Source organism: Pseudopipra pipra, chromosome 1, assembly GCF_036250125.1.
Source record: "Pseudopipra pipra isolate bDixPip1 chromosome 1, bDixPip1.hap1, whole genome shotgun sequence".
In the NCBI taxonomy this organism is placed as follows: Eukaryota; Metazoa; Chordata; class Aves; order Passeriformes; family Pipridae; genus Pseudopipra; species Pseudopipra pipra.
This window is the reverse complement of record NC_087549.1, coordinates 135,381,471-135,453,559: the sequence shown is the minus strand read 5'-3', so window position 1 is coordinate 135,453,559 and position 72,089 is coordinate 135,381,471. Positions and strand designations below refer to the sequence as shown.

The 72,089-nt window shown below is 35.9% G+C and overlaps 1 protein-coding gene across 7 annotated transcripts; it reads right to left on the bottom strand.

Moving 5' to 3' along the window:
- Positions 1–19,935: 19,935 nt before the first annotated feature.
- SLC39A12 (solute carrier family 39 member 12) lies at positions 19,936–53,911 on the bottom strand. 7 transcript variants are annotated; one of them, XM_064634638.1, is made up of 13 exons: positions 53,736–53,911; positions 52,271–52,623; positions 48,083–48,364; positions 45,393–45,600; positions 43,793–43,995; positions 39,762–39,933; positions 36,961–37,133; positions 35,052–35,204; positions 33,736–33,846; positions 31,374–31,437; positions 27,184–27,342; positions 25,683–25,870; positions 19,936–21,402 (listed from the first exon to the last, which is right to left on the bottom strand). In XM_064634638.1, exons 2-13 carry the CDS (start codon positions 52,538–52,540, stop codon positions 21,274–21,276), a joined length of 2,112 nt encoding a protein of 703 aa, XP_064490708.1. In that variant the 5' UTR covers positions 52,541–52,623; positions 53,736–53,911; the 3' UTR covers positions 19,936–21,273. The 7 variants fall into 7 exon arrangements, with proteins under 7 accessions (XP_064490708.1, XP_064490716.1, XP_064490725.1 ...); XM_064634646.1 differs by having other exon boundaries at positions 33,736–33,843; XM_064634655.1 differs by having other exon boundaries at positions 43,793–43,965.
- Positions 53,912–72,089: the final 18,178 nt, after the last annotated feature.

Here is a 72,089-nt window from a genome sequence, read left to right as displayed (position 1 = left end):
AACAACTGAATAACACATCGGTGAATGGCTGCTTGCATAATTAATAAGGCCAATGTCATAAGAATTAGGTATTAGTGTGAATCTCAAGGGTTTGCAGTTTGGTTCACTGTGAGATTGTTTCTCTCAGAAAAATCTCTCTTGCATGGTCTTACAAAAAGACAATACTGTTTTATTTAGTTTTGCTATATATGTCACCCAGCATAAAGGAAACAATGACAGTAAACACAGTGAGATAGTCAGAACAGAAATTTTAGCTGTTTGTAGCCAAACCATTGTTTGTGAATCAAATCCTGAACTCCTGCTGTTTTAAATCCAGTATGCTAATTTAACACAAAATTAATTCTTGGTTCTCACTTGTATGTTGAGTGTAATAGTTCTCCAAACAGTAGCCATTTGGCCATCCTTTTTTTGCTGAAGCAGCAATGTCCTAAAGCAGCAAAGTGGCCAGCTGAGTGTGTTCCACTCAGTGATTCCAAATTCATTTGCTGTGTAGTTCCTTCTGGAAGAAACATTAATTTGTCTGCAGTGTTTGTTCAGCCACTAGTGTAAACTAAAAGGGCTTTTATTAGGAATCTTTGCCAGAGCAAGTGTACTGGATAAACTTTTTTTTCCCCTAATTAGACGAGGTTAAAGTTGTAGTAAGGGCTTTTACATGTCATTTTCACCAATTAGCAATGAAAACAGACTTCACACGAAACTATCTACATGAAGATCATGTAAAAGAAAGAAATTTCTTATATCCTTCTTGCTCTGAGATTTCAGAAACAGAAGATTAGATACGGTTCATAAGTGCTCCTTCACACTGCAGACTTAGATCACTATGTAGCTGAGTGTCTGCTCTGTTTTTCTTGGATTGTACATACGCTGTAGTACAACAAGCTTATAAACTCTTTTTAATTAGCATTCATGTTGCTGTTTGCCACTGCAATAAAAGTTTATTTATCACAGTCTACTATACTGTTTATATATAATCTCTTCATGTGCATAGCTACATTCTCTGTGTTGTAAGAAAATTCACCCCTCTTCTTTATTTGCTACCGTGCTTCAATGAGAAAGGGGAAAACCAACCTTAAGAGAGGTGTCTCTCATGCACAAAGATGTGTTCCAGTACATTTAATGTTTTAATTATTCTGAATGTCTTATAGAATTAGTAATTTTGCAAATGTCTGTAAAATTTAAATTTTTAAATATTTCTAAAATTTTTAAAATATTTCTATATATAGTGTTGATTAGAAATAATACTTTAATTAGCCAGTGAAATTATAACTTACAGATCAGGAAAAAAAGTACAGAAGAGTTCAGTGTTTCCAAGGTGAGAATATTCTGGCTTTTTAACCAAAATAGCCATTGGATAAATTAAAATGTCCTTTAAGAAAAGGAATCAAATTTCAGGATATTCCAAACTTCTTGGATTATTCAACCATCAGACTAAAAATCAATATTTACTCTTCCTCTCATACCTAGTCCCAATAAGAAGTGTTTTCAGTACAGACCATTCATGATCAGAGGAGTATAGAATAACAGAATGGTTTAGTTTGGACGAGACATTTAAAAGTCATCTGGTCCACCCTCTGCAATGAGCAGGGACATCCCAAGTAGAGCAGAATGCTCAGATTGCTCAGAGCCCTGTCCAATCTGACCCTGAATGTTTTCAGGGATGGGGCATCCACTGCCTGTAATGGTTACAGGAACCTCCTGACAGATAAATGATGTGAATCTAAGCAACCTTATAGCTGTTTCTTTGGCAAAAAAAAATTATCTAGTCTTTGTTCACAAGTGTATCTTGAGAAAGAAATGCAACGTCCGTCGAGTGCCTTTGAGATGACTTGGCACCCCAGAAGAGCTTTTCAGGTTTAGTCTTTATTACTGCTGAGTTTCAATTCAGATCCCATTTTAGCAGAGTAATCCTATTTTCAGATCAGCCCATACATTTTAGAAGTAGCTTAAATTTCAGAGATACTACACAACATCTTTTAGAAGAAATCCAATCTAATTGTTAAAAAAACAAAAAAATTCAATTCTAAGGAGAAAAACATGACAAAAGTATTGAAAACACAAGTGGTAAACAAAGCTGATATAACACACAGAAAAATGTCCTTTTTTGGCTTTTGGGTAATAAAACAGATATCAGATTACAACTCAAAATATCCTTAAAAACAGAAACAAAAACTCTTTCAGTGCAGTTACTGTTTGTTCAGTTGGTCTATACATCAACGTTTTTTAATGATGAACATCATAAATATTAAAAAGATAGATTGGATGCAAATTTAACATACAAGTCCAAAACTATAAATGTAGAATGTTTTAAAAATAATTCCTTTAACAAAATAAATTTTGAAAATAAAATGTCCAGGAAGTAAAATGATGTATTGCAACTTACCAGTGCTAAGGAACATTGAGCATTCATTAATATTTTCATATCTTCTTTACTAAACATATGCTTCAGTAAGGAAAACATGGAAGAATGAACTTAGGTATAATATTATGAAAACGTAGTTTGCTTGTATTTTCAGAGCTCAGAGAGTTAGAAGTAGCACTGCATTACATTTAAAATTAATGATCAGACTGGGACCCATTTGCAACTAGTGTAGAGCATCATTTTATTACAAAATGAAAAACACCCTCCCACTCCAAACTAAAATGAAATCTTTCAAGGTTTAGTATCTTAAAATTGTTTGCTGCTACCACTGTCATTGCCCAGACAGGTGGAATCAAACTTCTTTCAAATAATTCAATGCCATTACTTTATAAATGGGTTTAGCAATTGTACAAAAAAGGAGGACCAGATTTGACTGGCCAACTTTATTGGCAAAAAAACACATAGTAAACCCTACTTGTAACCCTTAGTTCAGGTTCATCTATCAGTGATCTAAGATCAAGTTTGGCAAAAAAAAAAAAAAAAAGGAAAAGAAAGATGGAAGGAAGAAAGAAACAGACAAAATAAAATTGCTGGTAAAGTAAAAACAATGAAAGCCTTAAAGACTTGAGAAGAGAAAGCACAGACAGAAAGACATTTGAAAAAGGCAATTGTTTTCTATAGAATATAAAATAGTTTCCAAGCAGTTTTAATATTTGCTTAGCCATTCAGAGTAGCAATAGGAAAATCAGATTGTTAACATGGACAGGCCATGGACTTTATTAAATTTTCTCATTTCACTGGTATGAGAGTAGTCCTGTAAGTTCTCAGAAAGTGTGAAGCCCTCAGGCTGCGCAGTACAGAAGATGTACATCTGCTGCAGAAGTAAAATCAGCAGCTTTCATTGTTTGTTAGGTGACAGGGACCACATGACCTTTGAATCATATCTTTGTCAGTAGGAAATTACTGTTCTCTGTGGAACCTTTGATTAACAAGAATCAGCCTTGTCAAGAGGCATTTTCACAACCTTTATTTCAACTTCCCTTGCTCTCTGAAGAAAACCTCAATAGGTTAATGCTGTGAATAATTACATCTGCAGATAGATTGCATTTTTGCATTTCTAGCATCAAACATTTGAATTGTTAAATGTTTGTCAGTCAGTGGCTTTGCTGAGAGCAAAACAGTGCAGATTGGGAATCCAAATTATTTCATCACCTTCTCCCCTGTTTCAAAATTTTTTTTGAAACACTACTGCTGATCCACAAAGATTTATAAAGCCTAGAGTAAACGAAAGCTTGCTCTGGAACAGTGGCTCTGTGACAACATGGTTTAGCAAAGCATGTAAAGGTGTCTCACAGCCTGTCCCTGGCAGCCAGAGGTCTGTGCTGCAAACAGCTGAAGTGAACTGGCATGGAAAACAGGAAAGCATTGGGGTTCAGCCAGGGCTGCACATTCCGCCTGAGCAAGCTGGTAGTACTCAGGTGGCTGGCACATACTGCACTCTGTCCTGATGCAAGCATGCTTCTTCTGTGCTGGCCAGCTCTTATAAAACTACCTTTGATTTATGGCTTCAGCCTGTGTCATCCTTGGCTATAGTGAGATATGAGCTGAAACTCATGGGTTAGCTAAATGTAGGGTTTTCAGAATGAATCTAACCCTTCTCAGGTTCATTTGCCTTATTATTTCAGAGGGAAGAGGATTTAACTGAAGGTTGCTCCATGTGAATACGACTTCATATGTGGAAACTCTGAGGCCAAAATGTCCTAAGATAAACATAGCAGAATGTCATGAATGGGAAGTGATGCCTGGCTACTCTCTGGATCCTGTGAGTGAGTCTCACATGCAGCTTCTTTTAGCACTAATTCCCATGCCTTTAGAGCACAGACAGATCAGACTCCTGTAGTGGTATTTTCCAGATTGCACTATCTAATCAAGAGAAACCATACAAACTTCTGATATTTCCTACAGCCTAAAAAGGTGTGCAGTAAAATTAGTTTGTACAAAGAGCCATGTAACTGCAGCCCTTTCAGCCCTACAGGAAATAATATACAGTGCCAAAAAGGCAACAATCACATATACCACAAAGCAAGGACATCAGGACTGACTGGACTGATAATAAAGTTTCTTGAACATCTTGCAATTAATCTTAGCTTGGAAGGATTTTAAATTTTGACTTTTATGACTAGTTCCCTTTCATTCTAGTAAGTATGTATATGCCAGGAGACCTTTGTTTCCACAGCTCCTCAGTTGCTTTTCATTAAGTTTAAGAGAAAAACATGTTGAGAGCTGTACATGCCACTTACAAAAAGGTCAAAATGCCGAAAAGCTACACTGTGCTGAGAGGTACCACAGAAAAACTTTTAGCTGTAAGCAGAGCACAATCAAAAAATAAGATTCATTGATGCAGAGATTAAGTATGACTCTGCATTTCAGGGTTTGGAATTCATCTGACTGCTTATACATACCTACCAGGTTGACATATTGAGTACCAAGCAGCCGTGTCTATGGTTTTGAAATGCTGTTTGGTCCAACACCATTGAAGCCACCATATAGAATGAAAATAATTTGTTAACTAATAAATCTTATCACTTCCTTGAGGCTAAAATTCCACAATCTGCTCTCTGGTGTCTCCTTACCTTTTCATCAAAGCAGCAGTTTCTCTACTGCTCCATGTTGTTCCATATTATTCCATGCCCTTGTACTTTGGTATTTATTCTGATTGTAATTTTTGTTATCAATGCATTTCTACCTGGCAATTTTATTACTAGAGTCTTACAGCTCTTGTATCCTGGTTATTTTAAGCATACATTGGTTGTAGCACATACAGAGGCTTCTCAGATTAACAACACACATGCTCAAGAATGCTGCTAGTAAAAACACTTCATATGATAACACTTCCCAAAATAACATCTCACCAGTATTACTTGTGAACAACAAAACTATCCTGAGAGACTTGTAAACATCATACCCACATTATTAGTTGTGTCACAGACAATCATATCACACTGCATCAGGTCTAGGCATAACTTTTTTAAAATTCAGTATTTTATTTCAGCTCCATAAATATAAGTGCGGTCTAGTAAAGGATATCTTAGCAAGCAGGCTAGTAAAAAAGTAGTGATAATTAAAACAAAAAAACAAACCAAATAAACAAACACCCCCCAACAACAAACAAACAAAAAACCCTGAAACAACCTTTCTGTGACATCAGATGTCCTAAAATGACTACAGCCAAAGAGGTATAACTTACTGGGATAACTTATTTGTTATTTTGATTGATTAACTCCTATAGAAGAGCTCTGAATTGAGGCAGAGGCCAGGCAAGCTCTAGTTATTTAAATAACAATTTAAAACTATCAATTATTCTCAAAAAACTCTTCTTATGTATTTTGTAAGGATGAACAATTTTGGAATTATTATCGTAAACCTCTAAGAGAAAAAGAAAACAATAACAATATCAATACTCACTCTTATATACAAAGTCATCTCATTTAAGTGCAATAGGGAGTGTTTCAAGCTACTACAGAATGCACGCTTTAAATTGCAATTGTCTTTAAAATGATGAGTCATTTGGGTTCCAGCTAAGACAACTCAGTTTGTAGAGTTGCCTGCTGGGGTAATGAGATAGGATACGGCCACCTCTTGCCCCTGATATTTTATCAGTAATAGTTTTTAAGTGCTTTTGTCACATTTCATATTAGCATGAGTGCAAGAAGCGTAGTTCAAATTAGGTCAGGTTCTCTGAGCATTGCCAGATAAGTCACTCCAGAGAAGAGATCAGATTTTTCTAGTTTGATTGTTGCAGTGCTCTGGCCTTCTATCAAGTATTAAAACTGCCATAAAATGAAGCTGGTTTATTGCAGTTCTTTAAATTTGCTAAAACTATTGTTCTTCAGAGAATTTATAACACTGACAGCTATTAGATAGCCCTTTTTGCATAGTAGCCTGAAACCCAGGTCGAAATATTGAGTGTACGTCTCTCCCCTATATGGATGCCACAATGTCATACCATTATACCAAAGAATCCAAATTTGAGTCCTAATCAACAAACCTGAGCGACGTGTTTATCTAATTCTCATTCTGATACAACTCCCCTGTACATTGTAGCTGGTGGTGTTTTGGGACCTGGGGAAGTAACGTAGCAGTGCATTACCTAATCATGAGCTGGACACTCCAGACAAAGCCACTGCTATCACTCTGATATTGTCTTGCACTACACAGTGACAAAAAAAGCAGGGAATGCTATAGCTACACTTATTACCATCCTTTCCATTTCTCAGTAGTAATTTCGCATGAATGCAACTTAGCTTACTTTGGTAATAAATAAATAAATAAATAGATACAACTCTCACTTCAAGATTTTGTACCAGCCACTGTTTTAAATACACAAACCTTTAAAGGGGAATCTGTTCAGAGAGCTATTATTATTTCCTTGCAAAATGTAATCACTGAAGAGACATGAATTATCCACCTAAGCTGCTGGACCTCTATAAGATCTTGGGTAGAAAACAAGCTTCACATGACAGTAACCTATTTTTCACAGCAGCTCCCAAATCTTCTCTTCTGTTATTTTAAAAGCCTCAGACAATTTGATCTTGCTAGGAATTCCCAAATGAGAAGCAAAAATGCAGTTAAAAGAGAGGAATGCTTTAAAATGAGAAAAGATAAATATTGCTTCAACATTTTTTGAAGGTCTAAAGTCTTTTTCTCGCTTGGTCTTGGTACAGTAAAAGAAAACAAAATACAAAACAAAACAAAACTAAAAAAGCACCCCACAATCAAATGTCAATATTTACTGCAAAGCCTGGTTTTGTGTATCCAAAAATTTTAAGGATGACAGCCAAATGTCTTGTCAATTCACTGGGAGAGCCCACATAGAAACAGCCCTTCTTTGTTGTGATATCTAGTGCATATTAAGGGAGTAAACTTTCCTGCCAGAAAAATACCTCTTTTCTACTATCTTGCATCTGGCCCACGCCATAAATAAGGGGTTAGTATGAAGTATACAGTATGTGTAAGAATGCATTTACTACCACTTTCGTTATCTCCAGATTTTCTTCAGACCATAAATGTGTTCTCAGGGCCGACATGCAATATACAGGTAGAGTCACCACTAAAATTGTTAGTATTTTTTTACAATTTATGATATGCACTGTTATTTGGTATGATTTTATGACCAGAAAAAAATTACAACATTTAGAAAAGAGATATTAGTTTCTCTAGAGCATCCATATCATCTACTTCTGTTTTGTATTGTTTATGACTAAAAGATGTTTATGACTAAAAGATGTCAAGAAACAATATTCAAAAAATCCCATGGATTGCAAACCAATGAGCTTATAACAATGAGAAGAATTACACTTCTCAAGGAAATGCATTTTAAAGATTTCACATTAAAAATTTACTTGGGATTAAATATTATTGAAACATAGCCTTCCTTGGGTGAATAGAATTATTTTAGAATTACATTGCTATTTACAGCACAAGAGATTGTCTTTCATTGTATCACAGTAAAATATGAATCTTAGGATGAATAAGAGAGCTTTCCCTGGAGGAACCACATGTTGAACATTTTGGAAAAATTCAACAGGAGTAAATATTGCTGCAAATCCAGTCCAGTCCAGTGATTACCCTCCACTTTACCTTGTAGCACCTTTGTGAAGTGCCAACTAGTTGTAATTGCCCAATAAACCTTTGAGAAAGTGTGTGACCGAAGCACTAAGCATAACTGAAACAACACAGAGTTGTATATTTGTGAACTTTCAAAGCACACTGTTAATGAAATTATTTAATTTTAGTTTTCTACAGATGAAATATTTGGCATGTAGCTACGATTGCAACTATATGTACTGATAAATTTTTGACAGCAAGAAATAAGCAATTCAATTTTTTTGTGTGAATGAATAAATTTATGAACTGAGTGCTACACTTAGAAAGAAGCAATGTTTTCTCTCCATTTTTAAATAATCTTACCATTTCATTAGTCTCATAATTTTCTACACCAAAGTAAAACATCTTTTCCTGTCTGTATAACTATGAAGTTAGCTAGAGACATCCAACTCATCTGAGAACATGGAAGACTTCATAAAGAAAAAGTGATTTAAATTCACTCAGTCTACAAAATACAAACACAGTATCAATACAGCACAATTCTTCATTAGAGGTTAATCAAACAACTTAATCTTGCTATTATATTTTAGATAGCACTTCCCTTCTAGGCTTTTACCAGACTAGATGGGCCCCTCAATTCAGGAAGGTAACTGAGGTGCTGGAGAGTGTCCAGAAAAGGGCAAGGAAGCTGGTGAAGGGTCTGGAGCACAAGTCATATGAGGAGTGGCTGAGGAAGCTGGGGGTGTTTAGCCCAGAGAAGAAGAGGCTCAGGGAGCAATAGAGACCTTATTGCTCTCTACAACTACCTGAAGGGAGGGTGTAGCCATGTGGGGGTTGGCTTCTTCTCCCAGGCAACAAGTGACAGAATGAGAGGGCATAGTCTTAAGGTGTGCAAGGGGAGGTTCAGGTTGGACATCAGGAGGAATTTCTTCACAGAAAAGGTGATTAAACATTGGAATGGACTGCCTAGGGAGGTGGTGGAGTCACAGTCCCTGAAGTGGTTTAAGAAAAGACTGGATGTGGCACTTTGTGCCCTGTTCTAGTTGGTGTGGTGGTCAAGGGTTGGACTTGATGATCTCAGAGATCTTTTCCAGCCTGGTTGAGTCAGTGATTGATTCTGTGATTTTTTTAAAATTTCATTTGAACTTTTAGTTTGCATTTTGAGAATTGGAGTGTTGGTTTGGATATTGTCACATTTGAGTAGTGTTGTAGAAGCTTGACTTGTATTTAAACAAACTTTCCTGAGTAGGAAGATAGTAACTTGGAGCTGCTTGTTGAAACTCAAACTTCTGTTAAATCTTTGAGAATCAGGGTGAACTGCATCCTACAGTGATCCTTTTAGTTTACTTTTCAGGGGTTGTGTGATCAAACAACCTAATAGTCTATCGTTGCTTCCTCTCTCAATTAATTTTCCAAGTTAGGGATAACAAAGTTGCAACATGCTTTATGAACACACTGGAGGAGCAGCACTACCCCCACCACGGCTCTTTCAAAGAACAATCAGCCAGTGCAGTTGAATTTCCATGACTTAAAGCAGGAGTCAGTCCTGAAACTGCTAAAGAAATGAACCAGGGGCTCTGAAAACTGGTCTAATTAAAGGGTCTCTGATTTATGACATTTGTATTTAATTAAATTATACAACCAAAATGTGTTGAGATCATCTTTGAGATATATTCAGTGCATCATTGTAATTCAGTCACATTTATCTTTAATTTCTTCCCCATTTCTCTTAAGGTGATTTCTGAAATATAAGGGGGCTATTGCTTTAAATGGGGACACATTCACTTAGATAAAGAGACATCTTATTAACTTGGCTTTTTAAAGCTCATGTTCCAGAGTTATGAGCAACTTTGGAAAGACAAGAAGTGCTATCCAAATAGAAAATTTTATCTGATGGGCACATTTTGGGATTAACAAAAGCATTTAAAGCTCATAGTACAATCAAATCTGTGCAGTGTAGGAAACTGAACAAGTTTATTGATAGCAAGGAAACTGTTAACCTATGAAAAGAAAATGTTATTCTTTGAATTTCAGTTTTCAAACAAGCTTATTAATGAGACAGTGTTTGGGTACTTTACATATTGACATAGTTTTGGCAGAAATGAAGACAGTTGTAAGTAGAGTTTGCAATTTTTTATTTAATTTTTTATTTATTTTTTATTTTTATTTAATTTTTTCAAAAATACTTATTTGTTTAAACTTTTAAACATAAAAATCTGTAGCTCTAATGTTTCTTGTGCAGCATAAACTGTAGTAATATGAAGGGATGGGGACTAGCTGGGAGTGCTAGACAGAACGAAATAACTATGCAATATTTGTCTCATCTCATCTCCCTTTTCTAGAGTCTGTAGCAGTAGTTTGACAGAGAACACTACACTGTGGGTGCTCTATAAGGCTCGATAAAGAGGACAGAGTTAGGGTAAAGTTGTTATATATGCATAATTTTAGAGTTACATAAGCTTGTTAAATAACTTCTTTCAATTTGTAAACTCCCTAAAATTCATCTTCTGTCACAGTCTGAGCAATTTAGAATGTATCTTTCAAGGGTTCAAGACCTAGAAATTAAGCATTTTCTACGGCGCAATTAAGACATCGCCTAATGTGTGAACTATCTTCTGACAAAAAGTATGATCACTGCCTTTCCAGAGATGATTAAGAGAGAAACACAGATCCCTATGCTTAATCTAATGCATGAAGAACTTTGCTGGAGATAGTAGCTTGTTGCTTTCATCAGGAGGAGGTTGAAATTCCAACCTCCTACTCCCCAAAGGACTATGTTTACATCACACTTAATGGCAATGCAGGGGAGCGACACTCCTCTACTCTCATTAGAATTCCATAAGAATTAATTTAAGGTAGTAGGTCAGAGAAAAAGAAAAGAAGGAATGTGACTTGCAGGTGGGTTGTGCTGCCATTCAGAGGGACCTTGACAGGCGAACGGGAGTCTCATGAAGTTCAACAAGTGGAAATGTTAAGTCCTGCCCCTGGAGAGGAATAACCCCACGCACCATTACAGGCTGGGAACAAGTCTGAAAGCAGCTTTGCAAAGGAGGGTTTTGCCCTTATTTACTTTAAGGACATGTTGCTGGCTCATGTCCAGCTTGTCCATCAGCATTGCCAGCAGGCTGAGGGAGGTGACCCTTCCTCTCTACTCAGCTGTATGAGTAGATGAGACGTATCCGGAGAGCTGGGCCCAGTGCTGAACTTCTCAGGACAAGAGACACTTGCACATACAAGGTCAGCAAAGATCTATAAAGATGGTTAAGGGCTTGTAGCATTTGCTGCATGAGGAGAAGCTGAGACAGTTGGGACTGATCAGCCTGAAGAAGAGAAGACTTGGGTACATGATATTCATGAGTATGGATACTTGAAGTTAAATAGTTCTTGTGAAGAAGATGGAGCTAGGCTCCTCTCAGTGGTATCTAGTGATAGGACAAAAGGTGATGTGCACAAATTGAAAGAGGGTGACTGAGCACTGGTACAGGTTGCTCAGAGAGGTCGTGCAGTCTCCATCCTTGGAGATCCTCAAAGCCTAGCTGTATAAGACCATGGACAATCTTCTCTATCTGAGCCTGCTCTGAGCAAGGGTGGTGGGACTAGAGAATCTCCAGAAGCATCTTTCCACCTCAGCTCTTCTCTGAATCTGTTACTCTTCAGCCTAGCGAGCAGTTTATCCCTCGTGGATTCTAGTGTTTGCTTGAAGAAACTGTAGGACCTGGAGAAAATGCGCAAGCAGTCCCTGGAATTGGCACTAGCTAGTTTTGGACTAGCTTTTGAGTATTCTGATCTGCTGTTAGGTTTTATGCAATTTGGCAGAACTGCTTTCTTCAGCCAATATCTAAAAGGGAAGAGTGACCAGATTCAGATCTTTGATGGAAATGGTGTGTGCTCTCAGGAGAGGATTAGATCCAGTTCTCCAAACGCAGACTGGTTGAAGGATTATCCCTGCAATCTCAAAGGCCTATGAACTGTAGTGACACAGGTGAGACTGAGATATTTTGCTCTTTTTTGCATTAGCCATACTTAGAAACAGATGGTTTCTGTACAGGATATTTGGGGCTTTTCACTGACAGTTCTTTTCTGTTCTATTGCCCTTGCGCTTTCTTGCAAAGTTTAGTGCAGAGGTAAGACCATACGCATAAGAGAGTTTCTTTTGTTGTATATAACTACTGATAGACAAATTGACAAACTTACCAAGCCCTTTCCAAAGTGTTTGGAAGTCTCTGGGGTTTGTATTCTGTTGACCTGTAGTAGAAGTCTTTACATTTTCTCATCATTCTGCGGAACTCACCTGATGGGATAACGTGATAGAAAAGGCATGGCAAAATCTCATTTAGGAAGGAACTCTCTTCTTCATCAGATTTTTCCTGAGAGAGTTTGATTGATTATTTTCTCATTTAAGTAGGTAATATGGAACACTGTATAATTAGAGTGAAAAAGGTACATGTAGCCAACAATAGTAAAGACAAGCAACCTAGTGCCAAACTGTTACATTATCATTGATGATTATTATCTAGCATCACAGAGATACCAAACACTGCTTCTTCCCTGTCACTGCATGGGGATTTACTCTGTCTCATTTGTCTTATCTTCATAGACCTAAAAACTGCAAGGACCCATTCACACTGTAAGGTGCAGTCATTTAGAAGCTTACTTTCAACTCCTTTTTCTTTTCTTCACCTTAGAGCAGATTAATTATGGTAGAAGTATTTGCAGCAGCCTGTCTGTCACCAGAAAACAATAACACAAGGCAGCTAGAACTGTAGGGGCAGACTTACTGGAAGGGTATTACATGATCTGGTTAAACTTAACAAATCAAATTTGCTTCTATTTTGTTAAAAATCAGTTCCACAATGGATTAGCTAATGAAGTGTCATTGCAGTGACTGAAGGATGTAAACCAGATATAGGTTTTTGAGTTGGTCTGCAGAAGAGATGTTTATATCTTACATTTTAAATAGACATAGGGGATAAATGAACATGCAATGTGTTTTTCATCAAACTTACTGCCTAAGAACTTTTAGTACTTGAGGAACAGTGCTGGTTGCCAGCTGTATTTCAGATGATCTCCTTATCATGTAGATCTCAGTAACAGAGGCACTGTGCAGACTTGTGGGTTTTGTTATAAAGAATGAAAAAGCCCATGTTGTCTTTTGTTTAAAATATCACAAAGCAGAAATTATTGCTTTTAGTAAAATTTTGCTGATATAAAACTAACCTGAGAATTCAGAAATGGTTTATGCATTTACAGGCTACAAAGTAAGCACTGATTTTAGGAGCATTAGGGAGCAAAGTCTGAATCTGATATCTGATGCTATTTTGTAACCATAAGTATAGTGAACGTGAATGTGTCTTCTGCCAAGAATCTGTGTGTCTTACCATGTGAACCACCAACTTCACTGGGGAAAAACTTGGCAATTCTTTGTAAAAGGTGGTTATTCCTGAAATATGTAGGACAAGACTGCAGAGAGAGAGGCTATTTACTATTCAAATAGCCATTTTGAACATACAAAAATGTAATTCTTGAGAAAGCCAAGGGCCTGAAGGTTTGTTTTTCCTGTCTGACATACCTTTTGTGCTGTGAATTCTGAAGGAAGAAGGAAAGATATGGAATATCTCTTATATGACATTAATACGACATATTTAAAAGCAACTCTTGATATTGCTGTGGTTTGCATTCATACCAGAACTACAAACTGCATGAACATATTGCAAGCTCTTATCTACTTCAAGTCCTTAGAAATTTTCAGTTTATATTGTCTAAATCAAATAATTATCCATAATTAGAAACTATTTTTCTATGGCTTTTTCTGTAGTACTAGTAGGCTGTAAAAGTGGTTAGCAATTATTTTACTGAGAATTTGCAAAATGTCAGGCACTTGCCCAGTGTCAGCTAATATGTCTCAGCTGGGAAGGAATAACTTTAAAACAGAGTGATTGAAGATGTGCAGGAGACCTGATCACTTGTAGTCTGGTGTAAACTGACTGGTGAACACCAGTGTTGGTATTTGCACCACAACACCACAACACCACGAGGTTTAGAGAATTTGTTGGGGGTTTTTTTGTTGTTTCTTTATTTTTTTGTTTTAAACCTGGAGTATGCTTTCTGATAACAAAAAAAAAAAAAAAAACAAAAAAACCCCAATAAAATAAAATAAAAAAAAAAAAAAACACAAAAAAAAACCCCACAAAAAAACAACAAAAAAATATGAACCTCTTCTGACAAATTAGATTTTTTCCAAGATTGAAACTTAACATGTAGTAGGAATTATACTGGGGGGAGAAATGAAATGAAAGGAAGCAAAGGAGACAAAGAGCACCACTTCACTCAAATGAAATATATAACAAATACTTCTAGAAAACACTTCTATTCTAGAATTACTTCCATGAAGAAGAATCAGGGTCAAGAATGAGGGGTTAATTATGTGCAATCCAACCTAAGAATTTTTATGGTGTATTAAAATATTACATGATAGAAAGGAATTTACAGCAAACAGTCATGTGCCTTCTTAGTCCACCCTAATAATGCCAGAAACACCAGATACTCAGCTACTCTGTTGTCTAGAGAGAAAACAAATGGCATATTTTGCTAATTACAAGTAAAGAAAGCCAAATTGAAAACTAGGTTTTATGGTAGTAGAAAATGATAGAAAATTGTCTATGCTCTCATAAGCTTATTTTGCTTCTCATTACTTGAGATAGAACTGAAATCCTGCACAAAAAATTATACTGATTTCATCAACTATGAATATGTATTTTCCAAACTATATGGCTATGAACATATGGATCATATTTTTTTTCAATGCCTGTCTCAAGTTTAAGAGTTATTAAAAGTCATCTGTTTAGTAATATGTGAACTGTTTCCAGTATTAAAGCTCAACTTCTCAGCCATAACATTTTCCAGAAACATTTGAGAGAATTGTGGGGTTTGTGTTTGCCAATGAGAATGGACTACCATGAGGAGGGAGTAATATTTTTTATGTATTTTTTGTTTGTTTTGTCACTTACACTTTCATCTACAAGAACTTTCTCTGGGACACTTCCTAGTTCTGGCTTTCTTGCTATGTATCTCTTTTACCCTATTTGTCTTAAAGTGAAAAGGGAGATGCTTTGCATTTGTGCAGGATGATGAGTCACTGTGCAATTTAGAGTGTGTTACCACTTGTGTTCATTTCTTTACCATATTAAAGAAGAAACCTTATTCTCCACTGTGTCTTTTCCTCTGAAGCCTTGTGCAAAGTGCACAAAAAATTATCATCAGTGAAGTTCTGGAGTATAACAGAATGATTCTAACGTGCTTGGGACTCCTCATGTGGATTGTACCTGAGAAAAGAATTGCATTCATGGGCCTAGCTCAGTGTGGATGTCACGTTTTCTGAACGTGGCTATGCTGTCCTGGGCATACTACACTATCATATGTATATTGTTGGCTTGCAACTTTCTAACCTTGCTGATAATTATAGCTACTTGCTACTGAGTCACTGTACCATGTATATAGCTGATATTAGGTTGTATACTTAAGTGCAATACCCACCCACTTCTGGTTTGGGATAGCAGCCATAAAGTAGGTGTACTCTTGCTTCAGAGCTCATACTACACCTTTGCACAGTAATATGTAGATGGTCTTTGAACTCCTGAAATTAGGACACACTACCAGCTGTTAATGATGAAACCACCCAAGACCACCACGACACCACCAACACACTTCAGTGTGGAATCAAAAGACTGATTTACTTGTGTTCAGTACAAACAGCAGTGTCTCTCCAATAAGAGGTGTATTGCTGGTACCACTGTGTAGATAATAATATCTCTTTCTGTGTGATCCTCAGTGAAATTTCCAACATTCTGTTTCCCTTTCAGAGCATAAGAAGTCACGAATAGTTGCAACACAGTGATCCAAAACCACCAGTGTGGGAGGTGGAGGAGAACAGGTAAGAGCTCATATCATATGGGTTATGGTATTTGCATAGCAGGTCACAGGACAAATATTAGAAAGTCCTTGCCAGAAAACTTAAAATGAATTTTCCTCCAAAGTGGTGTGCTGGCAGATACAATGACAGGGACACCTGGGACACTCTGAAACAACTGTCAGGCCTGAGCTATGGCTGCTATTCACCTTCCATGTGCCCCAGAGAGGACAGCCTGTGCATCTACCCAACACACCAGTGCAGGCATTGTCCTGGTGCCTTCCCTGAACCATGAGAGTCCATGGAGACAAAGTTGGTACAATCTTAAATTAAGACTGGAATATGTCATAATAATTGACTACTCTATTCCCCTTTGCATATCTCTTGTCATCTCTCTGGAACAGGTCAAATTAGGTCCTGCTGACCCCTGGGAAAAGGATGAGGGAGGGTTCCCCAGCCAGCTACAGTGGTACAAAATGATGTTGCATGTAGAGACATCTATAGCACTGCATTAGCAGTTGGTTGGCATTATCTTGGGCCAGTATGTAAATGGTTGCTAGGTGCATTTAGGGTGACAGGTAATCCTGTGTTTGATGCTCTCTGGCAATGTCAGAGTTGAGACCCTGGGGCAGAGAGACTGCCTAGACACACTCCCTTTAGGTGCCCTGCAGCTGTAATGTGGAGTTGGAGCACCCTGGGAATCCCTTGGGTCACCCTGGCTGCTGGGGTCCTGTGGATTATTGCACTGCGGGAGCCTGCACTCACAGGGGTATCAGTCAGACTGCTTCCATGGTATCTTTTACATCCAAAGCCAAGACAACATGAACCGTCTGAGAATTTGCCCTGAAGTGAGCTGTTGCAGGGTCCTACAGAGACAGCTATAAAACCTTTGATCATCCTGCTGCAACTGCTGAAGTGCCACGCTGAGATGCCCCCCCTCTAGGTTCCCCCTGCCTGCTCTGTTTCCTGTCACCTCTGCAAGGAGAAGCAGCACCAGCCCTCTAGATTCCTGCACCAGGATGCTGTTCTCCACTGGTGGAAGCTTGGCAGTGATTTCAATGCACCCAGACGTCTAGGCAGGGTCTCCCATTGTGCTTGGTCCTGTTATCAGGGACATAAAAGGAAGGAGGCACTTCTTACATTCCCCTACGTGACCCAAAGCAAAAGTTCCATGTGTGGATTTTTTTGTTCTTTTGGGGAGAAAGGAATGTAGGTGGGTCTAGTAAAATAAATTGCAGGACTTTTTGTTTTGATTAAAGCTATTGTGTAACAACTGCTCGTATTTTCTGTAGTCACATTCCTACAGCTACACTCACAATAGAAGGCAGCTTATTTTCAAAATGAGAGGAAGACTTGACAAAGGGTTACAATTAAGAAAGAAAAGCTAACAACATTGATAAAATATGCCCTTATTATAAAATTATTAGCCCTAATCCATACTTCAGACAGCTATAAACCTGATTTTGGTTTCCAGCTGCAGGCTAAAAATTGTTACAATGAGAATGAGCTTTCTCAAATGCAATGCATGGTGATAGAAAACCAATCCAAATATAAATAAGAAAAATATTTTTCTTAAATGAAAGAGGTATTTTTTTCTCCAGAGAAATGCCACATTCATGTTTAAAGCATAAAATAGAGTAAAGGAATAGACAGCAGTATTTAAAACATGCAGATGAGCTCCAGAAGGCATTAGCATAGCTGGCTGTAAAGAAGATATTATTTATCTTAGGAGTCACTGGGTAATGTGTAACATATACAGAAAAGAGAGGTACAAGGTCAGCTCTCATGCTTAGAAGTGATGGTAGTTTGGAATTGGAAATATTTTTTATGAGGCCTTCTGCCACTTAACTTCCAGGAAAAAATACTGTGACAAACGAATTTTTTCAACCTTTCCTTTTCTCTCTAATTTTCTGTGTAGGAAAGCAAGATATTTTCTATATTTTTCATCTTGAGAGTTCCTGAAAACTAAGAATAGATGAAAGGGAGAATTCTTCTTCCAGAAAAATTCCTATATCTACAGATTCATTTATTTTAGGGTTTCAAAGGAACATTGCGATTATCTAGTCAGAACTGCCTGAGAGGCTGTAAAACCACACCGAGTAATCTCTCCATCTCTACATCTGTTTGAGTAATTGCATACCTCTTAGAGAGATACCTAGTCATGATTTAAGGTCTGCAAGTGATGAAGTTCTGCAGTCCTTACTCAGGATTTGACTCAGTGAAAACACTGGCATATTATGCTCACTGTCAGTTAGGTTTGAAGGAACAGAAAGAAATTTAACCTGCTTTAAAACAGTTCTGTTTCAAATCTGAATGAACAAACTCTACAGAACTTAAGACAAACTGAAAGAGAATGCAAAATAAGAACACTTGTGCACAATCTTCCCTTTTATAAGGACACAAAAACATATTCTATTATTTTTCTTTGAATTTTTAAAGAACATTGACTGAAAAGATGAATTCTGCAGGTGGATCTCTTTGGTTTTAAACTTATTTACTTTTCTATTTTAGTGATCTCTAGGAAGAGTTTCCAGCCCTCTGTATGACATATTGTTCCTAATATACATTCTAGCCTTTTTTTACCTTCAGTATCTTTTTAAAGACACCAATGTAAAGAGATTTACAGTAGAGGCACTAACTGTAAGTAGTGAGATAAGTTCTCTCACAAGTGCCACAGGATTTCAAACTTCCATAAACTAATGAGACTTCAGTGTTTGGATTCGACACCAGAGCAAAATAATGACTGAACTGCTCACTTACTGACAAACACCACAGAAGCATAAGAGCTCTGTTGCAGAAATAAGGACTAACTGGCATTCTGATCAACATATCTGTGCCTGTGGCAGGAGCTGTATAAATATATTTGGTTGTTAATGTGACCAAGCTACCTGAAAAATACATATAGACAAAAGATGGCATTTTCTGAACAGATGTGGATACAATATGGTCACAGATCATGTCAGGATGTGAACCTATGCTGATATGCAACTTTAAAGTACACACTGCCAGAAATTACTTTCCCTATTTCAGACATATTAATAAATAGTAGAAAAATATTTCAGAATATAATATTATCAAAACATGCTCATATTGGTAATCTTGTTTTCTGTGGTAGTGAACATTAGGCCTACATAAACATTCAAACTATGGTAGCTCTTCTCTTTGAAATAACAAATGTTTCCAATATTCATTCACACCATCTGATACAAGAATAGATTTTGCTTACGTCCAGTGATGCCCTGCTATTGCTTGAATTGACTGTCACAGCTGAAGGTCATGGAGTGACTCGGTGCCAATAAAAACAGATGAAATACTGGGAAACCACTTTTTAAAAATCTTACCTTGCTAAAAGGAAGCCCAATTGCCTGAAAAAAATGTAAACTTTGAAAAGATAAGCATCAGTCATGGCTTCTCAGCTCACCTTTCAAAGTTACATCAACAGAAAAAGCAGTCAAAATATTTGCACACCTAAATAAAAAAAAAAACTAGGATTTTACTTTGGAGCTTAAAAATAGCTCAGTTCATTCCCCTAATCAGATAGAGACTTCCTGTGTGACTGGGAGTAAATTGCTTGGGACAAGGTTTCTGAAGGCATGTAAATGTCTACATTTAGATGCGCATTGGGGTATTTCCTGCAGATTTTCATAACTAACAAGCACTGAAAATCTGCCTTTAAATTGATCTTTAAGTGTTTTTTTCCTAATGGTTAGTCTGTGAGTTATTAGGATCATCATGAATGTGGGCTATCACTGAATCATAGAATATTCCGAGTTGGAAGGGACTCATCAGAATTATCGAGTCCAACTCCTGGCCCTGTGCAGGACACCCCAAGAATCACACCATGTGCCTGAGAGCATTGTCCAAACGCCTCTTGAACTCAGACAGGCTTGGTGCTGTGTTTTCACTTTATATTCTTTGGATAAGTAAGTTTGATGCCTATGAAGATTTTAAGAACTGACAGGTTTGACAGTTTACTATAGGAGTGTAGACTGTTCCCACCTATAATATGAGAATAATTGTACCTTCACTAGGAGCTATCAAATAAACACAGGACACATTGTGAGAAAGTTATTTTGTGTCATGATGTAGCCATATTTCAAGCTTGACTTAAGACAAGGAAAAGAAAATTTCCAGTTGCTGCATAAAGAATATATGTTTTTTTCTGTAACTTGCTCTCCCTATTTCGACAACTCATCAAAGAAGAAAGAAAGAACACAACATAAAAAAGTGTAAACTAGGTAGGGGAGAAGCCCTCAAATCAGAATTTGATAGCATGTAAATACCTGAAATCACACAGCAGAGTGCTGCTCAGTACATCCTGGTAGTTTCTCAGCACCTCAGAATTAGGGCAGATTTTGTATATTTGTTTCAGACTTGATTCTTGCATACTAAATTAAATGAATCATCTCAACTTATGCAGAATTTCCTTGAAATCAAGAGGACTAATTACACAAAAATCACTCACGATTGGAGGAGTTGCAGTGAGGCCACATGCACTTAAGCCAATTGAAAAAGCTCTTTCCAGAATGCACATTGCATATGTATGAATAAGCTAATTGCTGACAGGAAGGCACTACTGGTGTTTATTAAATGCGATGTCTCAGAAGCAACATTTGGCTCAAGGAATTCCTTCATTTGAGGAGCTTGGAAAGGATATCAGTGAAAACCAATTAAACATATTTCTTATAATCCTTCATAAGCATTTGCTATGAGCAATCATCAGGGGTGAGATAATGCAAAAGGCAGTTAGGTCAGTGCTTGACTGTCATAGATTCCATCACAACTGTATTGCAGTTTGAAAAGATTTCTACATCATAAACTTTTACACTTGTCATTTTTTTCCTGCCACGGTGGACCAGTAAGATATGACTGCTGAGGACCTTTATGTTGACGAAGTAGATAGTGCAGATATTATGAGATTGATACATGCCATTTAGCAGTCTAGTTTTCCTATGCTTTTTAGATTTATAGAAATACTTTAATTTTTTGTACTAAGAGGCAAAAAAACATTTCTTATCCAAAATATTCAACTATGGTTAGTCCACTTTAATTATTGTATATAAAAGTGTTTTATTCTTTTCTTCAAATCAGACTGGCAGAGATCATTTAGAGCATTCAACTAGAATGGTCTCAATAAAAACTAATCAAAAGCTCCTGTGAGTTTGAGCATGGGATCTGGTAAACTCAGTAACAATTAAAACATAATTCTAAACATTCATGTTCACAAAAAAAAAATAATTACAAAATCTGAACAATAAGTTAATAAAGTAAAATAGTTATCTACTCTTCAGATATAAAATCCCAGCAACTTAATTTATATATCACTATAGCAGATATGATAAAATTATGAATAATGCTATCCACTGTCATAAGTGGTACTTCAAGATTTCCAACAGAAAACTTATATTTTAATTTTCTGTTCATAAATAGCCAAAAGTAAGAGGCAAAGCCAGCCTAATAGTAATCCAAGGTTCTGTAGGAGAAACATCAACCAGGGTCGCCGCGTCTGAATATGAGTCATTTCAGGAAGCTAAAAAAAGAATAAGACACCAGAATGAGAGCCAGATACATTCATCTGTGGGAAAAAAAGTTATGGGAAAACAAGGCAAACTTCATTTAAAAAACAAAAACTTTTCAAAATGCTGAGCTTCTGAATGTAGTTATTAATGTGTAGCATTTTCTGTACATTGTAACAAAGCTGATCTTTACAGTGAAATATTTAAATTAACCAAATATATGGGCATTAACCAAATACCCATTTTGGTTCTTTTACTAGCACTGACAAGAATTATAAATGAGATTCCGAAATTTGTTAGCTTCTCAATAGTTTGTAGCAATTTCATATAGCTGTCTGCAAGGAAATGCTTATTTAGTAAAATTAGTGATTCCCTTTTGTGGGAATAAATTAGTTGGAGTATTTTTTGTTTGAGTTCTAAATATAGGGTCAATCATGCTCTTTCTGAAATAACTGGCAACACTCCTATTTACTTGGGCTTTAGTAAATGCACAAGAGGAAAAGAGGATTTTTTAAATATGCTTGAAAAAAATGTGTTTAATATTTTTCTCTGTGAGTTTTAAATCATATAATCATACTAAAAACTACTTCACTCTAAAAACCTTCCACTCTACATGGTCTCTTTTATCAAAGTTTTAAACTAAATGTATGTCTAAACAGAGCCTGTGAAAATGATGCCTCAGGCTCAAATTCTCTTAATATTTTTGCTTTATGTCTTATAGACACCAGGGGAAACACTAATGACTGCTAATACTTTCACATCAACTCAGGAAATAAATATAAAGCAATGGTCTGGTGCTGACCTCTGGTTTTAGTTGGGATTTTTTGTCAGCTCCACTCGCAGCCTGCACTTGAACAAAGCTACTGAGTTCCTCTGCTCTTTGGAACCTCTTCACAGTAGCTGTAACAGCAGCAGCCACTGGGAGACAGTGGAGTGGTGCTGACCAAGGAGGCTAACAGGAGTGTTTGCTATGCTTATCATTCCCTCTGTTCAGAGAGGGGGGTCTCTGGGGCTGCTTCTTTTGCACTCTTCTTTCTCTGGAAGTTGTCATGGACCCGAAAGAAAACTGTAATGGAAAATCAGCCTCCCCTTTAAAGTTTTGTTTGAAAATAACAGGCAAACCCAAACGTCCTCGATCTTCATTACAACTAGGTAGTGGTTTAAATTATGGTACAGAAACTCATGAAGTTATACTTGATCTGTATTTAAAGATAATTGGAAACTTTTAATCCAAAGAAAGTGCAAACACTTCAAAGTTCTGGATGTAAATCAAAATCTGAACTGACATTTTGTAAATGCCCAGAGCACATGGTTTTTGTTGTGTATTTAAGCAAAAACTGTTAATTAGGACCTAAGCCTGAATTCAGAGTTCCAGTCTAGACATTCGGTCTTTCTTATTTATCCTTATAATCAGTCTATTTTGTCCTCTTCTCCAGTGCCTGAGCGAACAAGTTCTCCAAACTGGAAACTTTTCCTCCTCCCACTGCAAAATTTAGTCTTTTCTCTTATTGCTGTCAGTGACAATTTCTGAGTTATACATAGTAAGTTTCTAAGAGAGTTTTTAAAAAAATTCTTATCAGGTAGTGCCCTTCCCATGTCCAGTGCTGGTGTCTGCTCCCTCCATCTAACCTATGTGCGTATTATCAACACACAGACCATTTCTATAACTATACCTAGTGTGATATCCCTGTTTATCTGTAAAAATAAAAGCTGATTGCTGTCACAATATCAGCTATGGTTCCCCAATTCTCTCTGAACAACAAAGTGTGTGGTACAGCAGAGTGAATCTCATTTAGGAAGCATAAGCCTATTTAGACAGCAGATGCAAAACACTTCAAAAATTGAGGGAATGTAGCACCACATCAAGGGACTACTCTATTCTCACTCCAGCTCATGTTATCATGACCACACAAAAGATAAGAAGAAATAGGTAGCAGCATCCTGAAAGGAAGCATGAGGGGCCATGTACTGGCTAAAGAGTTCTACCAAGCTGGGGCATATATGGCATGACTGTTGCACTGCAACAGCCAAGTAAATCACTTTAAACACTTCTCCTTTATTTTCAAAATCAAAAACATTTGTAAGGTTAGTCAGAGCAAACATCAGTTTTGCATAATTTCTTGGTGAAAAATGATGAAGGATATAAATGATTTTATCTTTTGATTTTTTCAATTTCTAAAATGATTAGTCTACCCTGCTTGCTAAAGGAGCTAAAATGCCATTTGTCAAAATGAAAAACCTTTAATCAACCACAGAAATAGTTTTGTGCTAACTTGACTGCAGCAACTGTTTCACAGTGCTGTTCTGTCAATAAACCTCCACTCATACCCCTCAATGTTCCTCAATGCAGAAACCAGTGAGGTTGTTCAGTTTTACTGAACTGCTGCTCTGACAAGCACATGAATATGTGAAAGCCCATGAAACAAGTACCGAAAATTACAGTCAAGCTTTGTATTCCATTAAGTGTTTGTACACCATTGGCAGGAACACTGATGATTACTGTTTGTAGATGAAAATGCAGCAGAGAATAGAAGCTACTTCTGAGTAGAAAGTTGAAAATACATAAAGAATGGCTCATTTTTTTGACATGTACTATACAAACATACAAAACTTTTCAGATCTATAGATTCCCTTAGTGCTACATGAATAATTTTTTAAAATAAAATAATCCCTGGGATATTTGACACTTCTGACAAACATAGATGAGCAAACCAAAGAGAATATACAGAGAAATAGATACAGAGATACAGAGAATATATAGAGCCTATTAATAAAAGGTATTGAGGGAAATAAGATCCTCCCTTCTCTCTCCCTTCTTTCTCCACATCAAGGCCAAGATCACAGAGACAAGCTGAGAACAAGGGAAAACATGTCCCTGTCTCTGCCTGGAACTGTATTATCTCTTGGGATTTACAGCTGGCACAGTGCTTTGAAGACTCAGGGAAAAACATGGTATTGTTCTAGAAGCTCGTGGATCCCTGATGAATGCTGATCCTACATTGATTGCAAAATATTTCTATATCATTCTTAGCCTATTAGTAAAACCATGCCTACTCAGTAGGTAGGCAGCCTCATTTCCAAATTTTGCAGTCTCAGAACAAGCTGCAGCTTGGTACACAGTGTTCTTGTCTGTTATTTACCACCTCAGTCAAGACTGTTGACACATCCACAATCCTGAGGCAGTTCTCTCTTAAGCTCTTAGGAGCACTTTATGTTCACTTTAGTTACAATAGCAAAAATAGGATAAATAAATACTACCAAGGTCTGAGGTCAATTATTATAAGCAGGATTTTAAATAGGTTTTAATACTGGAATCAGGTTTAAAGTATTATGCTTGAACCTGGTAACTAATGTCTCAGGCATAAGGTGGGGGGTAGTAGTGAACACAGCTGAGAGACAGCCAGGCTTGGGGAAAACACAGTAATAATTTATGAAGTGACATTTTTTTTTCTTCTTCTTCATCTAATCACTCAAAATATTCCATCTCTGTTCAGGAGCTTGTAGGCAAGTTTACAACAACACATGAGAGTGAAAGACCATGTGACAAAGCTGGGAAGACAAGTTCTGCATTGCTACAAGTGTAACAGTTAGCCATCTCTTCAATAAATGATGGGGCCCAAGACATCTGCATGAGCTAGGATACTTCCACATCTTTGTACAGTCCTTAGACCTTTCTCCTACTGCATATCTTCACGCTTTATTTTTCTATAGTCAGATCATTGCTATTGAACTGGGACTATGAAAAACATTGGGCAAATACAAAAAAGCTGAGGCAATGTGATGGCTTATGAATCACTTAGGAGCTCAGCCAAACCTAAGACAGAAAGGAAGAGTGCAGGATATGCATCTTTGCATTTTAGTTCAGAAACAGCAAATTTGTATTGCAACAATGGATGAAAAATATATAAAGAGAAGGGCACAAAAAAGTAACCAGCTTCTTCAGGATTTTAAAAAACCCTGCAGGTTCAAATGTTTAAGTTTTACTAAGTAACTAAAAATATATTGTTTACCTTTCCCCCTTTAAAAGTCCTTTACGCCTTTCTCATATATTAGCCTCCTAATGGCCTTTATTTCACCTTTTCATTACTAATGACACCTAGCATGAGAAGGACATAAAACAAAACCAGATTATCGTTCTAAGTACTGTACATGCACAGGGCAGATGACATGCTCTTCCCAACAAGCCTATGAACTCTTTTTCTCTCCAAGTTCATCCACCTGCATTTGTCTGACACTCATCTATGATGTGTGGCTAAGCTGAAAGGAAAATATACCCATAGACTGAAGTTCTCACCATTTCTGCTAAAGATAAATACAAGAACATTCCAGCTGTAACAGTAAAAATCCAGTTTTGAATGGATGGGTCAGTTGATAGAGAAAGGCCAATATAAAGTCCTAAGAATGCTGTCAGTGCACTTATAAAATTCATCAGAATTGCAATCTTCGTGGGGAGCCCTGTACTTAGCAGCACAGCAAAATCTCCTGCATAGAGAAAAAGACAGAAAATTTATTATTTAGCTGATAAATGTATTTGGAAGATTCTTGGTAATAAAACATGAAGGAAAATAACTCACACATGCACAAAGATAGTAAATGGTGTAGGGCTGCCCTTAGCTTTCTGTAGAATTAGTTATAAACTCATCTCATATGAAAAAAATACCCAAAACCTCAAAACAACAAAAAAGTAATATTTACTTTATTTGTTTAGCTGTTCCTAAAGATAGCATACAGTATACAGGAGCAGCTTTCTGTTAGTTCTCGATGTTCCATGACATTTCCAACTTGGATACAAGCAAAAGTGAAGTCACATGTTTTCCCAGAGTTTCTAAATCTTTCTCCACTGGGAACTTGCCAGTTCCAAACATGTGGGTATATTTGCAGGATGATGTTTGAGTGTTTTACAGGTGCTGCAAGTCAGAGTAACCTATGCCAGTTTGATTCTAGTTTGAGACTTCATAACAGGCCCACAGAAGAAGATTTTAAAAATTCTACTCTGTGACTGTAAAAATGCCACTGACACTAGGGCATTACTGCCCCAGAATTAAGAAGGTCTGTCTTTGGAGGTAACATTGTTGAGTATTTAAATTTTCTTTGCTATGCAAACAAGAGTCACCAGTTTTACAGCAATCCCCCATCCCATCTTTTTGTTTGGGGAAGTTTTCTACATAGTTCATGAATTCTTCAGTCATTTAAGGATGGAAATGAGAATCTGCAGTTCTCATCTCAAACTTTCCAGTTTATACGTGTTCATCAACACAATGTGAGGAACAGCTTCAGCTATGCTGAAAGTTTTACCACAAGAAGTTAATTGAGGACAATATTCAATAGAACAATCTTCCTGTCCTGTCCACTGGTAAAATAGGTCATATACTTTCTTTTAGTATCTTATTATTCTTGATTAGTAGCAGGAAGGAGGGTAACATGGGGAATATTGAAACTGCTGCATATTGAAAGTCTTGGATAGCCCCTTGTGTAAGGCATGTCCATTATGCACACATGGCTCTTGCTCTCAGCTTATAATTTTTTGTCTCTGTACACATAAGAATAACAGGTCACCCTTGGCCTGATGTCCTTTACATTTGGAGAAAGTGAGATGGGATGGCATTCAATAATGAGTGCAGAAGCCCTCCCTGGGTTTTGGGAAGGGGAAAGAAAGTAGGAGTCTTGCACATTAATGTTACAGTTCATGATGTTATAAGCAAGAATTCCCACAAATATCATACAGGAAAGAACTCTTTGGGAAACCTGGAAATACAAAGCCAATCAGGAAAAATACATATATATATATTTCTTACCCATTTCATGAGGAATTTCATGGCATAAAATAGCAACAGTCGTTGTCACACCTGTTTCTGTTGAGGATGAGAATGCTGCTCCTATCACTAGGCCATCAGCAAAATTGTGAAGACTGTCACCCACCAGGACCATTATTGCTAACAAACTGATTTTCTTACCTCAGAAAAGATAAAAAAAGAAACAAACAAATAAAAAGCCCAGAAGTTTTAACACAAACAGATATTGCAATTTTTGTTATTTACAAATGATTTGGTTTTTTGGTGACTTTGCATTTAACATTATGACAAGTCATAATAGTCGGAGGAAAATTGTGTTTAACTTCTTTTCCCTTGTTACTGCATTTCCTTCAATACATTTAAAACTAAAAAAAGTGGCTTGTAGTACAATTCAGAGATGCAAATACCAGGAAGTAATTTCCTTATTCTTACTAGGTTAACTATTAGACAAAATGTTAGGTTTGAGTCTGGTCTCAGGATACATCCTAAGGGTTTCTATTAATCATTTTTTATTTATCAAAATTCACACAAGTTTTCCTAGATGTTATTCCCAGATGTTATTTTTCTGGAACTCACAGGATTGCACAGCTATACTGAAGATGAATATTTGGTCTCAGGTAGCTGATTGTTTTAATCCTGTAGAGCTTGCTAACACTGAATAATATTTGCAGGGTCTATTTTTTATGAGTCTGTATTTCAGTGAAAGATAGAGATGAAAGACAACAAGCCTTAGAGTATCACTACTAGTACAGGGTTAGAGCATGCTTATTTCCAAAGTTTGTTCCAATCAATTAATGGCTATTATGCTCATAATACTCCTATCTGGATCACCACTGACGGGTGCAGGTGGGTGGCTGTTTGTCTTTCCCATTCTGTTCTGTGACCTCATTTTAGCATGGAACAATATACTGGCTGTTCATGATCAGACATCTGACATGAGTGGAAAGGTGCTACTAGGGATGCAAGCACTGAAATCAAGCTAGAGAATTAGGGACAGTCTCTCTGTCCAGCCTGTAGCACAGACAGCTGGGTGGCATGATGAATGGATTCACAGGGAGAGAGTTTCTCTCTTCAAGTAGCAACAAGGCTCCATATAGGTTCAATGTCTAAACTTAGCAACACATAATGGGCTCCCCTATCCTGTACTTTGTTTTATTCATTCTATCCACAAGCTCACAAGCAGGACTGCCTAATGTTTCTCAGGAAACTCATTCAGCTTCCCTCTCCACAGAATGGACAGAACATTTTGAAAAGGGCTGGTTTCATGCCTGAAGAAGCAGGGTCGTGATTTGGGCCCTAAATATGTATTTTCCTGACTTTTGATGACCCCCATAGTCATAATATGACAGACTAAGGACCTAAAGTGGAGCCGCACAAAACTGCCTGAATATAGTTATTACCAGATTTCACTTCAGTAATGTTTCTGAGAGATGACTATTTTATAGTGACAGGGGAGATGTTTTTCTTACAGAAACTGGCTAGAAATGAAGTCTTCAGACTATTATAAAAAAAACACACAGCACATAAAAGCTTAACAACCGTATTCAGAAAATCCTCCCTAGTTGCCTGGGAGCTCTGTGGGTTCAGAGGAATTGGCAGGCTTGCTAGATTTTCCTGCCAGCTTACAGAGCCGGACGTGGATGTCCCCAGCTTGTACAGTTCTTTCTAAACACTATGGGCAGTTTATAATCAATAGCGCAGAGCATGAATTACATAGAAATAATAGATTATTGCACCACATTAAGTTTGTGATTTGTAATAAGCACTAGTAAGGACAAAATTGTGGCCTGCCCTGAGATCTTATTAGTCTGTTTTGTTCAAGTATCTTATTGTTGAAGAAGATATACCATGATTACTGGAACTCACTCCAGCATGTTGTGTGTAATGTAACATAGGGATCAGGTTAACATTATGGCGCAATTGCAAATGTAAGCTTCGTGAACTTACTTGACAGAAAGTTAAGAAGATGCATGTATAAACAAATCTGAATGTTTATCTTAATTTACTTTCAGCCTATTTTAAAGCAGCTTTGTTACTGGCAATTATCTCACTGCATTATATTCCAACAGAAACTATTAACTATAAACTTATTATCTTAACTATTTCTACAAAGCCTCTTCTTCTTAAAAAATCTTATACTTATTTTTTATTTTTTTTCTGCTTAAATAGAGGACCAGAACTCATAGCAAATTCTGTCTCATAATTTTCATAAAAACCCCAAAACTAATGGGTGCAGGACTTCAATCATAGATTACACTTTTAAAGTTTTGAAAAAGAGTTTAAAGCAAACATTTATCCATAAATAGATCTTTTTCCAATGTTTCAGTGCTCATACTGAAAAAGTATTTCTAGTAAATATAAAGTGTCACTGAGTATATCAAATATAAAATGCTACTGTTTGGTCTTTTCAGATATTGACAGAATAATTGTGGATAAAAGAGGAGGGGGCCTGTGAGATATCTTTCGCTTCAGAAAGCTTCTTGCTTCCTGAGTCAGTCACTGGCTATCTAAGGTGACTGACTCCTTTTTCTGTCCTACTTGACATACATTTACAGTGAAGCCTCCCAGTGGACAAAATGCCAGGCTTCTGCCTTAAAGCTGCAGATTCCATTCAGTTTTGGGGGAAAAGCACCTAAAATTTTAGCTCAGTACCAAGGTACTCAGGTATGTTTATGCACTGAGCCATTTAAAAGAACTCTAACAATACAAACTTTTCACAGAATCACAGAATACGCTGAGTTGGGAGGGACCCACAAGGATCTTTGTGTCCCACTCCTGGCCCTGCACAGGACCGTTCCCAAGAGACACACCATGTGCCTGAGAGCATTGTCCAAATGCTACTTGAACTCTGTCAGGCTTGGTGCTGTGATCACCTCTATGAGGAGCCTGTTCCAGTGCCCAGCCACCCTCTGGGTGAAGAACCTTTTTCTGATATCCAACTTAAACCTCCCCTAACACAACTTCAGGCCATTCAGGTCTTATTACTTCTCACCAAAGAGAAGAGATCAGTGTCTGCTGAAATTATGTATTCACAAAAAAACCCAAACCCAAACAAACAAAAACCACACCCAAAAAAAACAAACCCCAAACCCCAAAATAGCCCCTCCTTTTGATTTCATTTACTGATTTCTAATATGGAGATAAGACTGAGGTATCAGGATAAAATGATACCAAACAAATAAGATTATTGAGAAACTATCACAAAATTAGTTACTTAGAACAAATAACATTGAGATCACTAGAAATTAGTGTGTGCTTAGCACATAATGATGATTGAACTGAGTGGAAATATCTAGAGATGAACTACGAAGTCACACTCAAACTGGTACTGGATTGTGTACTACTGGAGACTCGAGACTGAAGAAATGAAAATCCAGATTTCTAATGCCTGAGAAATGAGGCACAAGAACAGAGGAGAGCATTAAAAACCTAGAAGATAATGACATCATTAAATAAATCACACTAATGGTCTGAGATCTGAAATCACAAAATTAAGGGGAGTTGATTATAGTAAATAAACTGATTTCAATTAAAATATTATTCCCTCAGGTGAATGACTGCAATTCTACTGAATTTACCAAGGTCACAAGGTACAGTCAAAGGCAGAATTTGCTTTATACTCTATTTTCCTATTTTTTTTTATTAAGCAGCAACAAACACAGAAGATAGGAAATATCTGAAATTGTCTGAAGAAAACAGATAATACTAAAACTGAGAGCCATCAGGATCCTGTAATTTCACACCTGTAATAAATCATTACTGGTTCAAAGAGGCTATTGCTTTACTGTGTAAGAGAAGAAGGAAGCAGAATTATATTAGTATAGTAAGTCAACAAAACAAGCATTCCACCACCTTCAGAAATAAAAACCTGAGCTAAGTTTATAATTACAAAAATCTGTTTTGTATTAATTTTTGAATCTTTCCCTTTAAGAAAAGGCTTTAGAAAAATAGATTGCAACAGTGAGACAACAAACACTAAAGCAAGGACAGTATAAGACTAACCAACTTCACAATTACAGGGCTGGCAGCTGAGAAGGTCTTTAGGTAGAGATTAAATTATGTAGCCAGGTGCCATCAGATGTGGCGACGTAACACATAGCAAGCACAGAGCTAAGCCAGCTTCAGACTTTCAATTCCATCTTAGGTCTGAAGGATTTTCCTGTTACTTGTCTAGTCTTTTTATTGATACTAACTTTTTTTGCTGATCGCCTTGCTCTCCGGAGGAACTTCAGCAGATTCAGAATCTTCTGGGCTTCTCTAGTTAAAAGTAAAGATAATGGATCAATGTTAGTGGGCTCTTCCAATTGCTGCTATAAATACTGGAAAATGTCAACTAAGTTCAAGCTATTTGAATAAAAGATAGTCAATTGTTATTTGCACAGATATCATTAGAATAATTTATTGACCACTGGCAGTGTGATTGGTACTGCAGAAACACATGAGAAAGAAATCTCCCTTGATCAGAAAAGGTGACAGTCTAATTCAGGTAGGAAGATATTCAAGCACTGTTGTTGCCCAAGAAAACCATATTTCTGCTTGAATACCTAAAAATCTGAGCCAAATGTAAGACTAAAAAGGAGATAATAATTCAAAATACACATTTTGATTTTGTCATGACTAGAACTGTAGTTTCCTGCTGGAGAAGGTGTCCATAGGATTTCCAAGGAATAATAGGTAGAATCTCTTTGGCATTCACGTTCCTCACAGTTACTCTGTGAAAACACAAGACTAAGAAAGATGATCATAGAAAGGTTTCACCCCCTTTCAAAATACAGGGGGTTTCCTTCAGTGTGGTGCAGCCTCCAGTGCCCTGACTCTTGGGTTTTATCTGGGGCTTTGTCTTAGCACTAGACATCACTGATTGGGCATAGCAGCACATGAGTAGACTTCACTACAAGGAGCGAAATTTACCCTTATTTCAAGTGAAGAAAGAGGCAGTATCTTCATCCTTATCCTAGAGAGTTAATTTGATGCATCTGCCCCAACATTTAATTAACAGATATTGCAACTGTGGGGAGAGAAGGGAGAACATGAGCAATCTCTCACTCTCCCTACCTTCCTGGGGCTTTTTTTTCTGACTAGAGAAATTATTAGAAATTCATGTGAGGGAGACATAAGTCAAAAAACTTGTTTGCTTGAAACTAGAAAAACTGAATTTATCATTGCTACTTTTTTTTCCCAAAGAAGTGGGAAAACCTATTATGGTAGCTAGTGAAGAGTCAACAACAGCACAAGAGTTCAGTGTTGGGACAGCAGCTACCACTCCAAAAACTGTAGCAGGGATGTATGTTGAGTAGAAAATAGAATATATTAATTGGCTGGCATTAACCTGCTTGTGATGTGGAATATGTGCTGTAGAAGTATGAGGAAAGAAGGAAAAAGAATGTTTTTCAAATTCTGCATTTTAAAGGAAAAATAAATGTCTTTAATTCCTGTGATTGCAGCCAGTCATATGAATTCCAGTAATTGTTCCACTTCTCCTATAATATTTATTCACATGCCACTTCTTTGAACTCTGAGTCAAAACTGCAAGACTAATCACTGACCTGAAGGATTTATAAGTTTTTCTTAGTCAACCAGTGTTTGTCTTAGTATTACTCACATGATTCTGAAAAATTGGCTGCTCTTGTACAAACCAGTTAAGCCAGGATAATTCACGTGATCTATATAGAACTTTGGGGGGATCTTGCAGCTGAGTGGAATGACATGTTCATTCATTATCATAAACAGGAAGCTATGACGTGGCTCACAAATTAGTAAACATGTTTCACTCGTCTGTTTGCTCTGTTTTCAATTGAGAGTTTCCCAATTGTGTTTTAAAGATTAGCAGTGACTCATGAGGCTCTTGTCCATCACAACTAAATTAATAAAATGGAGTTCACATTATGGATCTCTGGAGAAAATGATTTAAATAACCTATGTACATAGGTACTGCATATAAACTGAGAAGACTTGTTGGAAAAAAAAAAAAGAAAAAACAGGTTAAGAGTTATGAGTCAATGAAGTTTGCAAGGATTTATGTGTCTGGATACTATCTATAGGCCAATATAAAACCATGTAACTTTTTATAAGTAAGCACCATTCCCATATATCCAGCTTGCTTATGCTACCCTTAAAATCTGTGGAAAAATGCTCAAGAACAGTCCAAGGTTTAATCTGCTCATTAATTATGCACTGAACTCTCACTGTAGAAAATCATGAAGTTTTTCCCCTGGAGAATCTGCCTTTACATATAATCAATTTTTTAAAAGAAGGAAAGAGGAAAATCTTCAAGAATTTTATTAACAAAATGTAGTGCAGGAGGTGAATTGCTATTATCAATCTGAGACACACTGAAGAAAAGTTATTGTAAAATATCTGCACTTGAAATCTCTGTAAAAGCTCATTACAAACTTCAAAATCTAGAGATTCCTAATAATCATGTCATGTAATAACACCAAATCAATATAAACTGAAAAAATATTACTGATTTATTACATTAATTTGGTTCATTTTTTTGAGGAATAGAGAAAGAAGAACATAAAATCAGGGAAGTATGTCATATTGGTAACCTACCAACTGTATGGTTGAAGTAGATTTGCCTCTGCCTGAATGTTCATTTAATTCAGATTCCACTGGAAGATCATGGGAATGTCCCCAGTGCCCATTAACTAAAGACAGACCCTGCTGAATGAAGATGCTTTGCAATTAGTTCTGAAACCCATGAACAGAGGTGTAGCATTTCTCAGCCTTTTGTGAAAATTTAACATTTTTAAGAATTAATTTTTTCAAAATGAAATCTGTTTTAAAAGATTGTTGGCTGGCATCACTTGTTTCCTTATGCCTATTTTCTTAAAAAAACCTGAAAAGTGAATCAGATAAACCAGTGACAACCGTATGGGTGTGATACTACTTAATTTTTTTTAAAAATCAAATTAAAATTTGAAGCCGAGATAGATATAAAAACTAACTCTGAGGATTAATCTAGTTCTCAGTAGAAAAATTAAAAAAATTGTGGGATAGTGATAAAGCCCTTCTCCCAAATAAGTAACAAAAAGGACTTCTTTTTACCAAAAAAATAAAACATCACCGGCATCAAAATATTCTCATTCTATTAATCTCACACAATATTCTTATGGCTGACTCAAAGATAGTGGGAATAGGGACTCATTGCTGCATATCTAAATCAGGCCATTCTTTGCACACCCTGCAAAACAGAACAAGTAAAGGTTTAGCCTTCTTAAGCGACATTAAGATTGTGTCTCATGCTGAGAAACCTAATGAGCCATCACATTTTGTGTTACATTATATCCTTGTGCATAATCATATTTTTAGGCTCCATCCACACTGAAATAAAGTAATAGAATTACTATAAACATGTCAGTGAGCAAGGAGATAATATTAATATAAGAGGCTGGGCCCTACTGACTGCAACCTACATATTAGATTTTCAAATCATTGAGATCAAAGAAAATTTGGAAATTTTAAGATTTTCAAGATCATTCTTGAAAATATCTTATGCTTACATCTATGTCTTTCTCCTTTTCAAACAGGGCCTACAGTAAACAACCGCCATTGCTATTTCACATGGATACATACTTTTCACCTGCTCCTATGTGAGTCATAAATGCATGCTTATGGAACATATTCGATCAACTGTTCCCTTCTTGAGTTATAAATATATTGAACACATTCATGTAGCATTGCACAATCCACAGAGCAAAGCAAAATAGAAATTGAAGGTCAATCTGGTAGGAGCACTTAGGAAAGCAATTATCAATGCTTCATTTAACTCACACAAATTATAATTATTTTCCACAATCATTTTAACACTTTGTGCACTGTAAAATCTCAAAAGAGATTTTTAAAGGATAAATTGTAGAAAGCTTTACCTGTTCACGCGGTGTTACCAAAAGAAAGAAACACTTTTCTATCAGAAAAAAACCATGAATTCCTCCAATTATTCCCAAAAGTTTCCAAATATATTCTTTTCCCTCATAGAAATGTTCTATGTCTTGTGCTTCATGTTTATGTAAACCAAGAGTCTGAAATAAAAGAGATAGAGTTAAAAAAAATGAAATGGCAATGTTTTAATTTTTGCTAGAGCAAGCCACAATGTGTTAATTAAATTTATTCTCAAAATTCTCTTCTCTCAGTTCTTTCAAATTTAAATTGTGTTTTGAGCTAATCCTCTGAATAATAGATAGTGAAATTAATTATTAGTAGACTGCTATACTTAATCTCTCAGTGGTGGAAATAACATTATGTTTTATGAAATTGCCCTTTATGTATGTGTGTGTGTATATATATATATATATCTCATTTGGAGTACATTGTCTATAAAGTCTATAAAAAATTACTTGCATCATCTTAATATATAAGCTTCATATTGAAAACAGACAAGGAGCTACTGGAGAGGGTCCAGCAGAGGGCCACAAAGATGATAAGGGATCAGGAGCATCTCTCTTATGAGGTGAGACTGGGGGAGCTGGGCCTCTGTAATCTAGAGAAGGATCTAGATCTCTTAGATCTAGATCTAAGAGAGGATCTCCTCAATACATACAAATATCTCAAAGGCTGGTGCCAAGACATAGTGCCAGATTCTTTTCAGTGATGCCCAGCAATAGGACAAGGAGTAATGGCCATAAACTAAACCACAAGAAGTTCCACATCAACACAAGTAAGAACTCCTTTACACTGAGGTGGCAGAGCACTGGAACAGGCTGCCTGGGGAGGTCGTGGAGTCTCCCTCTCTGGAGACATTCAAAACCCACTTGGATGCGATCCTGTGTCATCTGCTCTAGGTGACCCTGCCTTAGCAGGAGGTTGGACTAGGTGATCTACAGAGGTCCCTTCCAACCCTAACTATTTTGTGATTCTATGAAAACAATACATAATTTATTAATGCATAACTAATGCATAAATCCATTTCTACCGGTGGGTGTACTTCCATTTTTTCCCCAGTGGCACAGCATGGCAGCCCTCCCTTTGCTCTGAAAGTGAGGTCTTTAAAGGCTCTGGATACATCACTTAAAACTGGTGAAAGAGAATACTTTCACACTCCAGAGGTGTTTCTGAAATAAATGCATTTGTCTGATGTTCCCTGAGAACTACCTTCCTTAAATCATTCTTCCAGTTTTGCTTCCAGAGATGACACATTGAGTACAAAGAATATTTTGACCAGACTCTCAAGTGAAGCTGTGAAGCTCTCTTTCTACAACCACTACAATTCTACTCATAACATCTGTGTCATATCAGAGGAGACTTAGTCAAAAGTAAATGAATACACGATGGAAAATTTGGTTCTGTTTTGCATGCTATCCTGTTCTTAAAATTTATTTTATGAATTTAGGACAACATCATAGCACCAATTTTATTACACTCATAGGCTGACAGCTCCTGGTTCTCTGGAAAAACATGTGGAGGGGACTGTGGATGCCTCATACAACCCTTGAAAAATTTCTCTTGAGACGTGTTACAGAATATGCCTCATGAAAGAAATTAATACACATCTAGAAACTTGCCTTGCACAAGACTTGTGGGGTTTCTGAAAAGTTTGTTTTGAAAACAGGAGCCTTATTTTCTTTGAATTCATCATTCATAGATTTCAGCTTCTTACTACTTGTAACATCTCTCTGAACTACAGAGTGCAAATGTAACTGGAGTGCTGGGTAGATTTAATGGGAAGTTTATTTATAAACAGATGAGCATTATCCAGGTTTAAATAAAACTTTTCTGTGTGTACATGCACACACGCATATGTGTCAACATTTTAAAAGCACTGAAGTGTCTATTACTTACCTGAGGAATAAGATGTAGCAATGCATCTCCAGAAAGGGTTCCAACAGCCAAACCGACAAACAGCTGTAAAACGAGTGTATACATTTCTTGACAGGAGTTAAATAAAATGAGAGTTGTACCAAACATAGATCCAATAGTAATAAGTAAAACAGCAACAGTGCTGTAACCATATTCTGTAGGGGAAAACAAATGAAACAAAACAAGGGCGCTTTTAATCATCCAGTATTTGTATTTGTGTTTGAGTATTTGTTTTGTATTTGTAATTGGTTTTGAGGGTGTGTTTTGACACTTCTATGCACAAGCACACAGGAGAAGTGATTCACTGTTCCACTGTCTGATTTCAGCTGGGATTGAGTTAATTTTCCTAGAAGCTGGTAGAGTGCAGTGTTGTAGATTCAGTATGAGAATAATGTTGATAACACATTCATGTTTTGGTTGTTGCTAAGTAGTGCTTACCTCAAGTCAAGGACTTTTCAGTGTCTCCTGCTCTGCCAGTGAGGAGGGGCAGAAGAAGCTGGGGGGAGCACAGCCAGCTGACCTGAACTGGCCAAAGGGCTATTCCATACCACAGAATGTCATGCCGAGTATATAAACTGGGAGACTTGGCTGGGAGGGGATGATTGCTGCTCACAGATGGGCTGGGCATCAATCAGCAGGTGGTGAACAATTGTGTTCACTTGTTTCTCTTGGGGTTTATTGCTCTCTATTTTTTTTGTAAACAAACCAAGGTGTAAAACCTCAGATGGGTGTAGGGATCTAATTTAGGTTCTAAGCAAAAACATTTTGGTCCAAATTACATTTACAAATCTGCTGTGGACATGCATCCCTTTAGTTACCACATCAGGACCACCAACTTATTTTTCTGAGGTTACTGGGATTTTTTTGAAGGTTACTCATAATTCTTCAGTTACACACCACTCACATTTCCAGCCTTTTGCACAACATAAATCCTGATTAATCTGTATGAAATCTTACGATGGAGGTTAAACAGTGAAGAGAAACACACGTAAAGGAACTAATGCCAAAATATTCAAAACTGTCACTTAATGTTTCACACTTTAAAAGCACTGCAAGTGCTCAGCACCTCATAAAATCAGACAGTAAATTTCACAGACTGCAAATCCAAATACAGGGTATAGTAGATATTTATGGAAGGTCAGGCCTTGGTGACTTAGTCAAAACAGCACAGTCTGTCAGTAAAATAGAACTGAGAATAAAATTAATGAGCCCATGTTCAGGTCACTAGGTCACACATAGGTCAAACATGGAGTTCTTTATCTGCACCAAGACAGCAGAAGTGTTCCTGTGGTCACGAAAACCTTCCTTTGTCAAAAAGCAGAGAGAAAGGGCTGCAGAAAAGGCTCTTATTAATTCCATTATGCACTTGAATAGTTCAGTTTTTCTCATCTCTCACATTTATGAGATCACTAAAATATCATTGATTAGGCTGATGGCTTTAGACTTGGAAGGATCCTACTTAACAGCGAATTTTTCATCAACCTTGAATTTGACCTGATTAAATTCCTTTCTTTTCTTTCTTTTTCTCTTGATTCCCGATCTCAAAAAGGGTCATATCTCTGTAGCATAGGAAAGATCAAAGCAGTAAAGACTGCAAAGTGTTCAGATAATGAGAAGAGAGAATTCATTAGAAAGGACTGCTGCCTGTTGAAGACCATAATGATTTTTCCTATTCTGTATGTTTTTTTCTCCTATAACCATTATTGGAATATCCATGACAGTCCTTCCACGTTTTTTTTTAATTTATATGCTGTTCCATAAGGATCATTGGCCAGCAGGCCATGGGGAAAGTTTAATAGCTCCTAAAAGATGTAGGTATTGAAAACATTGATTTGTAGCCTAAAAAGTGCTGCTCTAGATGCAGGTGATTATGGTTAGATACCCTTTCCTTTTTGTTCATTCCTGACTACCAAAATTAATGTCCCCTGTAATACACCAGCGCACCTTGGTTTGTAACCACTTCCCAGATATTGTTGGTTTAAAGTAAAAAAAAAAACAAAAAAAACAAATAACAACACATTAAGAAGCCCTTAATTCATATCAGATTTAGATTTTTTTTTATAAGGTAGAGTGAGGGTTGATAACAGGAGAAGTGGAATCAACGGAAGAGATGGGGCAGAAATCACTGGAAGCAGTGACATGTGAAGGCTACAACTGTGACTGGAAACAATCTGATTATACTCTAACTCAGTTCTTATTCCAGCTCTATCACACAAGTCCTGCTGCCCTGTTACTGTTCTTTTGGTTATTTTCCTCCCCACAGTAACATTCTCAAAGCTTCTCTGCTGTAAACTATGTGAAAAAACAGTAACATTTATGCAGAACTTATCTATATCAAGCATTTGCCACATCATGGTATAAAATGCCAGGCAATGTAACCTTGAAGCTATACGTGTAAGCAATGCAACGTTTCCAATATAGATCTGATAAAAATTTCACAAAACAAGTCCTTACTGCCCAGCAACCCACAGATGAGGACCTGTTATGGCCCACTTGCTGCCAACATCGAGTAGTCCCCAAATGGAGAGAATAAAGCTTAAAACCTTACATAGCGAAATAGAATTCCATCTAATATAAAATTAAGACAGTTGAATCCCCTCCCTTTTCAATATAGTACTACTATCTGAGATGTATGTTATGAAGTTGTAAAGAGCATAAATTACAGAGTGCATAAATCTCCTCATGTTTTGGTCTATTAATGAATGAAATGTCTCCAGAAGTTAAGTCCCTACACCTCTTTATCCAAATTTAAGCAATACTTTGTTAATAACAACATAACTCACTTTCCACAGTTGTTGGTGGAAGTCTTGTCTGCTTGAAGTCAGGAAGCTGACACGAACAACTTAAAAGTTGCTGAATGATAGCTGGACTGATTTGCTTGAAGTGGTCTTTGGAAATGGAGGAAGAACCATTTTTCAAAAATATCTTCACAAGTTCATTGGCAGAGAAACAAACCTTTGTAAAAGAGTATACAGAGTTACTGAACATGTTGCATGTACCTGCATTTAATGTTGAGGTTAAATATGGAATCTTAGAGGAACACATGGTGGTACAACCTAGAAAAAACTTGGGTTTTATATACTCTTTTTTGATTAAATTAGTTTAATTACTTCAATTAATTCCATTTTTTTCCAATTAAACTTGATGCTACTATATATTTCAGAAAGACCAGAACCTTTGGAATGAAGCAGGACAATATCTATGGAAGCTAGTTAATATCATAAGGATCGGACAAAATAATCTCTCTCAACCTTTTATTGTCATACGTGCTAAGAGAAATATTTTACAGAATATCACAGAATACGCTAAGTTGGAAGGGAGCCACAAGGATCATTAAGTCCAACCCTTAGCCCTGTACAGGACCATCCCCGAGAGTCACACCATGTGCCTGAGAGTATCATTCAAACACTTCTTGAACTCTGTCAGGCTTGGTGCTGTGACCACTTCCCTGGGGAGCCTGTTCCAGTGCCCAACCACCTTGTTTTTAATGTTAACACAAATCATATTCTTAGTCATTAATGTAAAACTTCATTGTTTGCAATAATACTGCCATTAATATAAGATACTACATCAAAAGCAATACTTAGATTTGTTCTTGTGCTGGATCTTCAGTAAGATATTGAAATACAGTGGAGGTTTTTAATTCTTTAAATAATGGCATGTCACTTTAAGGTCAGCAAACTAGATGTTACATAGTCTAAATTTGGTCTAAAGATTGTTAAATATTGTATTATTAGAGGTACTTCAGAATTCCAGCTGCTTTTTGTTCTTGTTTGGAATATCTCTTTGTCAAAAGAAGGATCTTTTTCTTGGGAACCTTTGTATTTCGACAAATTTTCATGAAGAATTGCTTTTCCACCTCCGGGATAAAACTTCTAGTAAAAACATGACCAGTTAGCACTAGAACACACTTCTAGTGGAAATTTCTGTAAACGCTTTTAGAGGAGTCCAGATCAAATATGTTATCTTACTTAAAGGAATAATCTTCATTCCTAAATCTCATCTGATGAGTTGTGATTCAACTTAGAAAAATATTTTTTTCTTTCATTTAAATTGGTCTACATCTGAGAATCAAGGGATTCCTAAATACTTTTTTCTAATCACTGAAGCTTATGCTTCTTTTGAAATAAAATTGCTATTTAAATTAATTTTTAAAAGAAAAGTTGTTAAATATAGTTACTTTTAAATAACCAATTAAAACCCAACACCTTCCTTCCTTTGCTGATCCATTAGTGAAGTAAAATATGCCTTAAAGTTCACTAAGAAGCTGAACTAATAGAGCACTGATAAATTTATTCTGAAAACCACATTAAAGTCTTCAAGATAACAGATGATTTTGTCACCTGGACCTACTGTGTTCTGCCTTCAAGCCAAAGGAGAGCATGAAGACAATGAAGGAGCTACCATATTGGAAAAGACCTTAATTTTGCCTATTCTAGGCAGAAGTTTTGATGCTAGAAGTAGGGAACATCAACGTCTGGTATCAAGCTGGTGGTTATCAAGCTGTTGGTTGATTACGAGCAGCACTGCTGACCAGTCACAATATTATATATTGATATTATTTAACACCTTCACTAACAAGTTGAGTGATGGAGCAGAGTGCACCAGATAGCACCGACAGCTGAAATCCAACTGGACAACTAGTTGTATGCTGACTGGCATGGCTGCTGTTTAGAGGGTTCTTGACAAGCCAAAGAAATGGGCTGACAAGACCTTCATGAAGATCAGGCAAGACAAATTTATTGTGCTTCAAACGGAATAACCCCATGCATCAATGAAGGCTGGGGAAAACTGACCAGAAGGAAGGTAGGTTGGTAGAAAAAGTCCTTGGGGTGGGTTCTGACAGATGGCTTGAACATGAGCCACCAGTGTGCCCTGGTGGCAATGACCACTAACTGCACACTGGGCTGCATGAATTGTCCCTGGGGGACACCACTTGTGACCAGCTGCCAACTGGATGCAGCACCGTTCACTATCACTTGCAAGCCCCAGCCTTTTAAGCTTTCTAACATAGAGAGGCAGAACACTAACTCTCCATTAGTAAAGCAACTATGTGTGTACTCCTGGAGGATGGTACTGAAGAAACAAGTAAATAAAATTTGCATATTTTCATGTGAAAAACTGAATGGATGGATGATTTTGGTTTGCAAAATCCATGTTTGTTTAATGAGAAATAGTAAAGGAATACAGATATTGTGACACAGTTTAATGGAACTTAAGATGATTTGTCTTATTAGATCACCTGCTACTTTCTTGTGTTATACACATTTTTTAAATGTAGAGACAATGACGACTTAAAAAGAAAGCAATAACATTTTTCCTGCGATAATGTTTCAAATAATGATTCCTATCTAAAAATTAGATTACAGATCTTAATGTAGTTAGCAAACACAAGCCATAAAAAAGCAAATTCCTTGTATGTAGCAGAATCTGTCACTAAGGGAGCACAATTACTATGATAAGTGCAGAAAACATGGGACGAAATTAGCAACACAACAGTGAAACACGAAGAGTTCTAATGAAATATGTCAAGGAAAATAGATATAGTTAGAAAGAAGAGGGATGGAAAAAAATCCCAGAGAATCTAGGAATTAATACAGAAGAGCAATTATCTTCTCTCCAGATGTTTCTTAGTGATTTTTTTTTCATATATACAAAATACTTGGCTCTCAGTTGACTGCTCAGATAACTCCCCTAGATACTTATCTTTTGAGCTACAGTCAGTATCAGAAGTTCAAGAAATCAAACACTGAGGTTCATAAATTCTTCTATTACTGGAGAACAATTTTTCTTCTTTGTGACAGTGTCACAACTGATTTCTGTCCTTCCTAGTTTAAAATTTATATGAAACATATTTAAAATGACCTTAATTTAAAGTTATTTTGAGACCCCATTAAAAGCCTCATCACGATGACCAGCATGATTCTTTTTTGTGGGCAGCAGGAAATAAAGAAATCTATTGATAGAGTATGCATTTCACATTCCATAAAATTACACAGATAAATATCTCTCTGAATGGTATTTAACCAGATGCAATTTGTCTCAGTTCCACATCATATAATGACCACACAGCAAAAGTCAATTTCACATCACTCGTTCTCCTAAATGGAGAATAAACATTGTCACTGAGTTAATGTAAATTGTAAAAAATTGTAAAAAATAGAAATGTGTCCTTTGAAGCATATATTTCAAATGTATAAATCAAAATATATACCATTTATTTTTAAATTCTTAGGATAAGGATAAATTCACCTGCACTGAGCCTTCAAAGTCCTCAAAGAGGATACTGGGTAGTAGCTAGGACTCTGTCTTACAGACTCTCTACTTTCTAAAGGAACCTTCTGGATTCCACAGACGGCTATTAAAAGAGTTTGGAAATGCCCAATCTTCAGTTTACAGAAGCCTTTTAAAAGCAACTTTTATAGAAATAATTTACTTTGTTTTCCTTAGTACAAAACAACCCTTCTTTCTACCAGGTCATTTAAGGGGGGCTAGAAGCTCTATGACATAAGAGCACAAGAAATCTCTAATAACTGTGTGAAAACACTTCAGTCATATTACTACAGTCATCTGTAACTATTCTGTTAGCCCTTCCCAGCTACATTAATCACATGGTAAACATCCATAAAGTTCTTTCCCCAATTAATATTTAAACAAATATAACTATATAAAAATATATTTCCATCAGTATCAACATGACTTTTTGAAACTAATACATTTTACCTCAGAAGTTATGTACTGTTTGCAAAACAATTTGAACTTTTGTCACTGAAATTCTGTGACCAACACTATAATAACAGAAAAACAAATTAACCTGGTCCCAATCTGTGTTCCTTTCACGATCTTCAAAATAGCCTTTCAGAGAGTCTCCTTTTGTATGGTTTCCTTTGAATGGACTATTTTTTCTTCCAATATCTCTGATTGCCATACTGTAACGTCTTCTTTTGTGATTGTGGAATTGTCCATTTACAGTGCAGGTCTTTTTGGCTGTAAGCACATTTAGTAGTTGTTCTAGTTCTAGTAATTCATTAGAAAACAGATATGTTACCATGGGAAAACACACATTTAAAGGATAAAACCAAAAATAATTATTAAAATTTTGTTAGTTATAACATTAATTCTATTCCTCATTTAATACTCTTTTCTCTTTGGTACTGGAGGCAATTTATACTTAACAACTCTAGAAGTTCAAGACACCTAGATACTCAGCCTTTCTTGTTTTACATGCCCCACTCAGATGTTTTGCCTATGACTGTCTCAGAAGAACACAAATGGGACTGAAAGGCAATTCATCTTTCATTTAATCATCAATCTCTTACAAAGTTATCTAGTTATTGCTAAAGAACTTCACTGTTCTTAAAATTTTCCTGTGTAAATGGAACTCCACACTAAGTCATCATGGCCAGGTATTCAGATCAGAAGACAGATCTTCATAGGGTGTCCTGAAATCAATCTTCAGGACACTGTGCTGCTCTTGCATTTCAGAAGTGGAACACAGGACAGCAGATTTTCACTCTTCTTTGGTTAATCAAGAAGCATGCCTGCTCATAGCACTGAAATAGGAAGGAGGGAGTCAGGATCCCTAATCCAAACCTGAGATAATGCAGGGATGTACGCCATGACATAGCTTAAGTGCAAGGGGTGCTTCTGGTGATGAAATTCTTGGTTATTTGAGGGGGCGTACCTTATCCTATCTTACTTATCACCTTCCTTACCCCCTCATTTTTAAATAAAACCATAGTGATAGTTTCTGTAAACCTTAGTTTGTCCATTAGAAATGAAAGCAGCCCACAAGCTGATTTCAAAGGAGCTTAGGTCAATGAGAATAAGAAAGTTTCTATGTGATAATCCTTTAATGTTGCTATTCAGAAAATATAAATTGTATACTCTTAACAGTAAATCTTACAAAAAGGCTTCTGATAAGATGTTTGATTACTTTTTTTTGGCTACTTAAGCAAACAGATCTGTATATCTACACCGAGGTGTGAGTTACTAAGATATCTAATCTGGCTACCATACAAGAATTATCCATCTATCCCTAAAAGAGTCCTGCAATGTATGAAGATCTGCATAAAGAATTAATATAAATTAAGCCCCAGTGAACTCTGCCCTCACAGCTAGATTGCCACCCTCAGAGCTCTCTTGGGTAGTTCAGACAGTGCTGTGCAATTCAGTTATAAATTATTGTTGAATAAAATGTAATAATCTCAGTAGCAATTTGCTTTATACCTCTCTGAGAATTATCAAAATAAGGAGTTTCTTTTCCAACCTTGTTTTTAAATTTAGAAGAGACTACTTAACAACTTTAAAATGAGGACCTAAAATGAAGTGCAAAACAGTCATTTAGGCACTTAAAGATAGTTTACACAAAATGTGTGTTGCAAAAGGCAACTAGAGATTAATAAATAGCCTACCTGTCACTTGGAGCTCAGTGGTACTGTTTAGAGAACTGAAGATATATTTTATAAAGAATTCTGGGGAAGGCAAACTTGCTTTCCCCATACAGACTCCCTGGAGAGCCAGAGTAATGATTAAAGCAGCCAGGCGTGGAAGAGTGTTTTCATCGGCACCATCTCTGTCCGTTATATCAGCATTTTTCTCCAGAGTGCTCACATCAACACACTGAAATCAGGAGAAAACAGCATGAAGACAGCCCTGGTCACCTTCATTTAAATAATCGGAGTGACAAGAGGAGAAACTGGGGAGAACATTTTCACAGACAGCCAGAGTAGAAAAAATTAAGATCGAAGTTGTAATTGACAACAGGACAGTGAAACAAAAGACATTTTCATGAAAACAGACACAGAATTAAAAATCCTGAACTTTTATTCTGTGTCTAGTGGGGAAGAAGTACAGTCCTTCATTCAGGTTATTTGTGGTTAGTGTTATTTTCACTTAGTGTTATTTTCATGCCATTTCTATTATTCCAGTGTCCTCAATTGCATCTACATCTACTTCCAGAAAGTGGCAGAAAAGGGAGGAATTTTCATTAAGGCACAGGCAATTGACTTAAATAATATAGATTTTAATTCTTCATCTTAAACTTCAGTGAGAATTCTCTAAGTGTTTTTAGTTCCCTATATATTAAATGGAAACAATATTTTGTTATGGAGTAGTTATCTGGGGACAATATGGAAAGATATAATTTTGCAAATAAATAGTGACTTCTCTGTTGGGTGACCAAAAAGGAACAATAGTCAGTGGTGTACAACCATACGTGTGGATGTCTGCAGGTCTGTCTCCATTACCTGGAAACTCATCCCTGTTTTCTTCCATTTTTGCCTTTCTTCTTACTTTCTTTCTTACTTCACACATTAGGGTTTGAAAGAATACAAAAACAATACAACAAAGGCAAAAAATATTTCTTTCTAACTCATATTAACTAAACTAAAAAGACAATTCGATGAGCAAGTACAGCAGTCGTTTATTTTATTCATACTCATCTCTCTGTCTGTAGGCCATAAACACTGCAGAGAGGATGTTGGCTGGCATTTCTTTTCCTGTTCATTCATTACACATCAAAATTTCTCCAACCCAACATTTAATCCCTCATTTCAAATAAGATATTAGGTGCTATGAATGAGAAGAGGATATTTTCTGTGAAACCAAAACACATAGTCACTAAAAATTCTTTTCTTCTATTACTACCTTGCATCATTGGTCCTTTTTCATAACTCAGGTGTTGTGATTCTAAGTATTATGCTATTATGTTTTGAGTACCTTTCATAAAAAACCCTCTTTTCCCTCAGGTCAGTGAGTGGTGAAGTTTCAGTTACTGGACAGTCTTGACAACTGATTATACTGCCAGCATAAGCAAACAGAATCCACAGTAAAGCACTTTCTGGGTTGTTATTCTATCTTGACATTCCAAATACACACTGATGCCTCTTTACAGTTGCTCAGATACCATTGGAGTTCTTGGAAATCAGCATGTTCACCAAGACTCAAAAACAAAAGTGCTGGTCAATGAATAATTTATGATGGGAAATGTTTACATAAAGAAGACAGAAAGAGGAACTGGAGGCCCTCGATATTCTGGACACAGCCAGCACTCCTACCCATCTTCTGTTTGTGCAGAAAACTCTACTACAGTATAATGTAAATTAAAATCTAATTATATGAAAAAGAAAAGGGCAAATTCAAGCTTTGCAGTATACGAAATTTAACATTATGAACAGATCTAAGGGGCTACAAACAGGAGGTCAATCTGCACTTCAGGAGTTATCTTAACAGACAAAAAGCTATTTTATTGCCCATTACAAGGAAAACATTTTTTCTTAGATTTTGAACTCTAAAATATTATTCTATTATTGTAGATGTAAGGAATAATACTTGAGGTAAGGAATAATAAACAGCAATAAGAAAACTCACTGCATGTTTCCTGACTCTAGTAAGGATGATCTTAGCTGAAAATACTCAGTATGCTTTTTTTTTTAACTTTAAGCTTATCTGTATCAATCTTTCTACAAGGTATATCTGTGCTGGTAAATAATTAGTCACAAATGTATGTGTTCCAACTGAAGGAAACCATCATTTGGATAGATTCCTTATTCCATCCTGCTTTGGATGGACATGGAAGTGTAGAACTTGGCAAGGATTTCATCATAGCATAATGATTTGTTACTTCTCCTGTACAGCCAGATCAGTTGTGGAGCTATTCTGCTTTATACCATTTAAATACAATCACTGCTAGTGTATACATATGTATATATATATACACTATAAAATCCTAAGAGATGAGAAAGTATTTTCTGTCCTTGGAGCCAAGTGCAAGATCTTGCATCTAAACAGCTATGCTCTTTTCCATCTGCTTTAAGCTGCTCAACTGCATCTAAATTACCTATCGGGAATGGTCCCTGATATGCAGCATCTCCCTAGCCATGTCTCAGCAGACCCTGTGGAAGTGCTAGGTAGCCAAAAGCAACTCAAGGAAAAGGCTAACATTAAACAGCATGTATAGCAAAACACCAGTGTTCAGCCTGTGCTCTCACACTGTTATTTATGGTCTTCTGGCAGACCATGATACTGACACAATGTCTGCACTAACATATAGGCATTATATCAGTAGTAAATATGAAGCTATATTTACTTATGTTTTCTTTACCTGGGTTTCAGAAGTTTTAAAATGTTGCCTTACTGCAGTTAAAATATCTTCAGTTTCATTCCGTGAAAAATAATAACAGTCTTCATCATGCCTTAAACTAAGCATACTCTGCAGGTAAAATTTATAATCCTTATTATTCAAGCCGAGTTCTGGAGAACATACATCTCTGCGATGAAGAATGTAGTAGAGAAGAATAAGAGAAATTCTCTCAAATACTTCTTCACTGAGATGGTCTTCTAAATCTCCTCCAGCTACTAGCAACAAAGCATCTGGTTCAAGGCACTGTGAAGAAATAAAAATAAATAGAAATTCAACTCAAGTAACACACTGCCAGGCATCTGCAAATACAATTAGGAAGGACAGAAGGAGAAATCAGCTTTTATATTCAACTACACAGATGCAGGCTGATGAAATGGCAGGAAGAAGGTACAGGTAATTCATTGCAGTTCTGTGGCCGCAAGATCACACTCTGGTTTTTTGTCCAGTGCTACTTTTGTTTTTAAGAAATATCCCAGAGATGGGGCTTCGAGCAACCTGGTCCAGCGGAAGGTGCTCCTAGTCATGGCGGGGGGTTTGAGGTCTCTTCCAACAGAAATCATTCTATGAGTCTACTCTGTGATTCAATGATTTGATGATTTAAGACTCACTACAAATTAGGACTAACTCTGATCAATCATTGTAGAGATTAAAAGCCTTCCACTGGCTTCAAAAGATTATACTTCTTGTAATAAATATATTAGACAAGGATTATTAGGTAAGGCTATTCATATTTTCATCTGTGCATTCTACGTCGTAAGATAAAAACCATAGTTAACTCAGGGTATGTAAACAGAAGTTACATCATATTTGATGCACTGTTGAAAGAATTAATTGACCCTGTAATCACACAGTTATTTTTATGTTTTTCTTAATGAATTCTGTTAACTGCAACAATGCAATACAGTGCAGAGAGCCAGCACAGGGTCTCAACACCATTTAGTCCTTCAAATACATTTCAAAAGGGACTGAGATTACGTACTCACCCTGTCCAGACTTTCTGTCTGAGCACAGATTTTTTAATACATGTATATATACATATGTATATTTACATATGTCTACATAAACCTCATTTTTTTTATACAAAGACAGTTTCCAGAAACTTTTGGCAGCTCAAAAACAAGTCAGTCTTTAAAATTAGATAAGAAGACTAATAGAGGTCTATGTTAGGCTATGAGAAATAAGATACTGAACTCCAGAATAAAGAATCTTCCTTGAAGAGATCCTGTAATTAATGTCATTCACTGTTTATCTGCTTTTTTCCAACAGACTCCTTTCCAAGCATGATATAGGTGTGTCAGCTAATCTCAACCATTACAGTAGAGTAGCCAAACTGTACATTTCAGGGAAGAAACTACAACATATGAAGGTACCATTGAAGGATCAACACTGCACTCTAATAAATTCATGCATACATACAGCGTCTAGTTTTTCAGAATAAATTGTTTGTGGCTACCAGCATGATATGTTGGTCAGTGTGGCTCACCCTATATGTTAGTTCATTTTTCTGCACTGAAGCTGGGTCAATGAAACACACAATGGTGTGTTCAGAATCCAGTGAGAGAACTGCTACTTTTTAATATAAATAATTCTAACAAAAATTCTCAAAATACTGAGTCTAAAAAAAATCCCAAGAAAAACCCTGTGGGTATTAATATCTAAATTAACTATTTATACTCATAAATTAACTAGATTGCAGTATACTCTGCTGTGTCCTGCTTACATTGTTTATCAAGGTCTGTAAGTCTAACTTTTTCTAACACGTCTCTGAGAATTAGTATTTGGGCTAGGAGAAATATGGCTGTTCTGTTTTCTGTCCCAAAGACCTCAAGTTAGTCAACCAGCCTTTATGAACACTCAGTACAATAAGCACACTGCATGTAGTGGAAGATTTTCAAAGATTTCTGTAAGATTTCAAAATCCAGTGAGGGTAAATTGTAATCAATGAAGCCATTGTTTGCTCTTGCAAGGAAGATGACTAAAAAGAAAATTGCTAATTGGAAGGAAGCAGGTGCATTGTAAAAGATGCAGTTACTCCACAGTATATGCCTAGCCATAGAGAGTGACTCTTGAAGAGATATTAAGAGGATATAAATTGGTTCATCAATGGTTTGGTTTTGTTGGTTTTTTTCTGCTACTAATATTTTAAAGGAATAACATCTGCATGTCCTTGATTTAGAAATTCTTATTTGCTATAAAAGAGAAGCCCAGAACGTGGGCAGTGAACTCTGAGTTTATTTTGTTTAAGGGGCCAGAAGTTCAGAAAAAATTGTCTTACCAATGCAAGAAATATGTAACTTCTGTGTGCTTAGGAGATAAAGAAGTGTCAGATGCCACTCAATAGCTGCCAGCTCCTGGCCAAAGAGTCTTGGGGCCAGTATGTAAAAACAAACCAAAAGAAGTCTAAAAAAAGTGTTAAAATTTCACTGCTTTTAAATGCCCATTAGAGACATCATTAAAAATAATAGTTAAACAATTTTGAAAACAAAGTCGTAGTATAAACAGAATCCTGGATTCAGAAGAGAAAGTTGAATCTGAAATCAATTAGTGATTCCCAAAAAGTATGAGAAAAAAATGCCAAGTTAAGGTGGGGCATTCTGTTTCAAATTTTGATGATCTTGAAGGATAGCACTTCTTGCAGAGTTTTTGCTGTCTTGGTTTACCAAACCTTGTTAAATCATCATGGAAGATTTAAGCACAGTGCCATGTGGGCTCCATGTGACTGAAGATGCCACGTCTCTCTCATGGATTTCCTATAGGCAACTGTGTTCCTGTGGCACTGGCACAGAAACACTGGCAGTACAGGATGTGTGCAGTGTTTCTGACTCAGCCAACACCGAGGAGCACTGGATATGGTGAAAGTCCTCAAATTCTTCCCACGGGAAATTTCCAAGATGAAGCCTGAAAAGAGCGGCTGCACTGACCAAAGTAAGTCCCAGCTAAGTTTCCCTTAGTTTTCTTCCATCCAAGGTCATAGTGGGAAGACTCTCCACAAATACAGCACAAATACATATGGAAAAAATATGACAAGCAAGATAGGAAAAACAAAGAGAACAAAAAAAACCTAGAACCCTGTTTTGTGAAATTTAGGAGGACCCATGTTTAACACATTCTCAGCTTTTGATCTGGGTCTATATCTGATACATATCTGTTGCCCGTATGTGCATAATCTCCTTCATAAAAAATACATATCCATTTAGGCATCTACATTACTTATGTACAAAATTTCACATTTGGGTTCATATGAGAAATGGGAGCATTTATTGAAAGGCTCAATTATGTAAGTAGCTGTCTACTGCATAGGATAAAAAGATCACCAGTTCATTGGCTTGGCAGATTGCCGAGAATAGTACCTCATGAAAGCATTCACCTTTATGACCACCCTCATTATTGTGGTATAAAGTGAGACTCTGCTCTATGTAGGTCACTGAACAATGGTGCCAGAGCCAGAATAATGTCATTGAAAGCCAAGACTGACCAAGCCCTTTGTCGTCCTTTTCAGCGAATTGCCCACTTAGCACTGTGTCTGTCCTTTCTTCATTGAATCATGAATCAGTTCTGCAAATATTCTCAACTCAACTGGACAACCAATCCTTCTGTGAAACTGTACCCTGGACTATTTCCAGTTTTAATTTGGATTTGTAGATTCATTGTTCTGCCTTTGATTTTCCTTGACCTGAACTGCTTACCAAAACCCTCCTCTAAATCTTGAATGATTCAGTGAGGTGGCACATAAATCTGAGACAATCCTGTCTGGGTTTTATTTTTATGAAGTAAAAACAAAAAGAAAAGCAGAACTGGTCCCCAGTGTTTACCTGTGTCTCTCCACGGTGGAAATCTTGTGCCTAAAATTCAAACTCATGCTTTATTGTTAGATCAGATTTAAGTAGAAAAATTTTGGTTGGAAAACAAACATTTAACAACTTCTAAAGGAAAATTATTAGTGTTATGTGACTGAAGCTTGGCATTTTTAAGGAATGCATGTCATGTTTGGAATATCTCTTCATGAGCTTAAGCAATAAATAATAATTCAAAATTAAAAAAAGCAAGGACAATTTTTTTTTTTTTTACAGGACAGTATCACTCTAATAAATAATGTTAGAACTCACTGACGATGCTGTAAAGATATCCTTCATTAATTGAAGCACTAACCATATTACAATCCTCTTGCATGCCATAAATCCGCTGTGGGCATTCAGCTCTCTCCAGTAACATTTTGACCAGTTCTCGTGAATGGTTCATGTGGAGCTCAGTGTTCTCAGCTGAAAGAACGCGTAAAACTTCCATCAGATAGCCTCTGCTGGGAGCATAGCTGCCATCCTGCCCATGCTCTTCCCCAGGCTGTCCTTCAGCAATGAGCACGCTGAATATGAAAGCAGAACATACCACCCCAAGAGCTGAATGCTTGGTCAGAAAACACATCTCCTCTTCTTGCAGTCAGGGATCTGCACTGAATGTTGGATTGTTGTTTGCACTTCAGAGCTTAAACTGGAAACCTGAGGAATCTGAATGGTAAAGGGGAAAAAGAAACCCCAACCCCTTAATTAGTGTGAATGCAATATGTTTGAAAGGATTTATTAATTGGTCGGCTAAGCTGATTTGCAGTGACAAGCTGTTTTTGAACAACAGGGAGCCTGTAAGGGCTTTACAGCACGGAACAGCAGGAAACTAAGACAACCATGGCCTTAAAACTTCTGTAGAATTACCAACAAGAGGTCGTCTGAAAGTGCCCTTCCCTCCTCTTAAAAATAAAGTGTATTTCTTTCACTTTAGTGTTATGTTACGATATTCAGTAATAATTCCTTTTGGTAAGAACAGGAAAATACCATTGCTTTCACTTTCATTCCATTATGAAACAGGTTTCTAGTAGCAAAAATAGCTGTAAATAAATATTACTAGTGTAATACTGATATGAATGTGCAGTAATTATGTTACATAGCAATGATAGAGAGCAGGTTATATTTTCAAAACACTTTACCAGTGTTACTAAACTCCAGCTATACAGCACAAAACAAGAATGAACAGGACATACTTAAAAATTAGTCATGTTTTATGATCAGATGAAAGAGTTACAAAGTTGAGGTCTTAGTTTCACTCAAAGAACTCAGTGAGTAAACAAGACAAACACACCCCAAGCAACAAGTTTAACTTGTTAACTCTAGGTGCAAAAGACATTTTGTGCTATAAATCTGTCTTGTCACTATCCTTCCTAATAAACCACCACCTCCACTTTAACACTAATCTATCTCAGTAGCTAATCACAAGAAAAATGAGTTTCACCTCTGTTTTCCACAGAGGTTTTGATTTTATTGATGGTCATATGCTGGCAGTGACATGCATACCCAGATAATAATGCACATGTGCTAAACAGCTACACATACATTCAGCTTCTTCTATCTGCAACATAAGACATGTGTCTTATTTTTAAGGAACCCCTGCTAACAAAGTATTTAAAATGAAAAAGAACGACTGAATTCAAATGGGCATTCACTCAGATAAAGGTTAAATGTTAGGAAATCCATTGGTCTTTAGATATATTCTACTGTTAGCAGTCAGGAATATGTATCATTGTTACAAGGATGTTACAAGCATTTATTTCTAAATGTTATTTTCTTACCTTCTGAAGGGAAAAAGAATGCTCGTGTATCTAGCTTTGTGGCCTTCTGAATCCTCAGAAGTATTTAGCTGCTGGAAGTCCAATGTTTTTAAAATTCCTTGATGGTGCTCTGGAAGTTGGAGAGGATTAGTTTATTGCTGCCTTGAAAAGTTTTCAGTTGCTATGGAGAGAGCTGCTCTTAAGGTAACAATGGAGGTGGATAGGAATTAGTACATGTTCTTCTTGGCAAGTTCTAAGCATCGCATTGTTGAAGGTATTTCACATATTTTAGTAGTTATCATTTTATGTAAACAGTATTTTAGCAGTGCAAGATGTATAAAATTATGAAAGAATGTATTTCATTACGGTGGATAATACATGCAAGCACTCGACTGTTCTCTACACTACTAAATTATCTGATCAAATCTACAACAACCCCAAATTTCTTTTTTTATTAAAATATTACTACTTTTTGAAAATACGAGAACAGAGTAGAATAGAAATCTTTTCAAGCACCTCCATAGAAAAATTATATTTTTTGTTTGCAAAACACTGCCTGTAGAGAACAGTCTCTTTCATCCCCACTTATTCTGTGCTGCATTTGCACTAACTAAAAAACTGGGATAGCTCAGACTGCGGTGAAAAAAAATTTCTTTCACCCACTCAGATTTTCCAGAGGGATGCTGTTGGCATTTACCTCACCATGCCATTACAATATCATTGCGCTGGAAGTTAGTGAAAACTGTCACGGCTGACAGATTTCCCCAATGACAGGTACACCAGTCATATCATTCTCCCACCTTCCAAACCTTCAGTGATATTATGAAGGACTATCAGCTCAGCTGGCTCAACAAATCCTGTGAAGCAGAAAGCCTGTAGTAATAGAAACACCATCACTCTCTTTAAATCTAGATTGATAAAAAAATCCTGGGTCCTAAACTGTATGTAATATCTCCTATAAGGTGGTGAGCTCAAAGGGAACAGCCTGAGAACTGACAATGTATACTGACTATAAAAAAATTAAACTGTTAACACCAGCTGGAAGGAAGAGAAAAATGTAAAGAAACGTTCTCAAAAATACAAAGTACAACTGCATAGAAGTATGCACAAATTCTCATGTGACCAAGGCTGAATATTTTCAAAATCAGTCCTATGATTAAATATTCTTTTATTTTACTTCATAAATTACAAACTATATTTATCAAACTAACATTACTAAATATGCAACTTTATGCAAATGAGAATTACAGAATTTTTTATATAAAAATTTATTTTTATATGAAAGACTGAAAAGAAGAAACACATGATAGTATGCATGTTCCCTGGCTATTAAATAATATGCTCTATCAAAAAAAACTAACCAGATCCAGATTTGTTCCACTAATAAAAATAATTCCTGAGATAATGGAGGAATAGCTTCCAGCATTTAATTCTGGGGATTGCTCAATCTCCAAATAAACATAAAATAGGTTTATCTGTATATAATTTGGTGGTTTGCATATAATTAGAAATTGAAACTAAGAATTCATTCCATCCAATTAAAGTGTACAAACAGTGGGAGAGTTGTTTCAGTTTACTGAGAGAAGCTAACATTTAAAAACACATTTGATGATTTATAGCTATTGAAAGCTGCTGAGAGATTTACATAATAATAATGGCTACAACTTTAACATTTGTATTACAGACTGATGGTAAAAAAAGGAAACATTCAGTACATTAAAATGTAACAGATAATATTTGATACATGCTATTACAGCTGATTCAAAGGAGAGAGGAGAATTCACTTCCCTTTTTATGACTAAGTGTTGCAAGCCTTCTCTGGCTTGGAAATGAATTTCTCAGTGGTGGCGAAATCACTGATGGTGACTTAAGGCTCAGCTTCTGCTTTTACCCTTGACACTGTGATTTCAGTCATGCCATTGTCATCAAAGGATTATTCTGTCTACACAGCACTTGGATTACTACTTTTGAAGTAATTGCTGGCATCAGTCGCTAAGTCCTTTTTTCAAACCCTTCAGTAGCAGCATTATTTCCCTACTAGCTACCCATCCTGACACTGTGCCAACTGATAAAATGGGACAGCAATAATAACTGAGCTGTGTAGTTAGATGCCCATTAGAAGTTTGCTAAGATACACACACAGAAATAAATCACTAGTACAGTTTAATGTCTTAAAACCTCCCAAAGAACCTATCACTATTAATGTTGTCTCGTGTTATGAGACTTTACCATTTTGGCTCAAATTTTATTGCATGTCTTTTGGTGAATTTTAATAAAGGGGAAAAAAGGTTCATGCACAATGCTCATAAGTTAAGCCAGAGACCCTCCATTAAGTGTAGAATGATAATATACATGTAAGAAAGAACTTTAAAAGGAACTTGAGAGTTGGGGTAACTCAAATTCAAGTAGCTTACCATTCTAACATGACAACAGACTCTATACGGCAAAACCAGAGTTATGATGAACTTCCTGATTAAATAAGCAACTTAAACATTTTTTTTAATTATTCCATTCCATTATTTATTATTGGATTCTACACTACACAAGGATCAGAGCTCAAGAATTTGTAGAGATAATATTTTTTAATTAGTTTGAACAGTTACCATGGTAGGGTACTTGCAAGAGAGTAACTAGTGTTGTTGACAGACATATGTCCCAGTTAAAATATGTAACAGAAGAAATAAGATAAAGAGTGATAAAAATGGTAACTTCATAAAACTCTTATTTTTATTTCACAATTGGATTCATGATCCCAGACAACTGCATATGAGATTTTATCCACGTACAGATACAATTGTTTGTATTTAGAAAGCTCATATAGTAATATCCTAACTTCAATTCTCACTGAAAAGGAATGAAGGGAATTTTCAAATGGCATAACTAGATGTAGAGCATGCAGCAAGCCCTCTTTGCTTATAGGATTTTTATTTAGTTAGTTTTAAGTGAACCAGTAAGACTTACTGCATCTTATCTTGTTTCTCCCATCCTTGCACCTGCTGCAAGAATAAAAGCAAGTTGCCCCTTCACAAATGCCATGGATAACTCCACTCTGCAATTTTCTGGGTTTCAAAGGATTGGTGAATGAATTATGTAGGAACAGAAAGCCTCTTTAGGGAACTCACTCTGAGATGACAAGGACATTCCCATGAGCTCTACCAACATGACAAATGTCTTAATTTTATTTGCACAGTAGAATGGGAGTGGATATAGGCATAATTTTAGCAAGACCCCTGCTGAACTTCATATCATACTGAGAAATGCAGCTATATAACTCTTATTCCTTCAATACTGTGTAACTCTTTTTGATGAACTAAGCAAATGCCTTTTTTACTTTTTACTAATCGCAGCAATTACGGCAAATACAAGACAATCCTCTGGTACTGCAGATTTCCTCCATGTTATTAATGTGATGTGTGCACATTGTATAATTACAGCCATAGGCAGCATATTGACATATGAAAGAACTACATTTTGCATGTAATTTGTGTAGAATTTCAATATATAAAGCATCTATGCCAATGAATCAATGCCAGAGCACTGTAATAAAAAATGTCAGTACTTTAAAATTACCAGTCAATTAAGCTTCTTTGGCATCACATGTCAATCCAACAATATTGCATATATTAAGGTTGCCAATGAATTAAAATAAATAAATGCTATTTAAATTATCTGAATTACATATATTAACATAGAGTTATATATATTAATATATGTGCCTGGAACTAGTCTTGTTTTATTTAAGGATTGCAAAATTCACCTGTTATTAGAAAGTTTTTCTTAGACCTGGAAATCTAGTTACATTAAAGTAGAACAGAAAGAAGCCATAGATTACTTCCACTCTAGGCCAGCAAAGCCCTTATATTTTATAAAATATACCTCCAGAAGTGCCTTCTCACATATTACAGAATTAAGGTGATATTTATTGTCCTAAAATACTACTCTCATGAAAACTGAGTTTTTAAATGAAATTAAAGTGTTCATTTATATGGAAAGTGTAATCTAAAACTTCATTAATTGCCTCCATCTTACTACAGACTTCTCCCTCACACAATATCTCTATTGCTCACAATCTGGCTAAATTTAAAACAAACAAACAAAAAAAAAACAAACAAAAAAAACCAAAACATTGAGATGTAGAGGTAACTATCAAGACTATTCAATGATAACAATTATGATCAAGAACCTGAACACAATGAGAGATAGTAGTATCTTGGGCAGGAAAAAGAGGGGTTTTCATAACGATGGATATGTTGTTGCTCATTTTTAAGTTTAAGAACACAGGGGGAAAAAATGCTCTTGTGATCATCCTTAGAAATTTTATCAGCCTAACTTTATTGAAGGTATCTAAACATCAAAGTACAGCCACCAAACTCTCTAAGTCAGCTTCAGTTATCTCACCTCCCCTTATATTAAACAGATGCAGAAATCAACTAGTAAGCTTTTCACTGCCTATTGTGTTGTTTTGTCCCGGAGTGTTATCAGAATATTATTATGTATACTTTCTTCCTGCTCCTTTAGGTTTCCAAAGAAACTGGGCTAAAAAACCAAGTTGATCTTTCTAGCAGTGTCTTATCCAGTCCAAAGCATTTACAGTCCAATTACACATGTTGAACTATTAATTTAAATATCTCAAATGAAATATTAGTATGTAGTAGAAATGTAGTATTACTGTATAGAACACCAAGTGATATTTTAATGGGAAAAAATAGGTTTTAAAATTGAAAAATAACCTTTGACAGTTATACAGTTCACCTTGCAGGAAACTGATATGTATTGTATGTCGAATCTTCAGCCATTGACTTCTGACCCCAAAATATTGATTTGTTCCTTTCCTGCTGATACTCATCAACTTATGCACTCAAATGTTCTTTAGGTAATCTGCATATTTTTTCCTTTATGTAAATATTCATAAAATATTTATAAATCATTTTTACTATTAGAGAAATTGAGATAACAAGTGTTTACTCACATTACTTTTTGTTTTTCAAATTATGACTCAGTGTTCAGTTGTTCTAAAGAAATTCTCACAATTGGGAGAAGTCATTGCAGGCAAACACCTGTTGCCTGAGAGAAGACTGATGTTTGTCAAGGTCTACTAGTCTACCTAAAAACCAAAAGAAAAATATAAGTTTCTGGGTCATGAATACAAGCCAGGATGAGGGTAGGGAAGACAGTTTCTTTCTTTCTTTCTCTTTGTCTTAAATTCAGGAAGTTTGTAGTTGGAACCAATACTATAAAGAACTTACAAAATAGTTGAGTGACTAAATAGGCCTCAAGTAAAAGATGTTGAAGCAATAAAGGTGAAAAGAAAAAAAAGGAAAATCCTAAAATGAAAGGACAATGAAAGAAAACAATTTAGCCAAATACAAACTTCATTGCATTACAGTGACCTTAGTTTTCACCTTTATTAAAACTGCAGACCAAATACTATCTCCCTAGTGTAACCCTGTATTATATCCATTGTTCAAAGGTTTGGTAACAAGAGTAGTAAGGGGGAAGTTTGTTATAATGTTCATATTTTATGAAAGAAGCTTTTTTCTCTATATATAACCTAAGTAGTTAAGCTAAATACCAGAATTCTCAATAAATGCACATATGTAACATTTATATTCTAAATTACATGCTTTCTTTTTTCCTAGCCTATAAGAAACATACAAAATCTCAACTACTATTTTAACTTTGCAAATACAGTTTGAGTTAACACACCGTATATTCTTGTAACATTGTTCTATTCAATTTAGGATAAAAGTCTTATTTTATCATCAAGACACATTGTTCATTCTGCTCTGTGTTGGCCAAAGAATTCTTTGTATCCTGGTTAGTAGAACAGAATTGTTATATTTTAATAATACTTCAATTAATTTAGCATGTCTTTGTTATTGATTGTGCGATTTTTTTGTTTCAGTTGTGGAAGGTTCAGTATGTATTATACCAAGAAGCACCAGAATAACGCATCATACTGAGGGGAGATATTGGTGTCTTCACTGGTTCCTCTCCTGTAAGTGAACATTTAAAGCAATTTAGGAAGTGTATATTAGACCTTCTCATGATGGGCAACAATAGTGCTTATATAAGCAGTTTATTATGTCTGCATGTTCTCGGTACACAAACATATATAAGAGGAGTATGAAATAAATCCAAAGAATATGAAAAATAATAAAAAAACCCTAGGTCTAATTCAATATGATTATTCTGTCAACATAGTAGGTTTTTCTCCACTTACTAAATTCACCTGATGAGCATCCGCGATTATAACCATAAACATTATTAGCCGTGAAGTATTTTTAAAAAAATATTCAAATGTTCATATCTTTCCTCAAGATATTTGGCCATGTGCATGCAGCAATTACATTTTCCTCTTTTACGATTGCACAGCCTACTTCACTCCCAACTCCTGTGGATGAGTGATGAATGCAGGTCTTAACCCTCCATTATTTCCTGTCTTAGAAACCCTTATCACCCTGTAATGTATGATTGTTATGTACTATTACATTTCACAGCATATTTAAAACTCCAAGTCTCTAATTCTTTCTGCTTGAATACCTGAATATCACCTGTAATCTCTTGACCCAATGTCATCTGCTAACTTCATGCCAAAAAAAAAATTAGGAAAGTATAAGAAAATTCTAAAGATTTGAATCCTGGGAGATCACACTAGCAACCTCATGGCATGCCAATCAATGCCTTTTCAAAGCAATCTACAACCTTCTAGATTTTTACCACTCCAAATAGTTACAGACTTATTATAGTGAAGTCCTGGCATATCTGATCCTGGCATCTGCTTTGTACAGAAGATCAGTCATTTAAAAAGAAACAAAAAATTTAGCTTCCTACTAGTTTATTAGTTAGTCCCTCTTTATGAGCTTTTGAATGGAAACAATTGCTTATTTTATAGCCAAAAACATTTGCTTTCATAAAAACAAAAATTAGCAAAATATAGAATTAGTCTTATCTATTTGTGTAGATACAATAATAAATTACGATATTGAAATTATTCAAATATTGAATATTGAAAATATTGAACATATTGAAAATAAAACCAATAGAGATGTAGATTATAAGAAAAGCTTTATTTAACATACAGTTATACTATATCAAAGCACTTGGCGGTAGTAACACTTTCTCAGATCTTTTTCAATCTTTTTTATTGTATTCAAACTGTTTCTAGGTAAGTAAATTTGTTCCGGCAAATTCAGCTGGAAGCTATCAAAAATATATACATCATGGAGGGCTGCAAGTTGGAAAGCAGATTTCAGGCATGGACCTTGAACTTCTCTCCTTTGTTAAACATCTCAAAATCCTCATCTTATTGCCTGAATATTTTCTGAAATCTCTATAAAACGACTGAAGCTACAGTACAGTTTTTTGCATTAAGGCTATTCTTGTGTCACAAATAATAATGGGGAGCTCGCTTCACTTACTAGTGAAGACACACATAGGGATCCTGGCCATGATGACAAGGAGTGGGAATAAACAAATAAATAGTGGTAATGCAGAGACATTTTGGAACTAATACAGAATGATGCATTTCAGGGCTGAAGCCCATCCCTGTTGGGCATCAGAATAGAACATTCTCTAAAGCAGCTGGTAGTGGGACCAGTGGGACCTGAATTTCATCAATCATGGAAGGCCTGGTAATACTCAGCTGCAAATGATCAAGCACAAATCTCACTCATTGTGATGTTGGTTGGTATTTTAAGCTTTAATTACCAATTTTGAACTGTTACCACCCAGACAATCTATGGCTAATCAGCACCTGTAAGCTCCCACACACTGTTCCAAGAACTGCTTGTCTGAATTTTCTATTTAGTTCTAATTATAACATCCTATATAGGAAACAGTAACAGTCTATATTAAAGTTGTCTTTTCATCAAAACAGCAGTTGAAGATTTAAAGTAAATAACTCTTCCAGTTTCTGAGCATTTGTGCCCACAACTTATCTTGAAAATGCTCCATGATGTATAAAACTTCCACTGTCAACTTACCAAAACCAGCTCTTTGAAAACACATTTTATGGAAAATGATGTCTTTTAGAAAACTCAAGATAAGATAGAAGTCGACTTCATATAGTTCCAACAAGACATTACTTCTACTACCTTCTATTCAGTTACATGGAAGCACTTCAACCTATGTCTTCCAGTTTTTAAGGACAAGAGGAATCATTTAGGAACATTACACAGTTTTGCATTAAAGCAGGACAAAAAACCTATATCACAGAATTTCTGAAATAAACCCACTGCAAGTTTGTATTCTGTGATATATTTATGTACAAAATTCAGATCTTATGAAATCTTCATTTGAATATTTAACTAATCCATCATCAGGAACATTTTTTCAGACCTTTTTTAACCTCACCTTTAATATGCATGTGTCTTTCATCCAGTGTGGATTTGTTTAGCTTCAGGTACTATGTTTTTTTCACTGTAACTTCAGCATGACTAGACATTAATATCAGCCTTTTTTTTCTTGTTATTTTAAACAGTATTTGAGGGTATATTTATATTTCTCTATATAGACATACAATTAGAAGATGACAAAGTACAAATTAGCTAATTATGTTGATAAAGCAAAATACAGGATTTTTGAAAATTTTTTTTTATAATTGTTACTGAATCTTCTCTTAAATATTATTTTTTAGGATAAATTTTCCTTTACTAATGAATGGAGAATTTGTACTGTTTCTGTTCAACAGGACATCCTTAGTTACTAATAATCATCCTCATTTAATTTTTAAAAACCTCCACTTGTCCAGTTTTGCTCATCATTATTATCAGCTCTAATGAAAGAGTCTTTTTCAAGTATTAGTCATGTATATTTTGTTTAGTAATATTCATATACACATACACCTATATGAAGTCAAGAAATCAACAGGCATCTCCAGGCATCAACTTTCAGTGACCAATCCAGTTACAATGGCCTTTAATTTTGAATTAGGCTGTGTAGATTTTGGTAGGTCTGTAATGCTAACTTCAAAGCACTGTGCTTAAGATAACATGCTCAGCCTAAAGCTAACAAAAAGATTAAAACGAAGTAAAAAGGACATGAGTTAGAAATCCGCACAAGTAAGAGTAAGTTACATCTTAAAAAGCAAACCTGCAGCATAGTGACAATTTCATACCAACAGTCCTATTGTAAAGATTTTTCAAGCCTTTCCCTCTGCTGAACAAATTCCTCCAACAGTATAGAAAGAACTAAAAGCTTTTAGTTTCTCCTTTGTTCCCCATGTCTCATCTCTACAGATAAGGACAAGAAAAACATCTATTAAAAAAAAAAGATTTAAAAAAACAGGGTTTAAAATTATATTTATGAGGCAAACACTTACTAGCTCCAATACCAACAACTATTCAGGTACTCTTGAACTGCAGTCCATGCGAACTGTCTGTTAAGCAAGTGCTTGTACTTTGAGTCAGCAGCTAAGCAAGCTCTCATGTGTGCTACAGATTTGTACTGAAGGGCTCAATGTGAGTAACTTGTGAACACTGAGGCAGAAACTTGCCTGGACCTGAGGGTCTGCTACGAGCAAATTATCTGCTTAGTATGACAGTAAGCAAGCCTCCTGCAACTCTGCTCCTGCTGTGGTTCTTGTTCCCATGATGCCTTCCACACACTTGGAAATATGTGCAAGATTTTGAGGTATGCAAGAAGAACATTTATTCTAATTGCCTTTTTCCCATTGCCCTTTTTAAACATACACACACCCCCGACACAGGAATTTGGAAAACCATAAATATAAAGCGTAATCTTATTTTTCACATTTTATTTAGATGAACTTAGAGTGAGTGTTTATCAACAATTAGATATATTTTCTTACACTTAACAACATACAGTCTGCAACCCAGTGTGAGGTTCAAAGTAGCCAAGTAAAACAAGTCAATGGCTGGCACTCATAAGCTTGAAAAAGAAAGCCTAAGTGGATTAGTATGCAGAGCATTAGTGCATTGAGGTAATTTTTGAAATTAACTCTCTACAAGGAGGGTTGTGGGGTTTCTTTACCAGAATTTTATTTCAAAAAACTGTTTTGTTTGGGGTTTTTTGTTTTGTTTTGTTTGTTTGTTTTGTTTTGTTTTGTTTTGTTTTTTCTGCAGAAATCCCAAAAAGAACTAAAGAGGAAGCCGAGACAATGTTATATAAGCGGAAGAAAACTAGGATTTTTCAGAAACCAGTGGCAAAGTGAAAAAAAAAAGGGAGTGTGAGTCTGTATTCACCTTCAGATGGAAGTCTGGAGAATGGATAGATCCTATACACTGGCTTTCTGCTCCATCTTCTGAGTGATGACTCTCATTGAACTGTTTCTATGCCTCCTTTTGAGTGACATGGAACTCTTCTACAATTAAATTTTGTCAATTAAAGTCAGTAAATAACACTAATATATTGGCTGCCTGCACACTGTTCTCTCCAGGTATTAAATCCAGTTTGTTTTCTTACTGTGGAAATCTGAGATTCACCTGCTAAACACTACTGTCACATTGAAAGAGGAAAATATATGTGCATGAGAGAGGGAAAAATACACTCTGCTCCCTTTTGGCATGCTCCTTGATATTTTCTCTTCTTTAACACATCTATAAGGCTGAATTTATTCTTTCAGAATTCAAATTTCTAGCTCTATGTCAACTAATCAATTCTTCAAAAACCTAAAACCTTTACAGTAGAGCTGACACCCTTAACCTGCCGGCAACTCTTTGGTCTCTGATGGGAATATTTTCTATGAAAGCATAGTTCCACAAGGCCTTTTAACATATGCACAAAGATCACTAATTTGCTTTCACTTATTTTTTTTAAAGACCACTTTGCTGCCCTTATTATACATAATTTAGTATAATCTTAATTGTCTTTTCTCTTTCTTTTATTTTATTTTCATTTCCCCCCCATATTTAAAGAGGAGTGGGTTTTTTTGTTTTGTTTTTTTTTCCAGTGTGATCTCCTGAGGTAGTCAGGCCTAAGCTGACAAGATCTGTGTGTGTAGTCAGGGTGGAACTTATCTAAATTTGCTGTATGTGGAAGTATCTGGACAAGTCACCCAAGGCTTCCTATACAGACATTGGAGAGTGAGGCATTTCAGGAGGGAGTTTGTCTGGCCTATTTCACAACAAACTTTTGGATGAGAGGAATTGCACTGTAGCCTCTGCAATTATATTTATAATAACTTTCTTGACATCTAAGAGAGCCTGGAGAGATTGTCTTTGTTGTAGACATCTGTACTATTGACTACACTTTGCCAGTCAAATCACTCCCTGTCTCTATATGAATTCCCCCATTCCTATCACCCCAGCAACTCATTAACAATTTTACCACTTCTAAATATATTTGACAGAGAAGCAAAAATCTCCAAGATGTTTAGTTCCTGCAAGTTTTGTGCAAAACGAGGACTAGAAGGAGCATTCTACTAGTACCTACATGCAAGAAAGCTGTAAACATAGGACTCAGCTATAGACATGAAAGAAACTAAGAGAAATGTTAAACCATAAAGCATGTTATTCAAAAGGAAGAATCCAAGGAAAGATTCAAAGCCATTGGACATGATCAGTCTTCATTCCATCTGATACTTGTTTAATTTAGAAAGGCTTTCCAACAATTTTTATATTCATGAAAAAGAATTCACAGATTGAGAGGCAGTTTAACAGGATGTTGACCACTAGAATGTAATGGAGCAATCCCTAATAAAAAACATCTGTGGAAGCAGTAATTTATGATTTCAGGAAAAAAATATGCCCTTTTGCTACTTCAGAACCAGATTTTATTTCATTTTTTCAAAGAAAAATAAAAATTTAACAATGTAGAAGGTTCATTGATCTTTTTAGGAAGTGAAAACCACAGTAATTCTAGCCCTGGATTTAAAAATATGTATAAAAAATAATAAATGATAACACGAAGATCATCAAGAAAACAGAAATAAAGGATTTAACCCTGGGTTTGTTTAATAGTTTTTATTTTTACTGTTTTAGCTACATTATATTAAAGATTATCAAGGTAGACATGCTGTAATTCTCTCCTTCCTATCCCATTTTACCACTGCTGCCCTCTGCTGTATGGAACAGTTTCCAAGTGCCTTTATTTCTTACTAAGCTTGTGAATGATTAGTTTTAGAGGTAGATGTTTAAGTGCATATGCCAGATTGATTTTGTTTCTTCTTTTAACTTGCAAAGAAGTTTATTTGGCAACAGAAGAATATGAATTTTTCAGTATGACTTAAAATTGTCAAAGTAAATAATTATCAAAGATGATATATGATACATAGAAGAAATGTATTATCAAATTTGTTTTGTAAAGTAGAATGACTTACTTCAGGAGATATATGCTGCAATATCCATGACATTAATGTTAATGTCTTTTTAAATGTCATCTTTCAATGAATGTGAGGAGGCAGTAAGAACAGAAGAAAACCCAACATGAACAATCTATGAATTCATATCCTTCTCCAGTACAGTTTGTTTCCAACATTTCTCCCTTTCTTACTCTTTTTTTTTTTTATTTTTTAATCCATCCATCCATCTGTACATCTCAGGAGAAAGCGCTATTCTTACATGCCATGTTCCCAACAATAATAAACCTGTTATCTGGGAAGATGTAACTTGCACTGCAAGGTGGCCCAGTTATGTTATATACCTCTGAAAACACACCCTCAAATGGGTACACATCAAACTACCTATGCATTTAGCTAATAAAAGGCATAGGTGACTATATGATGTTTGTCACAGAATCTTAGCAATACCCTAAAAATGAATATTTTTTTTTATTTTTCCAGCACAAAACTTAGCCTATGCTCATCAATAATTTAGCCATGTTTACAAATTATGAAGCAGCTTTTTTTCTTCCCATGCATTTTCTACAAGATTCTTGATGAAAACCCTACAAAAGTCCACAGCTTTTGTCAATTTTATTCTGTTTAATAGGGATCAGTATTTTCAATCACTTTTTGACTGGAATCAGAATAAAACTGCAAGGCAAACCTTATGAAGAGAAGGATGGGAAGTGAAATGAAAGGAATAACCCAAAAGACACTCAGAGCAAAAGACTATAAGATATAAAAAACATCCGCTGGCCCTAAGAAATGTTTTACACAGATTAGCTTCTATCACAACAACAGAAAATGTTATTTAGGCAGTGCATGCAAGCCTGACACTATATGTGGTCCATTCCCTTCACATCCCATGCACATGCAGTCATTAAAATTAGCTGTTAGAGAGCACACCCATGACCATGATTGTTGCCTTTAGCAAACATGCTTACAAACATGTTTTCCACATATCTTTGTGAAAATTCCTCTTTGCACTGCCTTCATAAGATCCTGTGCTAAAATTTTTTGGAAATTCCCTACCAAGTGGGTAAAATAGGATTTTCTTTCATCCTTTTTAAATCAGTCTATTAGTTTCAATTGCTATACTATAAAATTTGATCAATAATATTTCTGTATCCATTTTATCCATAACCTTCATGATTTTGCAATCATTACCAATATCTCTCATCAGGTTTCTCTAGACCAGATTTAAGTATTTTCCTTGTAGTTCATCTCTCATAAGGCAGTTGTTCTATCCCTAAATAATTTTACTTGCCTTTGTCCCCATTGAAACCCCATGTCCTTCCCATTCAAACAATATTTAGGATGTGGAGAGTACACTATACTCTCGATAGTTGAAATCGAATGTACCTAAGTGGGGCTTTTTTGTAGAACTAGCAGAGCCCTTTCTTATCCGCCTGTATTTCTAAGCAAGCACTGACAACAGACATTTAATTTAGTTTACTATCTTAATATAACACAGCTCCTGAAATATTATGTTGGTTTGTAGGTCATCTTAACATTCATATTGATGGATAAAGGCAGTAATCTGTGACCAGTTAAGCATTTTAAAGGCATTTACTCAAACTACAAATATATGTTGCTTGGATTTACCAGAGTTGCACATGAACGGCATCCTGTATTCCTGAAGAAAATCTTGTTTCTAACCATTTTCCTGGTGTCTTGGGGAACATTTTCTGTAAGCCATCATTAATTTCATGCAGCACTTTGCTAGCTCAGAAAAGTCAGAGTTGGTATTGCTTCCTGTTGAATTGAAATTTGGGGAAAATTACCAGAACACTTTTATAAAAATAACTGCTTATAATTTGGGTGTTTTCTACAGAACTTCATGAATTTTAACAAATTGAAATATGACCTTAGACTGAGTGTGAACAGATTCAGTTCTAGGGGATAATATTTAGAGTTGATGACTGACAAGTTTTACTTGGCTAGCTCCAGTTTTTCTAAGGAATGAATACTTGTTTGAGTGACTTCTCTTTCTCTCTCTCTAAACTACTCAATCCTACTCCCTTCCTAATGTTCCTGTTTTTCAAAATACTCCTTGTTAATATCTAACATGCTAAATGCGATCCTTGGGGCACTTAAAAAAAATACAATTACCCCAAACTGAAACTAATAAATTAAACTGCTTACTTTCAAGTTGTTTAAAAAGATGTAATTTTTCTTTTATGTTAGTGTCTTTCAGGTTTCAGCTAGCTCCATACAAACACAGGATACAGTCTGCTTCTGTTTTCTTCCGGCTTTTTTAGCAATATAGTCCAATTTCAACAGGCAAATCACTTGGAAACACCATTAGTCTAAAAGCAAAAGAAATTAAAACAGCCTGTGTAGTGATTCATGGGAAATAGGAGTATAATATCTTTATTTTTGTAGTGACTGCTTCCAGCTGCCATATAACAATACTGGAATGATTAGTGAGAGTGTTTATATGTAGGACAGTGGCACAACACGTCATTCTCAGTAATGCTCCACAAATAAGGAAGTCACTGCCCAACGGAGTTTAAAGGTGTTACCCACTGTACCAAGAACACAATAAAGCTTCTTTAGTCTAATACTGCCCAGTTTCTACCTAAGCAGAAACTACTTAAACTAGGAAATACTGGGCATGTGTATAGACACATTCTACCTTGTCAATCCTGGGTGATTCTGTTGGCTAGGGCTTGCCAGAGTGATATATCCATTACATTACTTGCACTATTAACATAGTTCAGCAAAGAGCTGCTCTGGAGGGAGTCAGTGTGAGAGAAGACTAGATAAATATACTAACTTCCTCTGTAGACTTATGTTATATTTTCTTATTTGTCAACATGAATTCAGGTGCTTTTTACCAGAGTTTGGATAGTTGAACTGACAGGCACCGACATTCACAGCCACAGAGGCAGTGCCACACACAAGAGCAGATGTGTCTTGTCACAGGGAGTTGCAGAAGTGTGTCAGCAAGTGCAGTACTAGACACTAAAACAGAGGACATGCTAGCAGTACTAACCCCTACCTGCTTGAGGGTGGTACATTTGAGTGTATACAGCAATATAGCCAGCCTTTGTCCTGTTAGCCTGCCTAAAACACAGTCGTTGCCTCTATAAAGACATTGGCCAACAGTTTCCTTTACAGTACCGCTGTTCCCAATCACCTATGAGAAACACTCTGTTGTTTGACAGGGATGCACTAGGGCCATTACTGATGAAATTTTTAAGGTTCTGTTCATCAAGGAAATGGTCATTCATGCTTTTAATTCTGATGGTCCTCTTACAGTGACGGGAACCTAGACCACTATGTAATAACACAATTCCAGCTGCTCCAACAGGAATCTGGCCTTATTCAACCACAGGAAACTGAAGTGCACAGCTGTACACCTGGACAAATTCCATGATATTTTATTTAAATGTTCCCATCAAGTAAGCATTTTTGAATTTCACTTTCTAGCCTTAGCCATAACTCAAATTGTGAATTCATCCCGAATATTACCCAAGGCTGAGAATCTTAAACTGATACGTAAAACACCTTCATAAGTGGTTAGTTTAATAAAGAATCCATTTATTTTGATAAGAAGGGAGCTTTTAAATCGTGTATCACAAAGAATCATACACGAAACATTAAGGATCACAACAAAAATTATCAAGACAAAGAATTCATTAGAGTTTGATTACATATTATTCTACAAATATGGAAGACAGCTGCAACACTATCACTAAAACCTACCAAGCTTTCATTTTTAATTTGCTAATTGAGGCAATGAATATTCATGATCCCAAACTTGCAGCAGTTCCACAGTTCATTTGTCTGCTATGTGATTTGTAACATTGCCATAAAAATCCAGACTAGTAGAAAATGTCAAAGAAAACTAACAGACTGTGCAAATTTCCCTTCTTTTCGGATTGTACCTTCGCCTCTATGCAATAGTAAAGTACTATCCTGAGGATCCTATTCAGATTTAAATTCATGTCCTTCTGAACAGTGAAAGCAACTGACCAAAGTTTATCATTTAGAGCTCTAAATTTGTACCTTTCTCTGATTCATCACAGTTTAGAGAACTGGCTTTAAATTTTTTTCTTAAAAAGATGGCACTTGCAATGGTCAATAACTTATCTACAACAAACATAAACTAAAGATAAAATAGTAAAATTAGTGAACACAACAAGTACTGCACCAATAACTTTGCACAACAATTCCTTAATATTGGCAGTCATTCTAGATTACTCTCTTAACAATTTAATATAAAGCACTGGATTAATGTTTAATATAAAATGACCCTTCTAATAAAAATTAAAATGTGTGACTAAATATTAAGGGATTTAAACTGTGTAATTTGAAAATACTTCTTTGTCCATAAGTTATTCATCTGTGAAACAAACCATCATAGTTTGTTACCACAAATTTTTAACAACGTTTGTTTTAATAATACATTGTGGGACATGCCCAAAAGATAGGATTTTTACAACCGTAACAGATTTCCCTGACAAAAGTATTTACAAAAGCGCAATTTATGCATTCTAAAAACAATTTAAATACAAAAAATAGCTCACTGGTTGGGACTGACATTTGCCATGCAAAATCTATCACAACAGATGTCTCAAATTTCCTGAGACATTTTCTTAAGGAAGGAAAGATAAAAGTATATCAGCTAGATTCTCACAAATTATTGGACTTCAATCCATCGATATATTTATATAAGGCTCCAGTACTGCCAGTTAATGCATGATCTTCAGCCTAGAGCACTTGACTAGAATAAGCAGAGCCTATGCAGGAGCACGAATAAACACAGTTTACATTAGGCATACTAAACCCAGCTTACATTTTTAGCATTAGGCATACTAAACCCAGCTTACATTTTTAGCATCAGTAGTTTCAAATAAATTTCCCAGGAAGCAGCTGTACATGGCTACAGGCTTGTTTACATGTAGCACTTTTATTTCAGTTTTGAGACTGATATTTAAACTGGTTTTGCTAAAGTTGGAAAAAAAATGTTAAACCATCATTTGTTTTTATATAAATAAACTTTGCATTTTTTATTTTCAACTGATTAAAAATCAAGCTACATTTTAGTGAATATGAGGGTATCCAGAAGGCACCTATCTCTGAATAAGTGATAAGAATGGTTGGTGGTTAAAAGGCTGCTATGCTGAAAAGCATTATTAGTTGCCCTATTCTAGGTCTTTACAGGTTGAGTAATTTGCATTTTAAGTATCCTTAGATTTGAGGGGAAAAGTAGCCTGTTCCATATTTCCAGCATGGTGCACAGACAAAAAGAGTTCTGAAGGTTCAGTACTTAGTCCCAAAGCAAGATTAAAGGGTATTTTTAATGTGAGAGGAATAAAAGGCCCATACAGGAAATCTTGCAGGAAATAAGACAGGATATTTCTGAAACAAAGTGGACATTAGAAAAACAAAGAAGGGAGATTGTTTAATGTTTGTTTCTCTTGTTGATGGTAGTGGGAAAACATGTAATCTCTTTGTAAAATAAACAAAAGATACAGTAGAAGAATAGCTTGACACAAATTGACTCAGATAAGTCTTACAGTCTCTGGTCTCTGATCAAAGCAGGTGACTACCATGCTGTTTTCTGACCTTGTAATCTATTAATCACGTGTGTTATACAAATATTTATTTAAATACAAGCAAGTTGGCATAGCCCTACATATTGGCTAAGCATATGAATCAATGCAAAAATATAAGTAGCATCATAGAATCATAGAATGGTTTGGGCTGGAAAGGACCTTAAAGATGATCTAGTTCCAACCACCCTGTCATGAGCACTAGATCCAGTGAAAACACTCAACATTTTCAGAACACCAAACATACGGATTTCTACTCATGTTCTGAGCTCCTATTAAAGCACTTGTATGGGAGTCCTCAAGATAGTCTCTTAGTAAACCAAGCTAGAAGCCATCCCTGATGAAGCACATTTGTAGCTTTTAGTGTTACAGAAAAGTGTCTGTTAGTCAGTAAAATCTATCTCTATGAATGATTCCATACAAATACACAGATCATTTTTCAGGTTTGTTTTTAAATGCTGGAAAACCATTATGTAAGCAAGCATGGAACAATACACCTGCCTGTGTGAAAGCAGTGATGAAGACAAC

Coding starts and splice junctions, on each gene's coding strand:
- SLC39A12 (XM_064634638.1), bottom strand. CDS start 52,540: ATGTGTTTTCTGACCAAGCATTCAGCTCTTGGGGTGGTATGTTCTGCT. Junction 33,847..35,051: donor TGGTAACACCGCGTGAACAG/GTAAAGCTTTCT, acceptor ATCTTCATTCAG/CAGGGTCTGTCTTTAGTTAA. Junction 31,438..33,735: donor CTACTTCAACCATACAGTTG/GTAGGTTACCAA, acceptor ACTTTTAACTAG/AGAAGCCCAGAAGATTCTGA.